The sequence below is a fragment of the Dipteris shenzhenensis genome, chromosome 22, assembly GCF_047967505.1.
Source record: "Dipteris shenzhenensis isolate YYH24624 ecotype China chromosome 22, Dip_SZ_1.0, whole genome shotgun sequence".
Taxonomy (NCBI): domain Eukaryota; kingdom Viridiplantae; phylum Streptophyta; class Polypodiopsida; order Gleicheniales; family Dipteridaceae; genus Dipteris; species Dipteris shenzhenensis.
In genome coordinates this window covers 54,246,889-54,318,977 of record NC_141617.1, presented here as the reverse complement: position 1 = coordinate 54,318,977, position 72,089 = coordinate 54,246,889, and the positions used below count along the sequence as shown (strand labels likewise).

The 72,089-nt window shown below is 41.4% G+C and overlaps 1 protein-coding gene and 1 long non-coding RNA gene across 3 annotated transcripts; both read left to right on the top strand.

The window, feature by feature from the left end:
* The first annotated feature begins 7,658 nt into the window (after positions 1-7,658).
* On the top strand, positions 7,659-12,185 carry LOC147888301 (uncharacterized). 2 transcript variants are annotated; one of them, XR_015543085.1, is made up of 3 exons: positions 7,659-7,945; positions 9,547-10,445; positions 11,948-12,185. It is a non-coding gene; the product is annotated as an uncharacterized LOC147888301 (long non-coding RNA). The 2 variants fall into 2 exon arrangements; XR_015543086.1 differs by lacking the exon at positions 7,659-7,945 and adding an exon at positions 7,979-8,476.
* Positions 12,186-19,594: 7,409 nt separating this feature from the next.
* On the top strand, positions 19,595-64,332 carry LOC147888300 (D-xylose-proton symporter-like 3, chloroplastic). Its single transcript, XM_087393128.1, has 14 exons — positions 19,595-19,836; positions 19,943-20,037; positions 20,322-20,400; positions 29,216-29,275; positions 29,432-29,498; positions 29,626-29,750; positions 29,946-30,047; positions 30,121-30,495; positions 30,776-30,823; positions 31,002-31,064; positions 56,368-56,448; positions 56,628-56,726; positions 63,247-63,384; positions 63,733-64,332. The coding sequence occupies exons 1-14, from the start codon at positions 19,672-19,674 to the stop codon at positions 63,868-63,870; spliced, it is 1,635 nt and encodes a 544-aa protein (XP_087249254.1). The 5' UTR covers positions 19,595-19,671; the 3' UTR covers positions 63,871-64,332.
* The last annotated feature ends 7,757 nt before the right edge of the window (positions 64,333-72,089 follow it).

The following is a 72,089-nucleotide window of genomic DNA, read 5'->3' as shown; positions in this document are numbered from 1 at the left end:
AAGGTAACAAAACTCATTTCACTTCTCAAAAACATTGCATGCTAAGACATTAACACATCTATTATAAGACCAAGTCACCCATCAATTGCAATTTGGATTAGTTAGATGAAAATATCAAAGAAATACAAAACACATCACTCAAATATGGGAAAAAAAGGCATGAAAAAGTTTGTCATTTCATCCTAAAGCACAAAAATGGTTTAACACCGATGGATAAAAATGAAATAACACATCAAAAGAGGTATCCAAGGATAGTTGTTGTGCATAATCAACATGCGTAGCTCAGCAAGTGACACAATGACCCCATGATACCATCTACCCATCTTGCTTTATCATTACATTTCTAGCCATTCCCTTTTCTTTCAATGGAGAATGGAGGTTATTGTACCAATCAACCCTCTCACCAAGGTTGGCTATATGTATTATTTAGTGGCCATTGATGATGGATATAAATAGGTTAAACTTTCAAAAATTACTCAGCCCAAAACGTGCCCAACATTCTTTCAATATTACAAATCCTTGCTTTCTGTATCCAATGGAGTTCATTCATAGCAAAGCTCACGTTTCACTAGCCATGTCATCATAGAAATGGCCAAGTAGGTTTTACCTACCCATAGGATGCGCCATAAGATATTATAGTCCAATAGCTATGGGCTAGGGAAAACACCCACAACCTATTTTGTGGGACTCGTCTCGCAGGTGTGCATTGAATACTATTATGGCAAGTTCTCTTATCTTATTGAACATTTATCAAGCAAGCATTACCCACTCTCCATTCACACACACCCATCAAATAAAATTTATGTAGACATTGAGTTTGTCATGAAGGACAAAGTGATCCTTTACCACTATATAGATGAATTGTTAAGTGTCAATGCCTAACTTGCAAGCAATGTCAAAAGTCTATATGGGTGCAGATAATCATCCACCATTGTTATAAGGGTCAACATGGTTGGCACACCCTTTATAATGATTTACATACAAGGAATTGGTCCTCATGTAGTCCAATATGTATTTTACATACACACCAATGCCATGCAAACTAATATTATATAGCTAGGCTCTTGCATTCTTGAATTCTGGACTAGTTAATTATAACTAGCATAAATCTTCATCAACATGGGAGCACTGTCTTTCTAGCTTGGCTATCCTTTGCTCAAATGGACCTGCATCATTAATCTCATCATAAAAATAGGACCATAAAAGCGAAACCCCTAGATAAGTGTATGATGAAATAGTCTCAATTGGTGAAGCATCAAAAGTGAACTACTCTCTAAGCATAGTTGTTCATGATGTGTTGAAGATCATGACCTTAGTTATACCAAGGTTGACCTTCACTCATAGAATGATTGTAATGCATCTAAATGTCTTTAGAGGCCCTCTACAAAGGAGGACAAAAACACAATGTCATTTGCATACAATGAGATCTGAATCAAGGAGCCAGTAAGAGAACGTCTAGCCCCCCTAATGTCTCTTAAATGGAGCTCGTCTATATAGAGAGCAAAGAGCATTGGTGAGAGAGGGCATCCTTGTTTGACTCCGATAGTGCTCATGATCTCTTTGTCCATCCAGCTCATGTATGGTCTCTACTTGAAATTCTCTTATAGAGCGCCAACATGATCTCCCAGACATAACCATCTCTTGTAACTGGCCAAAAGGCAAACCCTTGGTATTGTATCAAAGGCCTTGTGAAAGTCTGCAAAGCAACAATAGGCCCTTTGTCTCCATGCCCTAGCCTCCTTGAATGACACCCTTGAGTGTGAGGATGTGATCCATGGTGCCATGGTCAAATAAAAAACTAGCCTACCCCTTTGCTATGAGTCCTTGCATCTCTATGAATCTTTTGACCTCGATATCGAGTATTGATGCATATACCTTAGATATGACACGTCGAATCATGATTGTCCTATAGTTTTTAAGGCTCATGGTATCCCTTGCCTTGTGAATGGGTGTGATAGTGTTAAGACTCTAGGTGTTTTGAAAGCCAATACAAACAAATTCATTGAAGAGATTTGCCAAGATCGAGGCTAGAATGTCAATCCCATATGCAATGAATTCAATGCATAAACCCTTATGATCCTTCACTTTGCCATTATAAAGCTTTAGTACTACAACCTTGACACCTCCCTTGGTGAAAAGAGGGCAAGTGGTAGGGCGAGGTGAGTGTAAGAGGTTAGGGGTGGGCTGGTGTAGAATGTTATATAATGTGTGTGCATAGGTGTGCCAAATTTGGGTGTCTGTGAGAGGTGATTAGGATCACCACTCAAGGAATTTCTACCAAAAGTCCTTGGAGTTGTTGCTGAACAAAGTGTTTAGTAACTCCTCCTCATTGTGGCTGACAAAAGCTTGCTTCTTTTGATGTACCAAAAGGCAGTACTCACATATTGTCTCCGGTTTTCTCAAAAGGTTATGCTTGGTCTTGAATCTAAGTTGATAGCAATAATGAGCCGTGCACTCATTATCATACCAGCTGTTGCAGGGAACATAACCAAGGGTGGAGGTCATGTGGAGAGAGTGGTGTAGGGGGAGGCATGAAGTGAGTGATCATAGCGGCATGGTCCACTAATAGTGGTATGCGATCAATATATGTAAGCAATATGTATAGGTGGCCGCATACTTAGGTGAGAGACTACGGTCAAATTATATATCTCATCGTAGAGGTAGTGTGAGTGATCGGTGGTGTGGATGGTATTGCTAGATGAGGGGTTGCTAAAGAAGAGGTAGGTGTGGTCTGCCCCTAGGGGACATGGTCCAAAAGGGAAGTTACTGACATGAGATGTGAAAGTAGGGCATCCCATGATGTAGTCAACTATGATGGAGTGTCCCCATGTGGGAAACATGTGAAATCGCCTAAGGAAGGCCATCGACTAAGACCATTGTAAATAATGAGATCATGCATGCTACCCATATCCAACAATACATGTCCATATGATGTTATGGGGCCCGCTTATTGGTAGAGACTTGCATCATGCATGTATCATCTAGGTCCATATCCGATAGCAAAATGGCATCGTCTTAGTAGTCAGGAGAGATAGCAAGGGGTGCCTAGACCTGAGGGCAACCCCTCATAGGGATTTGAAAGGAGGGAATTGATGCAAGATGTGGTAGAATAGCCCCCCACGAGGGCTTTTAGCATGACGAGAGGCAGTCTATTGTTGGAGAATGATGGAGACACACGATGATGGAAAAGAGAGTTGTTTATTCAAGAGTAGAAGACCCAATATATAGGCATGAAGATATATCCAAGTGATCTCATAGATGATGCCAACCAAAAGCCACCTAGCTCCTTGATTCTCTTAATTAGATCCTAGAATCTCTCAATCACACCTACTAGAACCTTCTACCACCTAATATAGTCACACCAACCACACACACACACACACACAATGTGGACAAACACTAACTCACGTGATCACACTCTACCATAGCTATCCTTGACTTTGCAACCCATACAATGATAAATGGCATGGAAAATATGTTGTCCCAATAGCCCCCCCTATAGACAGATGTTCTAATGCCTCGAGAATGATACATCCTAGACTCTCAAATGCTCACAATATGGATACATATATGGATACAAATCCTTCTACCTCATACAAATATGATTGGAACATGCCTATCAAATGTTTGGCCAAGAGGGCCTGGATGCAATAGTAGCCTAGAAACCAAAGTCTAGAAAACAAAGTTAGCCTCAAGTGAGGCATCTGCTTCTTCTTCAACTTCTTCAAGATTGTCTTCAACTATCAAAGCCTTTGTGTTTTTCCTCAAGTAACAATCCTCTTCCTTATGATTCTTCTTGCCACAAAATTTGCATCCAATAGTGCCTTTGAAGTTCTTGTTGGTGAAGTCCTTCTTCTTGTTGTTCATGAAATATGCTTCCTCTTCTTTGTAAATGATGATGGTGCTCCTTTGCTTGATCTTCCTCTCCTCTTCCAAAAGAGAAGCTTCAATATCCATCAATTTGGATGTTGGTAGATTAGTAAGAGTAATAAAAATGTTGCCATACTCTTCATCTGGAAGACTCTTAAGGTAAGATTGCAATAGTAATGTCTTCATCCATATTGAACTTGATACTTGCTAATTGTGTTAGCAAGCTTTTCATGGTATTCAAATGTGAAGAGAGTGATTCTCCCTTTTTCAAATTTAGCCCAAAAAACTTAATTAACAAGATATACTTCAAACACTTCCCTTGTGCACCAAACACGGTGTCAAGGTGTCCAAGCTTCATGTGAAGTCTCAAATTATCAATGTGATGAATGTAGGAGTCACTCGCAATTATAGCAAGGGCCTTCTCATCTTTAACCAACCAAGCAGCTTCTCCTTCTCGAGTTGTCAGCTTCTTTTTCTTACCATCAGCAACATCCACATGCCCTACTTCATAAGGATGAAATTCACCTTGGGTTGCCAAGTGTGAAAGCCTTCTCCTTCAAACTTATCAATCTTTTGAGTTTCCATGAGAGGGTCTTGCCCAGAAGAAGGTTAGTGTCTACTCTCTTACAAGGGCTAGATAAGATAGAAAACTATGCAAAGAAAGTGAAAAAGCAAAAAACCCCAAATGTTAAGTTGACCATTCAAGCATGAAAAACCCCAAATGTTGAGTTGACCATTCAAGCATGAAGAACCAAAAATTGTCAAAAGTAGCTTGTAGGACAAGAGCAACTTGAAGGGCTGAATTCGCATAGGTAGAAGATCAGTTGAAAGGAATTTGTATGTAGAAATGAAGGACATATACCAAAGAGTATCCTCAGCCAAGGATGGGCAAAATTGTGCATCAGATTGCCAGTACAAATTGCTTGAATCCCAATTGTTTTTTTGATGATTTCTCCTTAATCAGTCAACTATTTGAGCTCATATCATACCATTTCCTAAAAGGGAGTGGCAAAATCGTGTCAGAAGAGGCCATATGAATCAAAGCTTCATTGTGTAGTAATTGTGGTGGCACGGGCAGTAGAGGGGAGATCTCTCTAATTCCTCTCAGGTGACAGCCATATATATCCTTGACTTTGTAACCCATACAATGATAAATGGCATGGAACATGTGTTGTCCCAACACCTACAATGGGGCACATGAAGAGGGGGAGCGGGGCATGGCATGCAACAGTAGTAGGAAGGGGCAGCATGGTCACAAGGGAGGCAAAATGCCCGTGGGGGGAGGAGGTGGAATGGTTGTGAGGGGGGGTAGAAGACGAAGAGTCTACCTAGGAAGTGGAATGGCCACGAGGGGAAGGTGGAATGGCCATGAGGGGGAGTGGAAGATGGAATAGTCATGGGGGGTGTAGAATGGTGCGGAGGCTGTAGGGGGTAGATTGGTCACGGGGGTGTAGAGTGGTGTGGAAGGGGCAGAATCTTGGCAGAATGGCCACAAGGGGGGGCATAGATTGGCCACTATGAGGGTGGGTGGGGGGTAGGTTGGGGAGGAGCTGCAAGGGCTATGAGTGTGGTGAGGGGGCTGAGCAGGAGCTGTGAGGGTAGTGGGTGGGGTGGCATGGGAGCTATGAGGGTAGTGACATGGGTTGTGCGGGAGCTACAAGGCAGTGAGGGGGACTGAGAGGGAGCAAGGGGGGCTGAGAGGCAGCGAAGGGAGGCGGGGGGGGGAGAGAGAGAGAGAGAGAGAGAGAGAGAGAGAGAGAGATGTTACTTCAACCATAATCAATAGTTCTTGCATAGAAGGGATATTAGAGGGTTGGGTGGGATCTAGTGACAATCATTACTAGGGCCTAAAGGGACATAGATGTGCTAAATTTCATTATGAACATATGGCACTCAAGTAGCCTCCATGTGGCAAGGGAGGGGAGGACACTAGAGAGATCCACACACCCCTTGAGTGAAGACAAGGGAAGAGAATATGGGTATACATAGAGAGTGGGGCACTAGGGCACTAGAGTCCACTTGGCTGGGTGGTAAACTTTTCTAATAGGAGTGATAACTCCTAGTTCAGTGGGCGGCTGCATGGGAAGGCCTCAACTTTGCATGCTTTTGGGCTTGCTCATCTTGCCCATTCATTTTGTGCTTTCATCTAGTGGCTACCTTTTGCATTCGAAGGTATTCCTTCTAGTGTTGGTCGTGGTGTTCTTGTTGTTGTGGTTCAGCTCCCATTGTTGTTGTTGAATGTGCTTCGTTTTCGTTGGCTTGGGGATTGCTTTCGTTCATGCTAAGTCTGATGTTGATTACATACTCTTGCTTTAGGTGGGCCCTCCATTTCTTGTTTTAGTAGAGCTTGTAGAATGCTTGAACGGACCTCCCACTACTTGAACGAACCTCTCGCTGGTGTCTGCATGCATCATAATTTTGTATGCACTTCTTCGTTTGCGAATGAATCTCTCCTAATCCATCTCCTTTCAAATACTCATTGCTTGCCAAATGCTCTTCATAATGTCCAACACCTTGTCCAGCTAATTCTAAGTAAAGGATGTATAATGCATTTCATAGTCATGCATGAATTACTAGTAGCTCTTGAAATATTGAATCACGTCATTGACCTAGTTTTTTTATTTTTTTGTTTGACATGAAAAGCAAAAAAAATCCCACCTTTAAACTAGCAATATGTACATTTTTAAGTATACTTAGTTTGCAAAAGTTACAAAATTAGCTCTCTTTAATGTCATCAAAAGAATGTAAAATTGATCAAAATATAGAGGTAGCAAAAAATCTAGATAATGTGTTGCAAATGTCAACTCATGACTCGTTGTCGCTTTTATGACTCAATGTTGGGAAAGGCATGTTCCCCTATGATTATAAATTTAGGGTGAGAGTTGTGCTGACTCTTTGCCATACATTATGTATGGATCCCCCCCCCCTTTCCCCCTCTCTCCCCATCCTTATGCACACATTCTAATGAGCATTTACGGGCCAAGCCTACTAATCTTTTTTCTTTTTCTATGTTTTTGCTAGAGCTTGTGGATTTGAACCAAACATTGTACTTTGGATGAATATAGTCTTGAAAAGGTACACATAACACAACCTTTATCTATGTTACAATTTGAAATGGATCTTAAAAAAAATTCTAATTAAAGAAATAGCAGCTAGCATAGTGCAATATTGTCACTTAATGGCGATGTTGATCTATGCACATCACGACTAACCCATGTGTTTTTAATGTCTAACCTCACTTATAACTTCCACACTTCTAGAACCATATTATCTGCAAGGAACATAAGTCATACCACTCATGTGTAATCTCAATAGGCCTCCACAATGAGTTGAATTCAGTTATTAGTGAAAGTTGAGGGGGTGGAGTGGTATAGGGGTAGTGGCCAAAATCATTTTATTCAGTTATTAGTGAAAGTTATTGAGTTTTATTCAGTTATTGGTCAAAATCGAATTAGCCTAAGGTTGTAAGCAAAAGCTTCTAGCTTTTAGAAGCCTTATATCTCCCCTTCAAGCTGCGCCGCCTCTGGCCCCCTTCTCCTCTCTCACCCTGCGTCTCCTCCAAGGTTCCTTCTCCCTTCGCTAACTCTGCTACCTCTCACCCGATTGCCTTTCTTCCTCTCACCGAGCTGGCTCCCTACATCTCCGAGCTACCTCCTCTCTCTCTCTCTCTCTCTCTCTCCCCCCCCAGGCGTGCTAGCTCTCAACCGCCTCAGTTATGCTATATTAAGCGTTAATCAACCAATCAATTAATCGACCTCACACCCATACCTCCCACCCGAAACTCTCTCAATCTCCCACCGGAACCTCCCAAAATTTTGTCCTTGAAATAGATGTGATTCCAATTGATTTGAGCTCGATTCAGTGTGTTTTTTAGAAGTTGTGAATTGACGAAGAGAAGAGAGTGACTATATAGTGGTGAGGGGCTTGGAAAACCAAAAGTAGATTTTGACCGGCCAAGCATTCCAGTTCCTACTTGTAAGGTAGAACTTAATTAAAAGCTTGAAATTGGGAAGTTCGTTGACGATGAGATTTTTGGCCTCTGTCTCCCACAAGTACGTCCAACTTGGATCAAGAAGTACGTCCAACATTCTCTCTCTCCGTCCACAAAATTGCATTAAAATAACAATTTCTGTCCAACGAGGTTCCAACTGGTCGCTCTTTTGCAAGTCTGACCGTCTTTCCATTCAAATCCATCAGCTCTTACAGTCTGGGCGACCAGCGAGGTCACAAATCGTCGCACTTTTGCAAGTCTGTTCGATTTTCTATTCAAACCCCGGCACTCTTACTGTCTGCGGAGAATTTAACGTCTATTTGGAATCAAAGCCCAAGCAGTGCAGGAATTCGACGTTGGGTTGAAAAGCCCTCTTTGTATCATGACAGAGAATGTGGGGAAACCTGGTGGCTAGCCTCATCGCGTAGACCTAGGTCCTTTATATATTCCAATGTACAACGAAGCCGATTATCAATACTGTAAGGGAATATGTGAGGACAGTGCGTTAGCAGCTTCCCCATCTTTTCATCTTTCGTAACGCCTGGCTCAAGGAGAAATCTCACGGTGGGCTCAAGCTTCGCATCAATGCTGTAGCTGATCAAGCGAGGGCAAGAGGTGACGCCACTGTAACTTTGGCTTGTCCATTGCGTGTTGTATCATTGAAGTATAATGCCCTCAACATATATGCTAGCTTTTGGTAGAATATAATTTCAACATCTCTGTGTTCTTGCTCTAGATTTGGTGCACAAGAATTGGCAGTAGCTGTATGAACTGCAGAGCCTCTTCCCATCTTCTTTTCTCCTTCTACGTTTGGAGATCAAGAAATAAAAAACCCGAGTGGTGAGAACTGTGGTGGTTAGAAATACACAGGCAGAGAATTGATCTATGAAGGAAAGCACTCACAGTGCTGTACAGGAAGAGTGTCAGATTTTAAGAATCCCAAAATGCAGAAGCCTGCTGCAAACAAAGGAAAGGATCCTGTCAAACTGATTCTTGATTGGAGACTGGCTCTGTCCTGAAATATTCTTTGGGGATGTTCTTGATACCTTCTCATTGCATGCTTCTACATTTTGAGATTGGATCCTGTCAAACTTCTACATATCGTCAGTATAGAGTGTTTTCTGTTCCTTGTCATCAGCCCTATTCACGTGGTTGTCTTCATCACACCTTGAGACATAGGGTAGATTAGGGGCTAACAATTGCAGGTTTGAGACATCTTTCAGAGATATCAAAGCCCACTCGATCCTCACACTGATTAGGGCCAGAGTGCTTGTGTATTCTCAGTATTATATGCTGACGTTCGTTCACATAAATTTCTACACGACGCTAGATATACAAATGTATTGTTTGCTTGCAATTAGAATCAAGAATATAGTGTCATAATTGAGGGTTTTCATACGCCACCAGGAATGTAGAATAGTTGCAATTTGGAAGTGATGTAGCATGAGATTCCAAAGCTTTTGTGATGAAACTTGGAGCTTATCATGGGCGACAACAATTAATTGTCCTGGGTTTTCTACATTTTTTTGTTTTTGCATTAAAAATAAAGCTATTCTTAGGACTGTATCATGAGGATGGGAGAGCAATGGCGATAGGTTTCCTGGCAAGGTCTCTCTCTCTCTCTCTCTCTAGAGTATTTTTGTCATCAACTCACACACACTATATTTTCCATGATCTATTTGCAGGAAAATCAGATGGAATCCTCTCAAGATGAGCCAGTCATGAAAATCAACAATCCAAGCCTTGTGAGAAAGAGTTTGTTTGGCATGGGTCTCATCCACTTCCCTACCGTGTATGCAAGTGATCCTAGGTTCCTATGTCAAATGTTCTACCCTCCTTTGTAAACATCTGAAGCAATTATCTCTTCTAATTCCACAGAATCATCAGGAGTGTAGCTAGTCAAAGCTTCAAATTAACCTCATATGTTGTTCATCCCTTGTCCTTTTCCAACTTTGGATATTTTAGATCCTCCAATATTTCCAAGCCTTCAGGATTGCAGCCTGGGGAGGTTCCTTTTCAGTCAGCCACTACAACTCATCCTCCATCCATGTGCACTTTGGATAATATTTCCAAGCCATCAGGATTGCAGCCTGGGGAGGTTCCTTTTCAGTCATCCACTGCAGCTCATCTCCCATCCGTGTCCACTTTGAAGGAAAAGGAAGGCACATCTCAAAGTTCAAGTTTGTCTTCAACAAAAAGGAAGTCGAAGAAAAGAGTGAAACAAGTTGAAGCCAACGTTGATAAAGAGACTACAAATGAGCAAGAATCTGAGACAAACAAGCATAAGAGGTATATCATTAATGAGCTTGAGGATTTGGTCATATTAAGGCTAGAAATGAATGAGAGATTCGAAACAATGAGACCCCATCATGAGTTGTGGACAGATTTGGGGCTGAAGATGGTTCTGAAGGGACACCCTGCTTGTCATTGGGAGAGTTACCGGGAAAGGTGGGATAGTGAGTTTAAAAAGTACACAGAGCTTGTAGGAACCAAGTTAAAGCAATCTAGTTTCAAGGATGAGAATGTTGGTGATGGAGCAAAGGAATTGGTCTTTAACAATCCAATACTACATCAAATTCATGAGGTAATCACAGAAGTTGTAGCTTGAATGAAGAGATTTTGGACTACCTTTTGATTAGCCTTCTCCTTTAGTGCTAGCCTTCATCATGGCTGAGTCTGCCCTTCACCTCCGGAGTGCCGACAGAAACTCAGTACGAAGACTTTGTATAAATGGATGCTCAAGTATGTGTGGGTGTGTGGATTTGTATGTGTGAGAGCATATTTTTATACTATGGTCTACACCCACTGTTGGGCGTTGATGACGCCAATGGGGATGTCATAGTAGCTAGTCCCTGCTATGCATGATGGAGTTTATGGTTTTCAACCTTGTGAGTGACTATCATGAGATTGAAACTGCACTATGTTGTGTTCTTAGAGGATGAGTTTGGGAATGTTCCTGGATTCATCTAGGTATATGCTTCTGCTGTATTAGCGGACATGCAAATTTCACCTTGTGAAGTTTTCGTCCAAGTTGCGGCCTGCTGGTATTGTGATAATTCTTTCTATCTTAAATGGTGCATTGCCCTATCAGCTAGATTTAGATTTAGATGCTCGTTGGGGAGAGACTAAAATGAAAATGTTTAGACTTCACAAGCAGTTGTAGCTTGAATGAAGAGATTTTGGACTACCTTTTGATTAGCCTTCTCCTTTAGTGCTAGCCTTCATCATGGCTGAGTCTGCCCTTCACCTCCGGAGTGCCGACAGAAACGACTTTGTATAAATTGATGCTCAAGTATGTGTGGGTGTGTGGATTTGTATGTGTGAGAGCATATTTTTATACTATGGTCTACACCCACTGTTGGGCGCTGATGACGTCAGTGGGGATGTCATAGTAGCTAGTCCCTGCTATGCATGATGGAGTTTATGGTTTTCAACCTTGTGAGTGACTATCATGAGATTGAAACTGCACTATGTTGTGTTTTTAGAGGATGAGTTTGGGAATGTTCCTGGATTCATCTAGGTATATGCTTCTGCCGTATTAGCGGACATGCAAATTTCACCTTGTGAAGTTTTCGTCCAAGTTGCGGTCTGCTGGTATTGTGATAATTCTTTCTATCTTAAATGGTGCGTTGCCCTATCAGCTAGATTTAGATTTAGATGCTCATTGGGGAGAGACTAAAATGAAAATGTTTAGACTTCATAAGCAGTTTTAGCTTGAATGAAGAGATTTTGGACTACCTTTTGATTAGCCTTCTCCTTTAGTGCTAGCCTTCATTATGGCTGAGTCTGCGCTTCACCTCCGGAGTGCCGACAGAAACTCAGTACGAAGACTTTGTATAAATGGATGCTCAAGTATGTGTGGGTGTGTGGATTTGTATGTGTGAGAGCATATTTTTATACTATGGTCTACACCCACTGTTGGGCGCTGATGACGTCAGTGGGGATGTCATAGTAGCTAGTCCCTGCTATGCATGATGGAGTTTATGGTTTTCAACCTTGTGAGTGACTATCATGAGATTGAAACTGCACTATGTTGTGTTTTTAGAGGATGAGTTTGGGAATGTTTCTGGATTCATCTAGGTATAGGTAATCACAGAAGGCCAAAGGTCATTCCACAGTCCGATATCAAGCTGGAGTTGGAGGGGCAAAAGGTTCTACATTCCAAGTTCAGGATAGTGATCATGATTGTGTTTCTGGAGCTGAAGGAAAAAGGGCACGGAGGACAAGCAGTTCAGGAAATCCATTTGTTGCTCAAGGTTTGGATAGGGTTGTTGCATGCTTAGAGCAGAATGACAATTGGACTGAAATGCATGAAGATTTTACAGCTTTGACTCCCTTAGCAAACAACTTGGTATCAAGTATGAGTAGTGAGAAAGGGGATGCAATAGAGAAACAAAATATTGAGCTTGATGTTAAGGTTATGGAGTGGTTGAAATCTATTAAGAAGGAAAAGTATGCTCCAAGATTTACTGTGAGTGATGTAGATTTTGAAGCTTTATTTTATTTGAGAGAGGACGATCTTCAAAACAACATGAAGATTTCGATAGGTGCAAGTAGAGATTTGCAAGCTGAAAAGCTAGCAAGCAATGCAAGACTAAGACTTTTGTGGAGACATTGAATTTGAACATTTTTGCTCACTGTATTTTTTTAGTACATACTATAATTTTGGCAGTTCTATTTTTAAATTTAGGTAGGTCCTTGTTTGAGGTGACATATTGATGCTGTTGGAACTTGTCATCTCTCATGTTGTAGCTTGTATGCTAATGCCATATGGTGGCCTCTAAAAATCTATTATTCCCTACTTGTTGTGGCCTACTTTTTTCACAAATGGGAGAAACAAAGCAGATATTAATTACCATGACTATATTTCTAGCTTCTTCTATTTAATGTTAAAATGATATGTAAATTTGTATAATGATCTGTCTTTTAGCATATGAACACGTCAGCTTCTTCAGAGAAGTATTTGGGCCGGATGATTCATGATGCTATATTAAGTATGAATTTGAGTTTGATGTGTTTGTTGGCAATGCTCTCGTTCACATGTATGCCAAATGTGGGATCTTGAAGATGCACACCAGATGTTTGACAACTTGCTTTTGCAAGATACTGTAACATGGAGTGCAATACGTGCACTTTGAAGGCATGTTCCAGTGTTGCAACCCTAGATTATGGCAAACTGATTCATTCTTAGGTCAGTAAAACCAACCGAGAGTCTGATGTCTTTATTGGCAGTTCCCTTATTAGATATGTACATCAAATGTGGTAGTCTTGAGGATGCATGCCATTAGTTTGAGGGGTTGTCAATACGAGATGTGGTGTCATGAAAGTTCAATAATTTTGGGTTATGTTGAGGCAGGGCATTGTTAGAGTGGTTTTGTGCTTTTTAAGCAAATGCAAGAGCAAGCATACAACCAAACCAAGTCACCTTTATGTGTATCCTGAAAGCATGTTCTAGTTCTATGGCTCTAAATTAGGGCAAATTGGTTCATACCCAAATCACAAGACATGATTGTCTTTCAACTTCCTAAGAGTAGTATTTGGTGATGTATCTTGTAAGACGGACATAACTTCCATGTTTCATAGTAGTGATTGATTTGTACAAATTGATGTATTTTGCAAGACGAGCATAACTTCCCATGTTTCATAGTAGTGATTGATTTAGAGGCTGAATGAGGCTGTGAGGGGAGGGAACAATTATCTATTTTTTGTGTGTGTGGGGGGGTTTATGATAGACGAGGGGGAACGAGGCAATGCCCATCTGGTTCTTATATTTGAGCAATGTAAATTTCTTCCAATGACATGTGGGTGGGTGATGAGAACAGAGCTGTTAACCTAGTAAATTGATGAGTTTAATTTGTTGTGGCACTTAGGAAAGAGTATATTTGAGCTAGCCCTTGCATAATGTGATGCACAACATTAAGTAGCTTGATGTAGAAATAATTCATACAATGTTATGCACAACATTTGTAGAAATAATTCATACAATTAACTGAGAAAATTTCTCTAAAAGAGATGTTTGCAGATGCCAAAGGTTCAAGCAAATGACATCCTTTTTAGCTTGCAACAAGTAAGTATTGATGTGTAATACTCTCTGTTGCTCATTGGTAATAGAAAGCTGCCCTGCATAAATCTACTACATAATCACCTTAAAATTGCAACAATTTCAGAGTATTTTCTTTAGCCTTAAATCTAGCTAATCAAAACAATTATTCCCTCATACACAAGCACATAATTTTCTTTGTTTTAATTGATTAATATACCATCATATGAAGATAGTAATATAACAATAAATACTTTCTACTTGAGAAGAGTGGGAGGGCGGGGTTGTGATGGCGGGGTTGTGATGCTGCAAACACACACCCACGGATGCCAGCACATGTCTTGGTGTGCTTTTCAGTTCAGTACACGCTTCTGTACTTATAGTTAGACATCATGCTAGAGAGAGTGTGATTGAGTTCGCTTACATACTACATTAGTCCCTAATTGAGTCATTAACCCTCACATGTGTGGTTAAACAATACCTTACATATTACATTAATCTTCCCTCAATTCAATAAAGGAGCATAACTCTTAATATAAGTGCAAAGTTTTTGTTGATTTGAATGAGTGTGAGGCTTCGGCTTGTTGCTAATATCAAATACCTTAGAAATGGCAAGGATTGTAACAAACATACTACCGCACCATGCCGCTATTTTCAATTCCATTTGCATTTGTGTTATGAATAATACACTTGTCCCAAACATGACAGCTACATTGGATCAGGGTGTCTAAGTCAAGCACTCAAAGATGTTTTAGTGTGTGATGCATAGATAGGGCTCGCTTTTATTTAGACAGTTTCGAGGATTTGATTGATGAGCACACTATTGACTCCATCTCACTCATGGTTTTCCAATTAAGGGAGTTCTAATTGAATGCAAATGTAAGGGAGGCTCATTTACCTAGATGAATCCAGGAACATTCCCAAACTCATCCTCTAAAAACACAACATAGTACAGTTTCAATCTCACGAGAGTCACTCATAAGATTGAAAACCATAAACTTCATCACGGATTAGCCTTCTTCTTTAGTATTAGCCTTTGTCAGGGCTGAGTCTCTTCATTCCCCTGACGTGCATTGTACTGCTTTTCATCCTGTAGATGATCTATAGGCTGGAATGCCTGTTGTGTGACCTCCTTTACTGTGACTCTCATTGTTGGCCTCCCTGTTGCTCTCCAAGGCAACTTGCTACACACAGTGTGAATGAGTATGCCCAAGGCTTGGGCCCTGTTTATGGGGTTGAAGGCCAGGCCTACCTAGTCTAGACTGGCCGAGCAGTCTGTAGACAAACATAGCGCCTGTAACAAGCTGGGAATAGCCAGCAACTTAGCAGCAAAGAGTCTAAAGACAAACGTGACTTCATACCAGTACCCTTTTAGTTCTCCCATGCAAAGGTGTCTTGTAAGCCACATCATACTAGTACCCTTCTCATTCTCTAGATGGATACTCCCATCCAATGGGTTAAGTTCAAATATATTCGATATAGTTCAAAGATATTAATCTTACCAAAACACTGCTCCAAAATGAGCTCTAACATGTACTAAATGTGTGTACTCATGAGCAGCCAAAACACAGGTTGGACCTCTACATGCTACTTGACTAAAGAGCCTCAACCCACGTAAATTAGCTCCTTAAAGTGACCTCTACATGCTACCTGCCAAAATGTTGGATTTGGGAATGCATGCAATGATTCTTTACACAATTACATGAAGTTGCGGAGAGCATAAATGATTTTTTCACACCAAAAGCAATCTTTTTATAGTGAAAATGGCCTCACCCCTACCGGGTTTGTTGGCATACATGAAGTTACAAGAGCATAAACAATTTTTTCACACCAAAAATTGTATTTGTATTAGCGAAAATGGCCTCATCCCTACCAGGTTTGTTGGCATACAACTGTGAAGCTCTCAGAGTCAACTAAGGACTCTATCAACAACCTATGCTTACATACCAGACATGACTCTCATCAGCTCGACGATGATCAGTACAAGTACTCAAAGAGACACTCACACACAAGCATGCACAGGCCAAAGAGAAAGAGGAAATCTGCTCCTTAAGTTGCTTCAAAGTGACCTATACATGTTGCTTGTTGTTGCTGACCAGAAAACAAGCTCTAAGATTACCCAAAATTGATGATCATATGCTACCTACAAGTCTGTGACGGGCTAGCACACTTGCCACGTCTAAATGCCTACAGGTTCATGCTCCGGATCAACCCACGCTTGCTGCCATACATGCCTTGCCTCCTACTTATAAACTCAACAAAGAGACCTGTCAATGACCATTTCAATAATGAATTGAATCTTTTTTCTGGGTGTGCAAGAATTGAAAGAGTACCTCTCACATGTTAGTGATGAAATCTATTAGATCCAACACCTTATGAATGAGATGACCTATTGACACATATAACATCACATAATATTAAGTGATGTGAAACCATCAAAAGAAAGACATGGGACTGTACTATTGCAAATATTTTATTTTACTCAAACATAATACCTTCCAAATCTCATCCTCTTTTTTTGTAAGAACATGAATGCAAGATTTTCTCGCAAAGGTTATGCATTCCTTGTGTCACCTGAATCGTCAATGACCTCTGTTGTCGGTGATGGCGCTGTGGCTCGAGCTAAAAAGTCAACCTCTGAAGCCAAGGCTGAAGCTTGCAACTCATCAATACCTGCTGTAGCAATAGCATTTTTTATTGTGGCATATTCATGGGTGCAATCTCCTTTTGCTCTCCTTCATGCCACAGAATCCTTTGAGGCTTCTAACATTACCTTGGCTTCTTCAATCCATATCGGATCAAACAATTCATTCTGCGATAGAAACATGTTGTGGAGTGTACAACATGCTCCTGCAATTCTTACCATTGTATTCAAATCAGAACCCATTTTATCAAGTAGAATACGAAACCTTGCTTTTAAAACATCAAAAGCATGTTCAACACATATTCTTGTGGCACTCAATATGTAGTTGAAAGCTTTCTGCATTTCAATGTGCTGCCCACTCAGCCTTTTATATGGACACATCATCCATGGCTTCGGAGGATTGAAGGCAGAGTCACCTAGAAGCAAATATCCTTGCCCATGGATCAAACCTTCCTTTGCCTTTGCTCTAGCTTTGACAACGAAAAGGCCTTTGAATCATGCAGACTACCACATAGACCAATGTTAACATCTAAGAAATATAAATCAGGATCTACTGCTGCCATCAAAATGATTGAATGAAATGACTTGTTATTGTAGTAGTCCCCCCCAAAAAGACTAGGTCTAGAAATGGGCAAATGGCTCCCATCAACTAAAGCAATCACACTTGGAAAGCCACGCAAATTCTCAAAAGTTTTAGATATCCCTTTTGCTCTCGCTTCCACTGGCCATGTTATGTAGACGTCACACCAATGTTCTGCAATGATTCTCAAACTCTCTTGAATGATTCTATTGACCATGGATTGATCACAAAAAAACTTATGTGCAGTTGACTTCTCACTATCACCATGCACAAGTAGCCATATGAAAATTGCAACTCGCCTACGGAGTGAGATCACTCGATAGTTGGGACCAATTCCCAACTTCTCTAATCCAAAGGGACTAAACATTGTAGAGCAAAGCCATTCGAATGTGCCTTTAGAACATCTAAAGTCATTCCAAAACTCTCTTTCTTCATAAAATGGAAATACCGTTGTATCCCAAGTATCCGTATGAGGAAATAAAGTGTCTCGGACCCATTGTGAGCATTCTCTTTAGACTATTAGGAATGATATAATGCTTGCAACCACTACTTTTGCATGGTATTTATTCCTCAAGCAAAGCCTTTGCAAAATATGGATCCAAGAAGGATGAAGAGAATCTTCCTTTTAACTTGGTCACCTCTTGGTCACCCAACATTTTGGAATCTAGATTATCAATTCATCTTACTAAACTCAACTTTGGCTTCTGTAATCTAGTCTACTAGCCCATGCATCATCATTTTTCTAATCTCGATTGAGCTGCCCAAGCTGGTGCAAAGTGTCCACATGCAATATTCAATGTATTTGTCAGAGCTAGTGCATCCTCTATCGGTGTAAAAAAAGGGCCATACTGTCTACTACAGCAGGAAAAAAGGGCAATGCTATCTACTACAGCAGGAAAATCAAAATAGGGGACCTTTGCTTTATCGGGTAGTATCAAGCATGTAATGGCAATAACACTTTTGCATGTAAGATTGTCTGCAATAGCTTTGAATCTGCATTACTATTGTTGATAAATATATGCAGTACCACAATGGATTGAGATGAAAAGGAGAGCTGGAAGCTCAAGTTGTGATCACTATAGACTTGAGCATCCATGTATGCTGCACACATGAAAAAGCATCAGCGCGTGCCACTTTGAAGAGACAAATCAGTCAAAACAAGACAAATTCCAAGCACCGCTTGCAAACAATTCCCACATTAGACATATTTAGAAGCTCACAATCCGCTCAGAAAGGCATACTTAAACTGCTTAAGCTTGGTTTGGACCTACAAAAAACCAAGAAACCTGCAAATGCCTCTTACATAGGCCACGAATCAACGTCGCTACCTATCGATCCAAGAATGTAGCAGGACTCAAAAGCTCCAACACTATCCAGTAGATTGTCAAATATATGATATAGTACCGTTGCCGAGTCTAGCTTCCCAAATTTGGTCGCTTGGTTTTCATTTGGAGGAGGCGGTGTTGATGGTGGCCGCAGCAAAAAGGAAGGGTAGGGGTGATTAGAAATATGTTGGTGCTTGGATTAGAATCGAGCAAGAAGAGCGGGGCATGCTCTAGAAAGCGATGGTGGAGGGGAAGGGAGGGGGGATGGAGATGGAGCTCTACTTATCGTGGGAAACACAAATGACGCGATTTGAAAGGTGAAGAAGGACTCGTGAAATGAAGATGGAGATGGAGCTCTGCTTGTCGTGGCTGTCGTGAAGGAGGACTTGCGAAATGAAGAAGGACACGATTTGAAGGCGAAGAAGAACCACAAATGAAGAAGGACGTGATTTGAAGGTGAAGAAGAACCACAAATGAAGATGGAGATGGAGCTCTTCTTGTCGTGGCTGTCGTGGTTGTTGCCACGACCGCACGCCATCCTCCACCAGAGAGAATCGACAGAGAAAGGGTCATTGTAGAGCTCTTCTTGGTAATTTTTGGTATGACATCTAAATTGTAGGAAATTGGACACGTTGTGGGAAATAATCCTTTTTACGGGGTCTCCCATTTCCCACCATGTCATTAGGCCTTTAGTCCAACTTTGATTCCAAGGAAGGTGACGAGGAGGAGAGGACTGAAAGGATGGAGTTTCCCACCTTCACACCGAGGTCAATTGCCCTGGAGAATGGTGGGCCGTCCACGTAGGATGATTTTCCCACCAATTCCCGTAAAAGCCCCACTTTGGCATACGGGAAATGTAATTTCCCACAAAAGTCCTCCCATAGGTGAATAAGGGCCTGTTTCCACGCAGCTCGGGAGGGATTTGGCGAGATTGCGCTTGGTAGCCATTCGGGGAGTGGAGGGCTCTCCGGATAGAGGATGAAGCTTGTAGCTACGTGGCGGCGCTAGTAGGTAAGGTGTCTATCTATTATCTCTACAATCACGTACTACGTACTTTTTTTTTTGGGGTAAACCCACGAGAGGTATATTATCAGCAAGATTTACTGTTGAGGCTCTCTGTTTTTTGAGACCCTCATGTAAATCTCATTCGACCACGTACACTCAGTCCCTCACGCACTCACTCAGTCTAGTGAAAGCGCCAACCTTAAACAAGCAAAGGCGATGGCGATGGCGATGGCGACTCCGACTCTTTCTGTCCGCTCTCCCTACGTTGCTCGTTTCTCCTGTTACACCGCCCCCCCTCCTCACCTCCTTCATTTCTGCACAGCTTCCACGCCTGCCAAGTTTTCCGTGGCTAATTTACATCATAGTTCCAGAAGGTCGCAGGTCGGCTGCTACATTCTCTTGCCCCCTTGCATGCCTTCTTTTTGCCCCTTACCACTAGAGGTTCCGAGTTCCGACCAGCTGAGCACTTGTGCAAGCCTTTCTTCAGGTGAAACGACGCGCATCAGAGGCGAGTGACGACAGGCTACCCGTCGGTGGTAGCGACGATGCTGAATCATTTGACTGGACTTCCGCGGTTTTACCGTAAGCTCCCAACGCCCTGGCTTGCCGATTTTTTTGAGATTCACTCTTCTGAATGCTCCGTCAGTTTTTGGGATCTTTAAAATTTTATTACCTTGAGAAACGAAGTCGAGAGACCACAGCCCCTATCGAATTAAGGTTCATAGTTGGGTCAACATGATCAGACTGAACGCTAGCTTCCTCTCCTTTACAGAAAACATTTTGCGTTCCAAGTGATTGATATGGATACAGCTAGCAATCGAAAGGCTTGGCCGTGATGACTTTGCCATATTCGGTGCGCCGTGCAGGTTTTTCTTTCCAGCCGTTGGTGGGGCTTTGTTTGGATATGACATCGGAGCTACATCAGGCGCTTTGGTATCTTTAACGGTACGGGACACGTCCTCTCTGGCTAAAGAATGCTAGTGTAAAGAACAGCAAGTAGGCCCTTGCAGTCTAATGCGCATGTTGATATGACGATCGCGTAAAGGGTGATCTGGGTATGGTCGCTATATAACCAATGAGTCTCTGTACGATTCTCGAACATATGTACAACTCTGATCCTTCGTTAAGGTATCCACCATGGGCACTAACCTAACTCACTAACAAACGTCAAACGCCTGTCATTTTGAATGTCAAGCTCTCTGCATACGGGGTCACCTCTGCAGCAAATGCACTCAAAGTATGTAGCATCTGCCCAATGGCATAACAAAAATGTTTACGGTGATGTAACCGGACGTTACAATGGTATAGGTGAACCTGAAAAATCCAAAAGTGAAGGGTACGTGTCGCTCATTGTTCTTCTTGGACCCACAACCTCTGTTCTTATGACATACGTTTTCTTTGCTTCTTGTTGCTTAGCTTTTGCGCGTGTCCTCACAATAATTGTCGACTGTGTTGTGGTGAGGACTCTCACTAATTATAGTTTGAGCTCTTTTGGGCGCTTTTGTTCACTTTGGTGACATGGTACGGTGTTTGCTTTTCCAGGCAGAAAATACCCAGTAGGACTTTTGGCACTAGCACTCATCAATTTTCCATTAGAGGGACTCCTTGAGGATTCAAGTGGCCAAAGTTGAGTCTGGACACTTCCGTAGCATTGGCTATTGTAGGAGGGTACCAAGAGGAGTAGGATATGACCACCAATGATGTACTATGCTTTGTTCAGAAGGTGGATTTGGGTACTACTCGTTTGCCTAGCTTAGTCTATCTTTCAAGCAAAATGATACAAAAACTTCTAGCCTTGGAACATGTCGCATGAGGATGGGAGTAAGTTCTAATCTCATGTTGAGATTTGAACATAAAACCATCTGCACAAGCAAAAGCACAAAGATGACAAAGCTACACCTTGCCAATGGTAGAGGAGGAATGATTCTATTTGAAATCACTAAACTCACAATAAGAAAGGCACTATCTATAAGCAAGAGATGCTAATCATTTTGGTGCACTAAAAATGAATTGTTAGTGACCAGATAGTCAAAGAGAAGAGACTTGGTCTTGGGATCCTAGAAATGAGAGTGAAAGTAGTGGTGCTCGAGCTTGACAAGTGTGTCATATCCCCTGTCCAATTGGGCCTGCATAGCTGCTCTCATCATGAAGATCAGCCTAAGAAGAGCACTTCTAGATATGTTCAAGGTGCAACAATGTCTATTGGCAACCTATGGAATATGAATTGATCTCTTTGTGTGATTGCCTCATCATAACCTTGGTTTTACCAGTTTTGACCTTCAAATCATGTGTCTCACAAAAGAGATGAAGTGCATCAAAATGTTGGTGGAGACCTTCAGTGGAAGAAGAGAGACCACGGAGCGAGTTAGAGGTGATGCTATGTCGATGAAAGTATCAAGCTTGTGTATAGAATCCAAAATAGGATTGGTGACAATGGCAATCATGTTTGATTCCGATCGTGTGCTTACCTCCTCAGTGTTGGAAATATTGTAATATTAGAGGCAGTGGCCAATGTATTTAGTAGTTAGGACTCAGGAGGGTTAAGGGCACTTTTCCCTTCTAAAGTTTCCCCCCTAACCACAATTAGTGGTTGAGTTTAGGGTTGACTGAGTTTAACTCACAATAGAGTTTTATCTTGGGTTTTGTCATGTTGACGGCCCTTTGTACTGTCATTCTTGCAAGTTCAATTCAGCAGAGCTCCACATTTTTGCTCTCGCCACAATCTCCACTTCTCACATCTGGTATCAAAGCCTGCCCATATTCCTGGCCTTGCATTCCCCACTCAGTTCCCCAGCTAGGGAGCGCTACAATCTCCACTTCTCACATCTGGTATCAAAGCCTGCCCATATTCCTGGCCTTGCATTCCCCACTCAGTTCCCCAGCTAGGGAGTGGAGTTTTTTCATGGGAAATTACCTGAAACAGCCTCAGTTGGCTGGTATTCCTGCAGCTGCCTCGTTCAGCCAGCAGTTCGAAACTTTGCACTGCTCAGGTGCTTTTTTGCACCACTGTAACCACTTCTGGTGCAAGTTTTTTTTTGGCAGCTAAATAGTTATTTATTCCATTCAAAACGGCACAGTACCGAAGTACAAGACACAATAAAGGTGGGAGAGTAATCTCCATCCCAAAATCTCCACACAAAGCCCCCCAAAAAATAGAGGCAGAGAGAAAATCTCAATCCGCAACCTCTGAAAACCTCATGAAACACACAAAAAACTGCTTTTGATAGAAAGTTGAGGAGCATGAAGCCTTGCCCAAAACTCTGTGAAGAAGGGAACCTGGCTATCCCCCAACAAGATGAGTTCTACCTTGAGCGTGGGTGCACACATTGGAGCAGAACCTGCGAGAGCAACTGGGTGCTCGAACTAGTGAAGTCATTCGAGGGAAAGAGAGCGGCACCACCAAATCAACAGATAGAGGAGCAAGCAACACTGCTGCAGGCTCGAATTAAAGAACCTTCCAATGTGATGATGGGAGCGGCTATGCCCTCCATTACTAGCAGCCCAACGGGTGGCATGTTGGCAAATTGAAAAAGGAGAATTGCTTCATGCTGACACTGTGCTGATGAGCAGGTCTAGGGGAAGCTAAGGAGGAAGTGGGGGTGGGGGGAGACACTCAGCACCACCCCGGCTCAAAGTGAGGTTGCAGAGTGCGGTGCTAGGGTGCACATCATATTTTCTTTATACTATCGATCTTTCGGTGCAGTTTCAGAGCATACCTGCTGTTTTCAGAGGTGTTCCTGCCGATTTCAAGGCATTTTTGACACCTATTCTGGGGCTGAAATCTGCACAATATCTGTTCTCCAGCCTCTGCTGTAATTTTGTCTTGTCTCTAGTGGTGCATTCACAGCTTATAGGCCTTTTTGGACCCTTTTTTAGGGTTTTAAAGCTGCTGCAGCTGTTGACAGGCTGTCTACAGCATCTAAAAACCCTGCCCTATGATGAACAAATTCTCCCTTTGCCAGACAAACCCACAAGTGTCTGACTTTTTACCTCCACCCAGACAAATGGATGAATAACAAGCGCATCGAAGATGCCCAACCTGTGTCATCTAAAAAAACGTCTCTCTCTCTTAGAATATAAAGCACTCCACCAAATTCAAATTTGTAAATATGCTTTTGCCAATCCACCTCAGGATTTTTCTTCGAGTGCCATGCCATTCCAAGTGCTACATCTGTTTGAGCAAGCTTGGTAATTTCAAAATCTAGCTTCTCCACGTAGGCTTGGATGTGTAGCTCCAACGTTGTGACCCTTTGGTCCCACACCTCAGTTGGACTCCCATCTGCCATCCGAAGTGTATAGTATATACACATAGTCAGAGGGGCCAGTTCTCAACTTCTCTCCTAGAAAGCCCACTCTTCATCTATCACCTCATGGAGGGATAGACCAGAAACAGCAACAGTGCAGGTTTGTTCCTCAGGTCCAGAAGGTGTAGCTTCATCGTCTTCGTCCTCGCTCTGCTCTGCAATCAGATTGGCATGTTCTTTGGCTTGTACCTTTGCCATCTTCTTGAAGCATCAATCCTCTGTATGGCCAAGATTTTGACAGTAATTACATTTAAGAGGTTTTCCTTTCTTCTTGGGCTTATTCTTGAGAAAGAATGCTTTGTCAGGTTCAAAGGAAGATTCTGCTTTCTCTGTAAGCCTACGGTCCTCATCAATGAGATGAGCTACCATATCCTTAAAGCTCATATTGCGGCTGACTCTTAGGACAGCAAGGATCTCACTGTACTTGGAAATGTCTTCAATACTTGAGAGAAGAACAGCAACTTGATCTTCATCTTCAACAATGGCTCGGATGGCAGATAATTATTGGAGAACTGACCTAAGATTGCTCAAGTGTTCATTGAGGGTTTCAGTTTCCTTCATCTTGAGCTTGAAGAGTTTTTGTTTGAGAAAGACTTTGGAATTATTGATCTTATTTCCAAACAAATTCGCTAATTTTTCCCAAAAGTCATCTGCAGTCTTATCAAAATCCACATGGAATTATAACATTGTGTGTTGATGCTGCGTCAATGAACACAACGACATTATGCTCAGCTACATGCTCTCTCTGTTTATTAATTCCATACTGGCAAACTTTGAGTACCCCGTTGCTGTCAAGATGTTATCAGCTTCTTAAACTTTTTAGCCACATAGATACATAACATAGCTGTTTGAACTCCCGCTAGCTGAATCTACAGGTCATCAGTCCGAGGATTCTCCTCCATCTTTGTGTTGCACTCTGAGATCACCATCTCAACCATGTGATGATTCTTTATTTTCAGACCATCTGTCCAAAGACCCGAAACATAGTCCTTCTTGCCTTGCTTTCTCCTTTTGTTTAGGAGGTGAGGATGACTTTGACCAAGCCTGGGTTACCATGGGGTTCACCCATGTGGTGGTACTTATTGTGAAATACTGCCAATTACTCTAGCATGCTTGGCTTGATTACTGGCTTGTGGCTTTGTCCCTTTCTCACAAATTTCTTTTGGAGAATCAGTTTCTTTGGGAACTCATACTGAGTTCTAGGGCATGCAAAACCACTTGGTTTCCCCTAGAATCTTCATAATTTAATGCAATGGCTATGGCGTGATCCAATGTTTTTGCGTACTTACCTCTGGCTTCCATTTTAATTTGGTCGTTCATTCCAAGTATATAATCCTTGACCTGTATAAATTGCTGCTGCGGAAATATATATGTATATTTTCATTACAATTTCTCAAAATTCATCAATATATTTTGCTAGTGATAAATTGTTCTTCCTAAGGTATCGGTAATCATCTCACGCTCTTGAAGCCTCGTCGGGCGGTAGAAAGTGTTTTCCAAACTCCAATTTAAAACTTTCCTATGGAATTGGGGACATATTGTCTTTCTGCTGCTTCATTTACCACCTATTTGCAGCTTTAGTAAACGTATGCGTGACCTCTCAGATTATCATTATGTTGTTATGAGCTTCGCTAATGGCAAACACCTTGTCCCATTTGTGAAGTCATACTTCAACGATGTCCCAACTTTCATCAGTGATTCTACCTGCACATTTTTCAGGTCTATAATTTTGATGTTAGGCCAATTAACTTCTTCACTTTCCATTATATGGACACAAGACTCTAGTTCCATGACCCCTTTCCCTTTTGCTTCCTTGGACCTGGACTGTTTACGAGTTAGTGAGTGGATGGATTAATTCCTCTTGCCTATCGTTCATCAGCATGTGGCTGCTGTGCCATTAACAGCCGTAAGGCGTCCTCCAGATTTCCAATTCTTATTGCTGCAAACTATCAAAATTAAAAACAATCCAATTCATAACAACTAAAAACTAGTGTCCTTTTCCTATAATAGAGAAATATTTGCAATTGAAAATAACAACAAAAGCCTAAAATTGTAACGAAGAACCAAAGGCATTTCAAAGTTCTAGTCAAAACTGGGTGATTTTGTTGCAGTCGAGGATTTTGCGTTGATCATAATAGGCGATGCAGGGTAGCGACTGCTTGGGCGACGTTGCTTGATCTATGAGGGATTGAGGAATCGTGGAGGGACAAGGTAATTACACTACACTCCGTTGCGGGTGCTAGTGTGATTGTGTGAAGGTTGATGAAGGTAGGGTTGGGTAATGAATTTGGGCATAGCAAGTTGTCGCTGATGCATTGCTGGCGAGAGTGTTTGGAGTGGTGAGTGTAGATTTGGTGCATGAGCCGACTGTTATAGCGCAGGGTGTCGGTTGCTTATATTATTTGCTACTTGACAAAGGTTTTGCCTCACCAGCGAAGATGGTATTAGTGATAATGTTGTGCCATTCTGGAGTTTGATGTTTTGGTGGGCCTAATCAATGTGAAGCCCAAGAGATGGGCAACAGGATCATCTCAGCATGTTTACCATGGAGGGAGTTCAATTTTTAGGTGGTGATAGCCAGACTTCGATGAAGAAATTCGATTCACAGGCCACGAAACAAAGCAATTCAACCCAACGACCTTTTTAAGGTCTGATACCAATTGTGATGAACAAGTTCTTTCTCTGCCAGACAAACTCATAGGTATCGGAGCTTTTTATGTCGCATGAATATCAAACGCATCTGCTATGTTCAAAGGCACCTTGCTTGGGTCATTTCAAAAAACTCTCTCCTTTCAATTGTAGCGTGCTCCCCATATCCCTAGAAGGTTCCATGCTATATTAGCTCCCCATTCTAAGCCTTGGTCCCCCTCCCCATGCATTAAATCAATTAAGCCCTTTTACGTCCTCACTAATTCGTTTACTAATCTTGCCCCTAGGCACATTCCTTAGATGCATAGTTAATGAACTTGACCGAACTAATGCTCATGGAGGCCTCAGAATCTTCTGGTCGTCTCTCGAATCCCAATCATCAAAGACTCGACTTGACAAATCCTTATAACACAAGATAAAACTTGACTATTTGCATTTAATATACATTTCCATTGGTAAGGACTTTGTGTAACTGATGTTAGAAATAGACATAATAGAGGGTATATGCAGCGGATGACAAATAGAGCCCATGAACTCACACAGTGGTGTTAGATATGTGGAATCCAAAACTTCTTTCCTTATGTGTACATAACGTAGATGAGTGCAGCAAGAATGCACAAGAGAGATGTAGAACCAAAAAACTTACATTTCCGTCCACAATGGACACAATACAAAAGTAATCCCAGTCTGTCACCCTCTAGTAGCAGAGTGCTATCTAGATGTGCACCCCTGTACACAAACAAAATAGTTGTTCTCCTACCTCTGTGGCATTCCCAAAACACTTGGGCTGTGTGCTCCCTATGAGCTTTGGTGGGCCGCATTGCTGTGTCCCACAAACACACCTTCAGCCTGATCCTCCCAGACGGCCACTGGTAAGGCAGTGCTTGACGTCCTTGCTACTTTGAAACACAGCCAATGGTGAGGCCCAAGCTCCCCCTTTGATCCTTCCTATCTGCCCGAATGTCAGCCTAGGATGATTGTCTGCAGCATCAGCCACGTCCTTTGATCCTTCCTTGCTGCCCTTAATATCAGCCTAGGATGATTGCATCAGCCAATCCTTTTGAGATTTTTGTCTACAGCATCAGCCACCTCCTTTGCAGGTCCTGGTTCTACTGGATGATTGCCCAATGTGTGCTGGTCTGCTGCCCCAATCTGCTCCTGAAGTGCCTCCTCAACTGGAGGAGATATGAGCCCTGGAGGGGCTCCTTTTATATGCCCGAAAGGCCTCCAGAAATGGCCGAATGGGTCAGCCCGAATCAGCCGACCCAGCAGTCTGTCTAAACCAACCAGACTGAGCAGACCTGGCCCAGCCAGATCTGCCCTAACTTCCTCCTGGATCTGACCCAGCCTGGTGCTTTCTGTGGTGGCTCTTTCCTGCCTTCTGTTGGGCCCAAACTCTGCCCCAAACAGTCATCATATTGTCCTTGTATCCTGTCATCTTCCTAGATTTGCTGCAGCCCTGGATTACCAGGTACAGCTCCGTACAGCCTCCCTTTAGTATCTGCCGGCCTTCCGTAGAGTCACAGCAGGGCCCTGAGCTGATTGTGACCTGTTCCAGGTCAGCAAACCTCCCTCAAACTGCGCCATATTGTCCCAGATGGCTGTGCCAATGGTCAGCTTCCCTCTGTCCATTGGATCTGCTCCAGATGCATGCCACACAGTCTCCACTGACATCCAGGTAGTTTCTGGGTGCTGCCCATGTGGCAACCCCCTTGTCTTTCTTTGTTTGTGTGCTACCCACATGGCAGGCAATTTGCTGCCATCCTAACGTTGTCCACCTCCCCCATGGTCTCCTCATATGACAGCTTACAAATGGGGAGGTGATGAGCTAGAACTGACCCCTCCGAGGTCATGCTACATTCTAACTGGAATATAACATACCCCAGCATTCTGTAGCATTTTAGAGGTTTCTTGGACTGTGTGAAGCTGTATGGAACAGTCCATATAGTTGCGCCTACTGTGCATACACCTGCTCTTGTCAGATGGAACATTTGAAGGCTATTCCATAAACTTATCTGTTGTTGGAAAAGATTTCTACAGTATTTTGTACGTTTCAGAATTTGTGCAGACTTTTGAAACCGTTCAGAACAGGTACGACCTGTTGCAGGCTCATTTTGAAGCATGCTGCACTCTTGTTGAGGCCCTGCTAGCTGTGGAACAGATGTACTCACAGCTATCAATTGGATGCCTTTGGAGCTGTTTTAGTTCAATAATTTTTTTGCAAACAATGCATTTTTGGGGCAGATTTGATTCCACATTGGTGCTATTCTGAAGCTGCCTTAACAGAGGTTACAAACTTTGTTTTTCTTAAGGTCTTCAAGCTTCATTTGGAGCAGCCTTTTCTAATATCTTTGCTGTCCAGTTCAAAGAAGCACAACAATTTTCCTGGATTGCTCAAGCAGTCCTTTTTTACATTTGAAGACCGATATATTTAGGTTGCATTTGCATAGTCAGGCATTGGCTTGTGGAACAATGTTCTTTCGTTAGAGCAGTATATAACTTGATCTTCTCAGTTTCAATATTGAGGCCACCAAGGCTAATGCTAGGATAATTAACATGTACAGTTCTTTTACTAAGACTAAGGAATAGATTGAAAGATGGACTTAGCTGTGAATATATGTTTATGCAATGGTGTGCAACCCGTATTTGGGCACTGATGCTGTATATGAAGATGTGCATTTTTGAATTTTTGTAGTTATCATGAGGTTGAAAGTTGCACCATTCCTTTTGCTCTTACATGACGAGTTTGGGCTTGTTCCTGGGTTCACAGACATATGTGCTTACTGATCGATTGTCTCATAAAACAGTCTGCAGAGCTGAGTGGGACTTATTGGTACCAATTGACATCTATTGAAACAGGACTTGTGGTGAGTCTCTGTTTGACCTAGTTATCGCAACTTCTCATGCTGAAAGCTTGGATGGTACCTTTTCTGGAGAAGTCGACTTACAGATAACATGATGCTTCATACACACTCACATTGTGGCCAATCTACTGACAAGTCTTTTATAATGCATCAATGCAGGTTAGCGGATCGCTTTATGGAGCATTAATTGGCTCTATTCTGGCCTTCAAAGTTTCAGATACCTTAGGTTCATAGACTGGATCAATTCTTGTTTCTCATAGGATTGAAGGGTATTGTGACTAGGTTTTGTCCTATTGTTTGCATTTTGTGATTGTTAGAGCACTACTGATTTGTTTCTCTGTGACCTTTTAAAGGACGGCGAAAAGAATTGATAACTGCTGCAGTTTTGTATGCTGCGGGAGCTGTCGCTACATCTTTTGCTCCTCAGCTCAGTTTTCTTTTAGTTGGACGGATAGTATATGGGCTTGGGATTGGTTTGGTATACCTCTTATTCCTTTTTTCTTATTAGGGTCTTCGATTTCAAAGGGAATAACAGTTGCAGACTGAAATGTTCAAAATCTCTTCAGAAAATATTATAGCTATTTTAGAGTTGAGCGAGTATCATTTTGGTATGGGTGAAGATGTATAAAATGCTTCATGAAGGTCGTCTAGTAATATGGCCCTTGGCTTGCAGGCAATGCATGGGGCTCCTTTGTACATTGCCGAGACCGCTCCTTCCAAAATACGTGGAACTTTGGTCTCACTGAAGGAAGTTTTCATAGTTTTGGGGATACTTGTAAGTCCAAGTTGGAATCTCACAAAGCATCAATTTTAGGTGGATGGTTGTAATACTTTGTCTCGTTGATTAGCTTGGCTATCTGATAGGGAACTTGGAGATAAATACTGTGGGAGGATGGCGTTCCATGTATGGGTTTGCAGCTCCTGTGGCCTTGATGATGAGTGTTGGTATGTGGTGGCTTCCACCTTCCCCACGCTGGCTTTTGCTTGGTGCAGTTCAAGGCAAAGCAAATCTGCAGGCAGCAAAGGAAAAAGCCATTTCAGCTATCCGCAGGTTGAGAAAAGGCCAGTTCACCACTGATTTCATCGAAGCACAGGTTGAGGAGACATTAAAGTCTTTGCAAACGTCTGAGACACAAGAAGAGGAACCAAACTTTGCAGAGATATTTCAAGGTAGCAGTTTAAAGGCCCTGACAGTTGGTGCGGGTCTCGTTTTCTTCCAACAGGTTTGTGCATAAGTAAGATCATTGTGTTAAACCCTTACTTGTCAACAATAGGTACATTAGAATCTGTGTGTTTAAGAGGCGTTTGATCTGGGCAGGTGGAAGTTGTTTGCTAGTGCAGTTTTCATGTGTTCATAAGCATTGGTAACCATTCAAATATTTTTTAACCATTCATAAGAATTTGTAATTATTCAAATATTTTGTTATCTGCAACCTTGTTTTTTTGGGGGGGGGGTGAGCAAATATTTTTCCCCTAAATTGTAGCTGCAATCAGTTTTAACAGGTGACTGGTCAGCCCAGTGTCCTTTATTATGCAGCATCTATTCTTCAGGTATGCTCCATGGTTTCTTGCGTCAACTCCCGATTTTGTGGTGATCTTGTCCAATGCCTGATGTTTTGAAGCAAGTCTACCGGCTCTGCCCCACCTAAAGATGCAGAGGGTTTCTTTGCAAGTTCTGACATGGTTTCTCTAGTATCTTTTAACTAGAACTTTTAATTCATGGCAACAGAAAGCAGGTTTTTCTGCAGCTGCTGATGCTACTCGAGTCTCTATCATTATTGGCGTCTTTAAGGTGACGATGTCTCTCTTTTGTTTTATTATGATTATCTGTTTTCACGAAGCATTAATTGAAAGAAAAGTCAGTTGATAGACATAGGAAGGCAGTGTAGTTACAACTGTGTCTCCAGTAGGTGTTCTTTGCAAATTAGTTGAGTTACCTCATTGATAAGTCTATGGGTCACTGAACTGACCTTTGAGGTTGGGTTATATTTAATTGATGTCTTTTGCATCTATTAATGTCACTCTGTTTTGAGTCGATCCATCTCTGAAAGGTGCCTCAACTTGATTTCAAATCTTAAAAGGCGTAATTTCTCACAAATTGAGTCATGACCAGAAAATACTGAGTCTTTTAAGGTGGAGGTTGCAAATATTGTCAAAATTTGTTTTTTGGTCAAAGTCTCCAGAACTTTTTTATAAAAAAAACATTAAAAGGACTTCTATTAAGTATGAAAAATACTTGCTTGAGCAAGCTCAAAGCGGGAATACATCATGCTGTGCATGAGGAAACCCTGCTAAAATAGGGAATAGAAAACTCAAAATGAGCTGGAAAGAAACCAAGGTTGAGGCTGAAAGTGCCACCTCAACCCTGGTGGAGTCTCTAAGAAAAAGGGGGAACCCCCCCATTCCCTAAGGAATATAACCCTCCTGGCTGAGGCTGCCCTGGAAGAACCGTGCATGCTCACCCAACCGGCCATCAGTGTGTGAATGGTGTCACTCCAAATACTGGCTAGGGTGTGTGAGGGATGGACCTGAGATCCATCTAAGGCCTCTGTGCATCTAGCCCTCCAAATCTGCCAAGCAGTGATGCTAGCCAGTATCTCCCGAGCGGTATCCCCACTAGCATGTACTGGTCTATAGCAGGAGATAGGTTCACCCTCCAAAGAGCAAGTCTCGACTAGGTGACGTCAAATCGATATGGCCCAAGAAGCATCTTGCCACTCATAGAAGATCTGAGGCCTGGCAGGGATAGCCAAGCCACTGATCCCCACGTCATGAAGAAACGAGAAGGAGAAAAAGTAGTGAGGACCTTGGCAATTCTCATCCAAATGGCTCTTGCACGCATGTAGTCCCATAGACAATGATGAATCGACTCATCAACAGATGAGCATCTAGGACAAGCGAGATGTGCCCCAAATCTAGACCTCCACTTTTTCACTGCAATTCTTCCATGAATAGAAAGCCAAAAAAATAGAGTGAGCTTTCAAATTCTTCGGGATCTCCAAAGCCTCCACTAGAAGAGCCTCTGCAAATCAGCGGAAACTTGATAACTCTCCCAATGAGGGGCCCTGGAAGGTTTCCAACCTCTACAACTGATCTAGAACTTCTTGGTGTTACTGACCGTGTAACCAAAAAAAGGAAAGCTCTTCTCTTGGTTCCCTGTAACAATTTATTCCCACTCTCCGGAGTCCATTGAAGAAACTTTATAGGGACTCCTCCAAAGAGCCACAACCTCCGAGAACCTGAAAGAGAGAGACGAGGGCTCATATCAATATGCCATGCAGAGTCCTTGCCCTGATCCAAAAAGCCTATGATCCTGACAGGCTGAAAAGGCATGCCCAAAAGAATATTCTCTGAAGAAATAACCAGCCTGCCACCTGCTTGTACATCAAATACCAAGGCATCCTCGTGTGCTCCCAAAAAAGCTATAACTTGGAGAGGAATGCTTGTCCTCAAGAAAGCCCCCATCCACACGGAGCAGACAACGTTCCTGTCATTTGTATCCACCCAACCGAGGGGAAGTGCTGCATCAATCTGAAGTATCCTCCCAATACATCCTCTGAGGTGGGACCACTTCATATAGGGGGCCATACCAAGCTGGCTACCATTCTCATCAAGTATACTGTCATTCCATATAATCTATTGCCTCTCAATCTCTTCGACAAAGGAGGGAGGAACTCTCCAAAGGGTAATTCGGAAGTTGGCCCAAGCCTTCAGAATCGCAACCATAAGCGGAGGAAGGAGACCTAAGACGAGCTGAGGTGAAGATCCATTTGGTGCTGTCCATCCAATCTCCCCTCGAGGAGGGGCTGCAAGCCTGAATACCGTGAATGAAGAAAGCATAAGTCCTCTAACCACAAACTTGCAAAGCAAGGCCCTGCATTGCAAGTCTGGATCTATGATCTTTAGACCCCCCTTCTGTGCGAGACGGATCAAGGTGTCCCAAGTTACTTTGGCAATAGTGTTTGTAGTGCCATCTAGCCCGCTCCATAAAAAACTCGTGATAGGCCTTATGAGCTGAGTGATACAATCTCTGAAACTGCAGCAACAGGAGCACACATACCAGGCTGGCCAGCAAAATCTGGTTCACAACCACCACTCTGAATGCAAGGTCCAGTCTAGCTGAACTCCAAAAAAGGAGTTTCCACCTAATGCTCTGTAACACAAGAGCAAATTGCTGCGAAGAAGAGATACCCAAACTGACTTGGCATCCTAGGTATCTGAGTGACACATTGTTCCAAATGATTTGAGCACCTGCTGCAGTACAAAACAAATCCAAAGCTGTTGTGAAGGAAGTGAGTCTAAGGAGAGGCCTCCAAGAAGATAGCAGTGTCATCCACTAACTCGTAATCCACGAGGTCCTCTTCCCTTCTGAGCGGAAGTCTGAGCCCAAGAATGTCAGCTTGAGGCCTGAGAAAAATGCTCATAGCCTCAGCCACAAAGAGGGAAAGAAAATGGGCAAGAGGGCATCCCTAACGGACTTATCTGGAAATCTGAAACCTGTCTCCCCTAACCCCTCCTATGAGCACCTGGCTGTGGGCTGACATGTACAAGGTTGAGACCCCTTTGATCCATGCACTCCAGAAACATTTTTAGGTACGAACTTAGAAACATGTTTTGAGAATGTTCCTAGATTCATCTAGGTATATACATGTTTTGAGGTTTAGTTTCAGAAACTTTTCTTCCATTTGGAGACAAAACAAGGGTGATGAAATGTCTAAGAATCATAAAAGAGTTAGAAAATAAATATGATAGGCTAAAACACAAACCTGGTGATCTGTGGTCTACATTGATTCCCTCTTGAATTGCAACTTAATGCATCCTAATGATTATATGAGAGGCCTTTGTACGCTTCAAGCAAGGTGAGCATCTAGGTACTTAACTAGGACTATGCATCAATTCGAAAACTCTTTGCCACCCTTGTCGTCCATCTCCACCCTCGTCTACAAGCTCCAATTGCCTTCCATCCTCATCCTTAAGTTCACCCTTGTCTTCCAGGTTCCAACTTTACTCTTCCAAGTTCTCGTCGCGACAATGTAAGAGGGCTTGATGGTCTGCTCGTCTTGGAGTGATACTTAGCTAAATTCTATGCATTATCCCAAACTAACATTCCAAAGAGTATATACGAAAATTTTGGAGATTTTCCCTCTTTGTGCTGGCTTCTCGGAGAGGGGGGAATTGCTGAGTTTTATTTAGGAATTACACCCTCATTTTCGCTTTTTATCTAGCTGATGCCCTTCTATAGAGTGCTCTTGCTTCATGACACCTCTGGGATCAAGAGTTGTAAGAGAGTTACTTTTATACCAGTTGCTGGCACTTTGTGCTGAATTTCTCAGTTGCATCAGTTTAGTACTCTGATGCTATGCTATTCCTTGATGAGTAGTAGTAATATTGCGATGCTTAGTGAGAACTGTATTCAATACCCCTGATGCATTGATGGGTGCCAGAAATGCCAAGACACTTAGGTTGAGAGGAGGCATTCATGGTGGGACTGCTCATACGTTGGTGGAGTACCCACAGTTTCATCAATACTAAAACCTTGTAGAAGGTGAAACTTGCAGCCACTGAGGTTGACCATTGGCTTAGAGACGAGGTTACCAATGGACAACACATGATTAGCAGGTTAGGTTGCTAGAATGCATCTCATTTATAGGAGATCTCTTTGCCCTGGATATGGAATGGCAAGAAAATGGTTTTGCATTGTCTCACAACACCAGAACTGCAACTAGTTCCAGCAAACAATTTGCCAAAGAACTCAATAGAAGAGTATATTGTATGCATCGCAGCTGGTTGAGCCACAGATCGGGAGAGTTTCAACTTTGGAGGATGTTGATATGCAGCGATCGTTTTCAGAATTTCCTGATATATTTTCGGTGTACGACATCATCTACCTCCTAAAAGAGATGTAGACCATGCCATAGTCTTGGAGATTGGCAGCAAGTCCATAAACAAGGCACTATAGATATTGTCTCTCCAAGGTGAAATGTAAGGAAGGGGACATGGCAGATTCAGAGAAGAGTGCAAACTTAGCAAAAGGGAAGGGAAAGGAATAAGGGGGGGGGGGAGAGAAACAAACAAAGAAAGATGTATTACTGTCTTTGGGTGTAACATGCAACTGTAAATGATCGTGTAATGCGCAGCAAGACCTCCTTTAAACCTTTGTGCGAGGCATATGCGTATGCACCATAAGAGATAGAGAGAGTGTGTGTAGAGAGAAAATGTAGACGACACCAGATTGGGTCCCTGTACCCACTGAGGGCCCCCCTTTCCAAACGGGGAAGAATTTGTTTTATATCTTGGAGAACTGCAAAATACGAGAACTCGGGAGACAACTCTGAGGGTGACCCTTCGATACGGAGAGCTGACTCACAAATCCCTGAGAAGCAACCCAAATCTTGACCAAGACCATGCTGCCCACACGGAAGATGTGGACCACCATGCAAGGCTATTGAAGAGGCTTTTGCTGTCCCCGGCCATGCAGCAGAGCTGTGTGAGTGTGAGAGATGAAGGGAAGACGGAAATCTGAGAGTAATGGAAGCTAAGAGAGAGCTGAGATGTGAACTGAGAACTGATTGATAAGAGCTGTGAGTGAGCTGAGAAAACTATAAAAGAAACTGTAAAAAGAGCATCTGAAACAAACCCCAAACCTTATTCCGTTTTCTGGTCCAAACCCTTGCTGTAGTGCTGCGTGTACTCCCTTCCCTTAGAGGCTGATCTGCACTGCTAACACTTGCTGCTGTGCACTGGATGCATGCTTACAGTGACTCGGATTGGGCTGGAGACTATGATACTAGGCAGTCCACCATTGGGAATTGTTTCTTTCTAGGACATGCTTGCATTTCTTGGTTGAGCAAGAAACAATCTACCTCCTCATGTGAAGCTGAGTACAAGGCAGCTTTCACAGCAACAATTGAATGTGTTTGGTTGCGTCATTTGTTTGCTGATCTTCGTCTTTCATTGCAGGGTCCTTCTCCGATTCTCACTGATAGTCAAAGTGCTATAGCAGTGGCAAAGAATCTTGTGTTTCATGCTCGCACGAAGCACATTGAGGATCACTATCACTATGTCAGAGAGAAGTTGTATGCAGGAGAGATCAGCATGATCTATGTGTCAACACATGACAATGTTGCAGACATCTTCACCAAAGCACTTCCACGTGAGAAGTTTGAGGCATTTCCCAATGCCTTGAACTTATCTCCTTGTGGTGATTGATCATTTTCTTGTACATGACATTGGCACTGCAGGGGGGTGTTAGAATTATTATTATATTCTAGGCACCGACCAATGTAATGTAATAAATAGGTTAGGGGCACTTTTCCCTTTTTAGAGGTTTTTCCCCCTAACCCTAGTTAGTTCACTAACTACGGTTAGTGAAGGATAAGGTTTTGTCACTTACACAAAACCTTTCCCTGCTTTGTTCAGCACTCTGTCTCTCTTGCTCTCTTTTTTCCATCAAAGTGGTGGGGAGGATCTAGGTTATTTGGTGCTATCACCGAGGTGAATTCAATATTCCCGTGCTGAAGGGTCTATGGCTGCATCTTCATGAACTGTTTCTTCACATTATGCTCACCATGAGCTGCAAGGGAGGGTATTAGAGTTGTATGCATCTCATAGTGAGTGAGGGCTTTTATGTGGGTCTGGGGAATCCAGACATATCAGGTGGTGTCTAAACTGAGACATCATAGAGGGATGTCGCAAAGGTATGCCACACATCTGGGTTTGTGATGGGAATAGGTGGCTTCCCATTATATAGGAGTCTCCATGCAAAGGTGGTGTCACCTCGTCAAAAGATCGGATCACCTCATCCATCCTATGTGAGAGGAATGCTTGCCTCTTATGATGTGTCAGACATCGTGAGATCTGCTGTGCCTCTGACCTCGTCAAATGTCCCAAAGCCTACTCCAGTGTGAGGTGAGATCTTATCTCTTAGCAGTCATAATCAAACCTTGAGTTCTACGGCATCTTCCAAGGTGAAGGGTGTATTGTAGATTGGGTTGTGGGGAATGATTTGGTAGCAGCATCAATGATCATTGATACAAGTGCGTCTGAGGTATGGGCAAGGTTTGCATCATGTGCAAAGGGGGTCGCTGGCCCATGTATATTGCATCAAGAGCATGATCGAAGTGTACCCAGACGTGTGTGGGGATAAGGGGGTCACGCCTTGTGTTTGGTAGTGCATTAGAAATGCTAAATGATAGGTATGAGTGATCGGCACCAAGAAGGGTGGGTGACTATAAAGTCATATACTTGTGCCACAAAAGTCGGAGAGCCCAATAGGTAGTCCACAGTGCTAGTGCCTCCTTCGTGTGGGAAGTAGGTAAGCTCTAGATAACTGATACGACCAAACTATCAACGCCAAACTTTTCCTGCAAATCACGGGCATAGGCATGACTATGTTCCACCCAGCCAACCCCTACTATAGCAAGCTCCAAAGAACGTAAGTAGAAAAACTTACATGCTACACATAGAGCCCACATATCCCTAGATGGATCTAGTCCGCCAAATGTCATCATTTGAGGGCATCTCCTAAATGCATCATTTATTCCTCTCTTGGGATATCATTTAAATCATTTGCCCCTTGGCACATTTAATGCATTTAGATCCCTTAGCCTTAGAGCCACCTAGTCTTGTGCCATGCCACCCTCACCAAGGACCTTGACCTTGATTCCTTTTGATCATTTACATGAAGCCCAAACAAATATAATATAAACATTGATCTCTAAAGGAAAATGTCCACTGACCCTTCCGAGGTCATGTTACCTCGACTTGAGTGTAACATTCTTTTCCTCTTTAGGCATCAACGTCCTCGATGATAAAGTGTGGGAACACTCGCCGTAACTGGTATACGGATTCTCAGGTAGCTTCTAATAGAGCAACAGCGTGGATATCTTTTGATTGCGTACTTGCATTGTTTCTCGGTCCAGGATTCTTGTTGGTTTGCATCCTACATTATCCTCTATCTCCTGAAACAAAACAACACCCTCGATTACTGAGTCACCTGTATGCAAAAATTTCTTTAAACGAGAAACGTGAAACACTGGGTGCACCTCACCTTGTGGTAATTCTAATTTATAGGCCACCTTGCCTATCCTTCTTAGAATTAACTAAGGCCCACAATATCGGGGTGATAACTTAGTACACTCTCTTGCAGTCAAAGACTTAGTGTGCGAAGGAATTCTGAGAAAAAATTTTTCTCCTTTCTTAAATTCTCTAACGGATCTGTTTTCATTTGCATACGCTTAGCTCTATCCATAGCTTGGCGGATGTTAGCTCTCGCAAGTGCTAGCATCTCCCGCATCTGAACCACAAAGTTCGTGGCACTAGGCACTTTCTGAGATACTCCAACTGTAGTTGGATTTGCTGGTCTATAACCATAGCTCAGCTCAAACGGATTGAACCGTGTAGAGGAATGTTTTCTATCATTGTAGGCAAATTCTAACAGTGGCAATCACTTGTCTCATGTATGTTGCCTCAATGACACATATGCTCTAAGCATATTCTCTAAAATTTGGTTGATTCTTTCCGTCTGACCATCCTATCTGGATGATTCCCACTACTCATTCCCGACTTAGTCCTTAGTGTCTCAAACACTGTACTCCAAAAATGACTGGTAAATTTGACATCCTTGTCTGACACTATGTTTTGGGTAAGCCATGCAAACGAAATATATGTTTAATAAACGGATCCGTCACTTGCAGGGCACTAACAGATTCTCTAGTTGGAATGAAGTGAGCCATCTTGGTAAGACGATCAACTACCACAAGGATAGAATCATATTTGCCTTGTGTCTTAGGCAGACTTACAATAAAGTCCATGGAAATGCTCTCCCACCTACCTAGTGGTATTTCCAAAGGCTGTAAAAGTCCGGATGGCTTCACTCGCTCTGCCTTACTCACTTGACACGAAAAACGACATATCACATATTCATGAATATGTTTTCTCATTTTCGGCCAAAAGAAATCTTGCTTCACGAGATCATACGTTTTCTCGACTCTTGGATGTCCCGCACATGGGCTATCATGGCATTGTTGAATGACTCTCTGCCTGAGATGATTCTAATTAGGTACTACTACCTTGCCATTTCTTTTTAGCTTACCATCTCTTATGGTATATCATGATAAGTTTGGCCTTTTTTGTATGCCAGGTCACCCTTTTCGGCGGGTTTAAATACATGAGTCTTAGGCCAAATGCTTTGGACGAACTTGTCCACCTTTTGAGTTTCTCTAATCTTGATCATTAGAGCACTCTCTAATACCGTGAAACTCATATTATGCATAATGCGTGACAACGCATCAACAACTTTATTATCCTTCCCTCTTCGGTACCGAATCGTGAAGTTAAACTCTTGCATGAGTTCTGCCCACCTAGCCTGGCGACCCCTCAAGTCAGGTTGTTTACAAAAATGTTTCAGAGTATCATGATCAACATCAACATAAAACTCTGATCCATATAAATAATGTTTCCATGTTTTCAAAGCATGAATAACATCATACAACTCTAATTCATGAGTTGGCCAATTTCATTGAGAGGGAGAAAGCTTCTTGCTTTCAAAGGCTATTGGTCTTTCCTCTTGGAGGAGAATGCTCCTACTGTAATGCCACTTGCATCGGTTTCAAGGAAAAACGGTCCCCTAAATACTAGTCTCGCTGTTGCTAGAATTAGGGGATATAGCAAGGGAGAAATTGCCTTGGGATGGGCAGGGAGAGTGCAAGCAAGTTCCCCAATGTTGGATCGTTTGATCCCACCGAACAACATTGGAAATACTAGTGATGGTCTTGTCTCTTTGGTAGGTGATTTAGTTGGGTGTAGCTCGGTAAATCAAAACAAAAAAGTTAGAAGAAACATATATAGAGAAAGGTATAACTTTTTAGCTAGGTCAAACATGAATAATCTTCAGGATTTTGGGGAAGGTAACATTAATTGGTCTAACTTTAAGGCTTTATTAGTTAGCACTCATTATACTAATAATAACATAAGAATTCTTAATAAACTAAGACGTCTTAGAAACAAGCATCTTAAGACTTTTGTTTCTATTAGTCCTATTCATGCCACGCAAGTAATTTATGTTGTCTATAACATACATAGTAGTAATATGCTTTATATAGGACAAAGCTATAGGACAGCTTTTATTCGTTTTCAAGAACATGTTAGGGAAGCTAGAAAAGTCCATAGGAAGAATTCCTTAATTGAGAATTCAAAACCCTTATATGCGGCAATGGCAAAGTCTGGTTTCGAATCTTTTCGTTGCTTTCCCATTGAGCATATAGAGGGCCATTTTAATAATGCCAAGGATTTTTACAAGGCTGCTCATCCTCATGAATTGTTTTGGATGACAACTTTACAAACTTTCTTCCCAAGAGGTTTTAATTTGGAAGGAAAATCAACTCTTCGTAAAAATAAAAGAACCTCTAAAAAGAACCCTTTGATGTGGAGAACTCATATCAAGCCCTTTAACATTCCTCATTACCAACATAGTCATACACCTAACATCGTATGGAAACCTAAAGTTATGTTACGAGGTTGTCCTAGCTCTCCTACAATCTCACATGTTGTTCGTGAGTTGCCTCCCTCACTTCCTCTTCCTCCACTTCCTCCTCCTTTAGTTCCTTTAAATTCCTCAGTTCCAAGAGTTTTTGCTTCTCGAGACTATAAAAGAAGACTACTCTACCTAGATAGATTAATGTCTCTGGGTCTTTTTTCAATGAAAGTTTTTGAAAAATATAATGTCAAAGTTCTTTTTAAACTTCAATACACCTTGGAAAACAAGTTCTTTTTAAACTTCAATACACCTTGGAAAACTTCTCTTTTGAGGATTTGAATCTAAATAAGCTCCATTATATACAACTTAAAACTTCGTCGGATCGCTTCGTAAAAGTAAAAGCTTCCTTTCAAAGCAAAGAAGTCTATCTAAATAAGGAACTCTTGATTTGTATTTTTACTTCTTCCTCACTTAACAAGATAGGCTTAAACTCAATTTTGAAGTCTCTTGAAGTAATGGATTCTCTCCCTCATTTTGTGAGAAGAATTTAGAAGCATCCAGTTGTAGCTTGGAAGTATGTAAAAACTTTAGGACAAAAGGCTTTCAACTATGGAGAGATAGATGAAAGGCTTTCAAAGCATTCAAAATCTTCTATTCTTAGAGAACCTTGTTGTTGTAAAAGTAAGAGATTCCAAAGCTTTATTGATGCTGATTTAGGACATGTAGTCACAGTGGATACCTCAATTTTGCTTTCTAGTAACTTAAGAGACCTTTTCATGAAAGGCACGAAATTTCGATTGTACTCTTTTAAAGAATCTTGCCTTTTAAAAGCTATCGATAAGGGAATCTCAAAGTTTATTTTGCAATTAGAAGAATGTTTAGGAGTTTAAAATATCTTATCAGAATGGAAAGGGAAGATTTTGAAGAAAGTTGCTTTGAAACTAGAAGAAGTCCCTTCGGTTAATTGCTCAAAGCAAAGTAACCATCTTTCTAAAGAAGATGAAACTCTCCTTCGAAAATTCCATAAAAATTTTGTCATTTCTTATATGGACAAATGTTTCAATAACTTTGTTTCTATTTGCAAAAAGTTTTACTTAGAATGTCTTTTGAGAGAAGTGAACTCGCTTGCCAAAACTTACGCCCCTGCCTTAGTTTCTTAAAAGGGTTTGATCTCAAAACATCAGAGTTTTTGCAAGTCTTCTAGGTTTGTTTGCAATCCAAGTATACCTTTTCTTTGTGCTGCTTGGAAGTTTCACAAAACTCCCAAAAAGCCAAGATTTATTGCAGTTGCTTGTGAGACTACTTTGACGAATGTCTCTAAATAGCTAAGCTATTGCTTCAAAGCCATGTTGCCTAGTGTCCATGAACTTTGGAGGGTCTTATTAAAAGAGGCAGATGTCCCCTCGCACTCAAGCTAGATTTTAAATGACTTTGTAGGAGTGATTCCTGTTGTAAAATTTTTAATTCCTCTCGAAGCATTCAAGAAAAAGGGTCTCCTATTCTCCTTCAAACCTATGATTTTACGACGCCTTACACAAAGATTGAGGTGGAAGACCTGAAGTTTAGAATAAAAAAGCTAGTGGCTGAAGTTTTCAATATGAGATTTGACAAAGATAGATGCAAAGTGCTAAAAGTTGAGAAAACAGCCTTATGCTTTGACTTCTTGTGGCTTAAAAATAAAGATCATGACATAGGTTCTAAAAAGAAAAGATACACAAAGGTAGTGTGGAAGATATTTGCTCTTGGATAGATTTTCTTTTAGATAATCTTTACATCACAATAGGTGATTCTTTGTTTCAACAAATTATAGGAATCCCCATGGGTACTAATTGTGCCGTCTTTTTAGCAAACTTTTATCTTTTCACTTATGAATTTGAGTTTATGCAACGTCTTATTTCTATCAATACCTGCCCTATCATTTTACATAAGCTTAGCCAAGTTAGGCGTTTTATAGATGATTTATTTGTACCAGATGTTTTTAACTTTCAAGACTTTATGTACAAAGATGCTAGTGCTTTTGGGGAAGGAATCTATCCTCGTGACTCTTGTGAACTGAACTGCACTTCAAGAGGGGATTCTTGTGTTTTCTTAGATATTAGAATTTCTCAATCTACCATAGGATTAGAGGTTGATATATACGATAAACGTGAACAACCTGAATATAGTGGTTTACACATTATAAAAATGCCTCACATTGACTCAAAGTCTCAAACATTTCTGATTTGGCAAAATATGGAGTCGTTTTTTTCCAATTCCATAGATTTTCCCGCCTTTGTACAACTAAGGAGTCTTTTATCACTCAATGTAGTAATTTGATCACTTTACTATTACACAAGAGGTATAATCCAAGGAAAATAATGAAAAAAGTATGCACAATCTTAGATATGAAGTCTTTTATCTATGGTGTATCGGCCTTAGGTATGTTTAGAATGATTGAACATAAGCTGAAAACAAAAAGCGGGGAGCTGAATAGCCCGTTTTTCTTTTAGTTTCAAAAGAGAGTTTGTTTGAGTATGCTTGTGCTTTCTAAGTTAGAAATGTATTTTTGACGTATTGTAGGAAACAATACATAAGTGTAAAGGACCATTTAGCTTTTTACGTTTTAAATAAGAGTGAGAGTGAGAGTGAGAGTGAGAGAGAGAGAGAGAGTGATCTTCCAGTTTTTTGGAAGATTTTGTTTCTTCACTTGCTTATTTTTGCTTAGTCACTTGCTTCCTTTCTTCTTTATTTCTTGTTTTCTTTCTCTTCTGTTTATTTGACGTATTTTACTAAGCACTGGGTTTGCCCAAGAGACTCCGCGGGTCTTTAGAAACCCAGTATAGTTGCTTATGCTGGGGCACTGATGACGACATAAGTATTGCTTTGCTTGCTAAGTATGTCTTCCTTTTGTTTTTCTTAAAAGTTTTTGTTTACCTCTTTTTTCTTCTCTTTCATATTCTCTTTTATTTTCTCTTTTATTTTCTGTGCAGATTTTTTATCTTTAGAACAATAAAAAATCTAAATTTGTATGATTGGACTTATTGTAGTCTTACAAAGGTATATTTTTAACACCGATCTTGAGACCACAGCTTGTTTTATGGTGTTAAAACTATCCTGTTGATTCTGTTTCCATATAAAAGGTACTTTAAGGTTAGATTAGTCAATGGCGATACTCTTTCGGAATATCCTTTGATATGCCTTCGATAAAATCAGACAAATCCCAAGAATGATTGCAAAGCGGTCAAATTCTGAGGGATAGGCCAAGTCAGTATCGTAGCCACTTTCTTTGGATCCATTTCTATCCCCTCAGGAGTAATAATGAATCCTAAATATTCAAGTTTTATCATACACAGTACAATTTTCCTTTTATTTACATAAAGACAGGCTTACCTCAAAGTATTGAACACTATTCTTAAGTGTGCGTGATGCTTAGCAATATTTTTGTTGAACACAAGATTGTTGTCAATAAAATGTACTACAAACGTCTCGATATACGTACTACAAACGTCCCGATATACGGGCGTAGTAAATCGTTCACAAGCATGATGAATGTAGTTAGAGGATTGGTAAGTCCAAACGGCATTACCAAAAACTCATAATGTCCAAACCTGCTTTTAAAAGCGGTTTTATGCACATCCTCGGCTTTAATACGGATCTGATGGTAGCCACATTTAAGATCTATCTTACTGAAAATTATGGCCCTATGTAACGTATTTAGCAAATCATTGATCCGAGCCATCAGATACCTGTGCTTAACAGTGATATTATTCAATGCTCTGTAATCTATACAGAGGCGAAAAGTATCATCTTTCTTTTTTTTTAATGTCACTGGCGAAGCAAAAGGTGAGAAACTGGGTTGAATCTGTCCCAGCTTGAGGTATTCTTTCAGTTGTCTTCGTACCTCCGCTTCTTCGGTAAAACTTAACCTATAGGGAGGTCTATTTACAGGTTCGTTCCCGGGATTAGTTCAATCTTATGCTGAATATTCCGCTCTAGAGGTAACCCATAAGGTAACACATCCCTAAAACAATCAGAGAACCCCTCTGCTATCTGATCAGCCAACTTGGCCATTTCTCCATTTTGGGTAACATCAGTGCTAGCCGAAGGACCATCAATCGGATCTACCGATGCTGTACAAGGAAACAAAAACTCTTCTTGAGCTTTTTGAACTTCCATTACAGAAACCAATAGTCCTTGAGGTATATCTGTTTCATCTCACAAGACGTATAACACATCATTCATGTTGAATTAATAAATGCGCTTTTTCCAATCTATGCCTAGATTTTTCCTAGAATGCCAAGCGTTACCTAGGGTTATGTCTGCATGAGCAAGCTTTGTCATTTCAAAATCAAGCTTCTCAGCATAGTTCTGAATTCGAAGTTCCAACTGGGTAATGCTTTGGTCCCATACTTCAGCTGGACTTCCATTTGCGATTCTGACTGTATATGCATACTCAGATGGACTAGTCTTTAATTTCAGGCTCTTTACAAGCTTGGAGTTAATTACATTGTGCGTTGACGCTGAGTCAAACAACACAATGACGTCATGATTGGCTACTTGTCCCCTCATCTTCATTATATCCGTATCATTAAAGGCTGTATATCTTGTTGTTGCAGGCTTTGATAGGATATTATCAGGTACACTGTTTACTAGCTTAGCAACAGACACACATAAGAAAACAGGTATCGACCTTTGAGAAGATCCCGCTAGCTAAATCTTTATCTGTTCTGCTCTGGGACTTTCTCCATTTCCACATCGCATTTTGAGATTACCATCTCAGCCATCCGACGATCCTTGTTTTGTGGACAATCTTTCCACTTATGAGGCTGAAGGCATCCAAAATACAAGCCCTCTCTCCTTGCTTTTTCTCTTTGCTTTGGGTTCAAAGAAGACTTCGACCAATTGACCAAGCCCGGGCTGCCATTGGTGTTACTTTTCTTTTCACTCCAATGGTGGTACTTGGTTTAGGAGTCTCAACTGGCTTCGCTTGCTTGGCTTGACAACTAGGCTGTGAGGCACTCCCTTTGCTAATCCACTTCTTCTTAAACCTAGTTTTCTTCGGGTACTCATACCGAGTCCCAACCTGCACAAACGCACTTGGTCTATTCCCTTTGGCATCCTCATAGTTCAGGGCTATGGCAATTGCTTCATCTAGCGTGTTCGCATACTTAGCCCGAACTTCCATCTTGATTCGATCATTCAACCCAAAGATAAAATCCTTTACCTGCACCGACTGAGATAGAGGTTCATTAATTTTCATTACACTTTCTTTGAACTTATCAGTGTACTCAGCCACTGATAAATTTCTCTGATGAAGGTTTTGATACTGATCTCAAGCTCGGAATGCTTCGTTAGGAGTTAAGAAGTGTTTTCTAAATTCTTTTTTAAACCCCTCCCAAGTAGTGGATGCCACTCCATCTTTCTGTTGTTTTATCCACCACCTATCCGCTGTCTCATTAAACATATGGGTGGCCTCGCGGATTTTCTTCATATCATTCCTGATTTCACAAATCGAGAAGGCCTCGTCCCATTTGTGTAACTAGGTCTCTATGATATCGGAACTACGGTCTGACATCTGACTAGAATACTTTTTTGGCCTATAATTGGCAATATTAGGCACCTTAGCCCTCCTAGGCTCGACCGTATGAACACTGGATTCAGGCCCCATTGGGGCTTTACTCTTCTCTTTACGAGATGGTCTAGCAGACATACTATGAAGCTTTTTTCTGAGCTCGGATTGCCCTACATTTGCTTACAATTGTTGAGCTAAAATCTGTTGCAAGGCATCGTCTAATAATGTAATTCTACCAGACAGTGTATGGCCTGCTGGGCATGACACCTGCGCGGTCGGCCGGAGTCCTGACTCTATGGGATCCACTCTAGAAGCTGCTTCTTCAACTTCCATTTAAGTCGATTAGGGTTTTTTTTTTTTTTTTAAAACACTACCTAAAACTGTATTGACAAACTTTTTTTCAATCTCACAACCACAAAAGGTGTCTAAACAGGCGTAACCATCAACTGAAAATAGCTGAGAACCAAGATGAATATCTTTTTCCTATACTAGGGAAATATGTGCAACACTGCCTAAAACTGTATTTACAAACTGCTTTTCGATCTCACAACCACAAAAGGTGTCTAAACAGGCGTAACCATCAACTGAAAATAGCTGAGAACCAAGATGAATATCTTTTCCCTATACTAGGAAAATATCTGCAATCTCAAAATAACTCAAATACCGAGGGCAAATGAACTAGCATATACCCCAACAAAATTTAAATGGCATAGAAAGCTCCTTGGTCATATCTCTGTTGCATAAAGAGATCAACTAGTCCCTATAAGCCACTCCTAATCTGTATTTATGATCTGTTTTGCGACCACCTGCCTTTACACTGGATTCAAGAGAGGATCAGCCATGATCAACAAATACCCAGGCTCCAGTCTCTCTTTTTATTACTTATGTGACGTCGATTTGGCTTCTGCTCACCAGTAGGTCTTCGAGCCTCTCACCTTTGAGGAGCAATCAGTGAAGGAGAGGAAGGTTGGTATGGACAGTGGAGCTTCAAAGCACAGGTCCAACAAGGAGTGGTTCAAAACCATGGAAGGTACTCATCCTGATTCCAAGGTCACTGATGGGGATAACCGGTCATGCCCTGTGAAGGGTGTCGGTAGCATTCCATTCATCACGATTGCAGGAAACGAGGAGTTGATTTCTGGTGTACTGTATGTACCGAATTTGTGCAAGAACCTATTGTCTGCCAATCAGATGGACAAGCACAATATGTTGGTCTTATTTGACAACGGCAAGGTCACTGTCACATCCAAGGAAAACGGATAGGTGGTGGCTCAAGATGTCGAGGAGCATGGGCTATATCGGCTCAACGCTTTGTTGGTGCACGGGGACCATGGCAGATCCAGATTATGGCATAAGCGGTTCGGTCACGTCAACTATGGCACTCTCTCCGAGATGTAGAAAACGAAGATGGTGGATGGACTTCCACCGATTGCAGGCAATGTACGGTCTTTGTACTTGTAACAACTAACAAATGAGAAACTCCCTTTTGTCTTGCTGACTATAGCAATTGCAAGTACAGCACATAGGATGTTTCTTGATGGGTGTGCCTTAACGCGCATTATAGTAAAATCTGTTTTTGATTTCATGTCTGTATTCATGTTACATCCATGTGATGCTAGCTAGCTTCCATGTTTTCTTCTTATTCATGTAGAGGCTACCTTGCTTAGGGTAGTGCACACATTTCTTAAATGTTCCCTATGCTCAACAATACTTCTAGTGCAAACCAATATCTCATCAATAAAACTTCCCGATATATGGACGTAGTAAATCATTCATCAACATGACGAATGTAGCTAGAACATTGGTAAGCCCAAATGCCATTACCAAAAACTCCTAGTGACCAAATATGATTCGAAAAGTAGCTTTGTGTAGATCTTGAGCTCAAATTGTGATCTGATGGTAATGACAATTCTGATCTATGTTACTAAAAATTACAGCACTATGCAATGCATCCAACCAATGTCTTGACATCGTATAGTTGTGCTTGATAGTGACGTCAACTCTTCATAGTTGATACACAATCAAAAGGTACCGTCTTTTTTCCTTTAATTTCATGGGTGAAGAAAAAGATGAGAAATTGGGTTGAATATGTGCCAACTTGAGATTTTCTTCGAGTTTTCTATGCACCTCAGCTTCTTCTTAAGAACTCAGCCTATTTATTGGGTTCCACCCTAGGAATAAGTTCAATCTTATGTTAAGCATTTCTTTCCAGGGTAACCCGAATGGTAATTTGTTCTTAAAACAATTAAAAGACTCATTGAGAATGTGATTGGCTAATGAGGCCATTTGCTGATCTTGAATAGCCGAAGAATCTATTGGTGCATCCGGACGACTCAACAAATGCACAACAAAGAAACAAAAACTCACATGGAGTCTTTTGTACATCCATAGTCGAGATCCAAGGACCTTGAGGAGGATCCTTCTCGCCTTGAAGAACTTATTATAACCTTCCAATTCAAACTTGTAGATATGCTTGTGCCAATCGGCAACAAGGGTGTCACACCATTCTAAGAGCTATATCTAGATGAGCAGGGTTGGTAATTTCAAAGTCCAGCTTCTCCGCATAGTCTTAGATGCTTAACTCCAACTGTTTGACCCTTTGGTCCCACATCGCAATTGGACTCACATATTGTATAGGCATAGTCAGATGGGCTGGTTTTCAGCTTCACTCTTTTTACCGGTTTGAAATTAATAACATTGTGCATTGATGTTGAGTCAAACGATACAACGACATTGTACTCCGCAACTTTACCCCTTTATCTTTATTCATGCCATTTTGACAAAATCAAAGTACCCCATTGCTGCGGGTTTAGATAGGATATTATTAGGTGCATTCATAAGTTTTTTAGAAATAGAAACACATAATAAAGAAGTTTCTAACTCAAGAGAGGTCCCGCTAGCTGCATCAGAAGGTCCTCAGCCCTAGGAATCTCCTCCATTCTGGCATTGCATTCTAAAATTACTGTTTCAGCCATGTGACAGCTCTTATTTTTATGACAATCCTTCCACAAATGCGGTTGAAAGCATCTGAAACATAAACCTTCTTTCCTTGCCTTCTCCTTCTTCTCAAGAATCATTCTAACCAAGCCTAGGATGGCGTAGAAGGTTACTTTCTCTATGGTGGTACTTGGCGGTGAAGCACTATCAAGTATCATAGTCTGCTTGGCTTGATTATTTGTTTGCTTTACTGTTCCTATCATGATTTTTTTTTTTGGGGTGGAAAGTTGGTTTTTTTGGGAACTCTCGTCCTATGCTTTGGAAGCTTCAATTTAGAGGCGTCTTTGGAGCTTCATTTGCAGCCTTCATAAACATATGCATTTCTTCGCGAATCATCATTATGTCATTGTGAACTTCACAAATGGCTTGCTTCGTCTCGCTTGTGGAGCCACCCATCGATAACCTCTGAGTTCCTATGAGACATCTCTTTACATATTTTTCTAGCCTATAGTTTGCTAGATTGGGCTATTTTGGTTCACCAATTTCTATCATTTGAACATTGGATTTGGATTCCATTATCCCTTTTGCCTTATCCTCACTTGAGGATCTATTTGTCAATGCATGAATACCTCTACGTAACTCTTCATATCCCTTGTTGGCCTGTAATTGTTGAGCCAAGAACTGTTGTAAGGCATCGTCCAAGTTCTCAATCCTCAAGTTCAATGAATGGGGTTTGCGTGCCATTGGGCAACACTTGTTGTGTTGGTTAAACTTTCGATACTATGTGGTTCACACGTGAGGTATCATCCTCGGTTTCCATTTCTCGATGATTGCTACTCTGCATGTCTCTAGGGTTTTGGCCTTTCTAATTTTGCTTTGTATTATTAAAAAAGGATCCTGCTAAAATAAAGGCAAGTTTGTTTTCCATTGTACTAAGGAAAGTAATTCATGTTCACAAAATTGTAAAAATCATGAACTAAACGTCCAACCTACATATATCTTTAAAACTAGATTTGCGGTAGGCCGTCTTTTCATCGTGGAGCAAGTAACTACTAACTCGAAATTGAAGCTGAATTCTACGATTTTATCAAATTTTTAAGGAAAAAAGAGAATGAGTAAAATAGTGGACATGAGACGCAACATTGGATCTGTTAGGACCCGATCCTCCCTGCAAATGTCAAGGGTGGTGATTTAGTATTGATTTTGTGATGTCCATATTTTGGAAGCTGACGTCCAACAAATACATGAATAAGGCGATACAATAACTGATCCTCGTTGCAGTTTTTACAATATTGCCAAATGGACTACAACTCTTTCAATCTTGCATCCATCTTGGATTTCCTTGCTTCCTCGCATCGATAACATGCATTAAACGAGAGGAATGTTGTAAGAATTTAGATTGAAAACAAGAAATTTTGAATGGACGAGTAATTGAAAATATTTATATTACAATATATAATATACAATTATTATAACCACACATAGTGTGGACGGGGAGGTGGCGTGCTTCCTTTCCCAAAGAGTTATAATATGAGGGAACGGGCCCTTCTCTGGGTATTGAGATAACGAGGATATAAACGCCGATAATATTAGTGCCGAGGATAAGTCTCACGAATGGATAAGAAACTGGCATATTACTTGAATGTCAATAGTCGTAATCGTAGTCGAACGCCGAGGACTATATCTGGAAAAGTTGCCAATGTGATCCTGAGAGGATCTGTGTGTGTCCTTGAGCGGGATGATTCCAACATTCTCAGTAGACTGTGGACAGCACAAAAAGACAACTATCATTAGAGGAAGTCCGAAGTAGAGCACGTAACATTCTCACTCTCCACTTAGCCAACGTTACGTGCCTCTCCAACCTCGAGAAAATGGGAGTTTAATCACTGTAGTAAGTTGAGCTTGTAGGCTTGTGAGAGTAAAGCATAAGGTGATGTCGCGAGGCTCTCAAATCTTCACATGCCAATAAGCCCAAACTTGCAAATCAAGTAGACCATCCCTTCAAATCAATAGGTTTGAAACGTGTATATAGTCTTTTTATTGTGAAAAGCACCTATATGCTTTTAGTGCTTTAGTCAAAAGCTTATCTTTCATACCAAACGAAATCAAGGGCATAAGATGAAACTAGATCAAGGGCTTAGATTCATGACACGTGGCTCAAGGGGGGGGTGAGAAAACCCAAACATCTCCCTAGGCTGCCTGCTGTAACAAGCCATAACAAGAGAAAGGAACCTCACTGGTCGATTATATATCTCGATCTTTTGGGTGTCAAGCCTCTTTGATCTCTTTATTTCTGTGGCTGACCACGCAAATGTAAACCACCACACATGCATCATCCAACGTGTTGGTTTGCCACAACCGCCAACCTCTAATTGAAACGGTCACACAATCGTTATATATTGTTGTGACGTGGCTTTGTAATGTAACCAGTGCAAAAGACGTATGTAGATGAGCATAAGCTAGCAAGGTAAGAAGCATTGCCTATAGTAGCAAGTTGAGAAGCAAAGGTCACAATGAGCGGTAATGAGTGATAAGTCCGATAGCCATGAGAATTTGAGCGACAGAGGCGAGAATGATCAGAACCAACTCATCTTTTTGGGGGATTCGCAATCTTTGTTACCACAATGAAACCCCTTTTTAAAAAACGTGGACATGTCTCTATGCCTCAAATGTTGCTCTAGTGTTCTGTATATCTATAGCTTGCAACATCTACCACCACCACTTCAACTCCTCATGTATACCCACCTGTAGATCGAATGCTCGTTGTGTTTAGCAACGATCAAGCAAATCAAATAGCAATTGCGTAAGATTGTAGAGGACCATTGTCCTCTGTCAACTAGGCTCCAGTAGAAACTCCTCCGAGTGGCATGAATTAGACAGTCTCTCTAAGCTTGGATCTGTAATCCACCTTTGCTGCAACCTCGCAAGCTCTCGATCATGGTGTCTTCCTCATTGTGACATTGCAAGCAAACACATGCTCATACTTTTGATTCATGTCTCCATCTATGTATCTCCCTAATTTAAAACTATCACACAACGTCGAACTCTGTTTGATTCCTCTTGTAGGGCGAGACTACAAGCAGCAGCTCTTTTTATACGAAATTTACAGCAGCTGCTTGTAGGGCGAGACTACAAGCAGCTCTTTTTATACGAAATTTACAATAGTAAGCTCCTTGGAAATAATTCGCCAAGAACCTTTCCCAAACCAAAACCCAAGTTTCAATAACTCCAAAAGCGCAAATCAAGGGGCAAGGTAATCATTTAGCCGAAGTAGGAACAATGTGTTTGGATCAAAACGCACACAACTGGATGGATTAACAATTGAGATGAAAACTAGAACATCGAAGGAAAAAGGGCTCTGATTCTTGAGCAAAATATTATTGATCTTGCAACCAAACTTCCACAGCGCACCCCCAAATCAGCTCGACAGGATTTGCAATGGCAATAACAAATCCATACCCTCTTAACCAAAGGCTTTGATACCAAATTGTCAACTTTCCATTTGCTTTTCCTAATTAAAACCACCCAACCAGTTTCGATCTTGGATTCTACACATGCTCAACGCATACATCATCTCACATAGGCATATCACCCTCTACCTCGTTATTTAGATCACCCCACGACCCCCTAGAAGGTTCATTACCTAACATGGCTTCTTGCCATGTGTCTAACTCACGTGCATTAACCTTTAAGCCCTCTTGGGTGCTCAAAATAATTTCTAGTCCCTAGGCACATGATATTTCTAGTCCCTAGGCAAGGACAACGTTTACATTGCCCATCCCTCTTACCAATTTTGTGACCCCTGGCATTCATTCAAACAACCTTATGTAAAATTAGCTAGAGAAGGGTAGCCATTTTTTCTAGTATTTGTTTTTCCTAGATTCTACCAAATCTGGCCTTCCAGCATAGGATATTGTCATCTTGAGTTCAAGACCCTGACCATCTCTCTAGGAGTGGGATGGGAAGCATGTGTGAAGAGTTCACCCAACTAAACTCCATTGCAAAGTTTAGGGCTGATCCGCCCTACCATTGAACACTTCCTTTCCACAAAGTTAATCTTGATCTTATCATAGCCCCAGGTTTGCAAACCTTCTTATGTAGAATATTGGCTGTAACGAAGTCAACATCATTTAAAGGGGAGTTCTTATGAATCACAAAGGCCCATATAGAGTCAAGACTCATAAAAAGATCCTTTCCCAGAGAAGATGAGTTGACTTTTAATAGTCTCAAAAGCTCAATCAGGTTATTGAGGGTATGCTTTGAGCATATATTGTAAAAGGAAAACTAATTGAAAATTGCATTTATCCATATTAGAATTTGTATATAATAGTGCCAAACATTCAACAAGTTTTATTATATTCATGATGTATGGATTTCAACCTAGAGTCCCAATTGACTTGAAAATGAGAAATCAAATACTTTCTTGAAGATATGAATCAAATGCTTAACTTAGCTAAGGATAGCATTAGAAAGGCTCAAGATGAGCAAGGAGTTATGCAAACTCATTGTAGAAAGTTGGAATTTGAAGAAAAAGAGAGTCTCTTAGGGTGCCATAAGTTTTAGAAACGTAAGGACGAGTAAATGTCCAAAGTTATCTCCTAGGTATTGTGGACAATTCCTAATATTTAAGAGAATTGGAGGAGGAGGCTATAGAGTACATCCAATTTTCCATGTAAGTAGACTCGAAAGGAAATTCAGAGATGATGGCAATCTCATTTGGAATGAAATCCTAGTTGAACTCGTTGAACCTACATCTGTACTATATGTACCAAGAGAAATTTTAGATAGACAAGAAAAAATAACAAGACATACGATATATTAAGAATGCTTGGTTAAGTGGAAGGATAGCTTGAAGAGAGTTTGACATAGGAAAGGATAAGCAATCTCCAGAAGAGGTTTTCCAATTTTGTTTTTGAGGATGTAAACAGTTCTTAAGGGGAAGGGAATATTATGTCAACTGTAAATATCGAGACCATGATATAAGGAGGACACCAAGAGGTCTTGGTAGTGCTTGCACTAAGAAGGGCTAATATCTAGGAGTATCCCTATTTGTCTAGACACTAATGCAAGGGTTTATAGGTAGGTCCATTAGAGGGCTAATGTGATAAGGTCCTTTGTAGGACACATGGCACCATGGGATTGATTCAAGTGTTCTTGGACGGAGGATCCTAGAGAGACCTCTCAATGCTTGGTGATTTGAAAGACAAAGAAGGCTGTATAGTGCTAGTCTTGGTAGTCAATGATGTGTCTTTTGTCGAGGTGCAAACTTCGTGAGTTAAATATTGTGTGTAGGGCAGGCCTAACTTGAATGAAGCATGCAAGTGTTGTGACTTGTAGCATCTCAAATCTATTCTACCCACCATCCTTACATCCTCTATCTAAAGTTTGTGTGTGAGTCAAATATGAGTTATTTCCTCTGAAAGAGGGAGTCAAAGACGAGTTATTTCCTTTGAATTGGCTTGAAAAGATGTTCTCATGGACCTCAGCAAGAAAGCATGCCCTTTGGTCAGTCGTACCTTAGTAGCTGGCATCATGCTGAACCTGGTCATGTAAAGGTGAACCCGACATTCTGACATTATCCACCTGCACACTTTGGCTAGGGTTAATAACTTTTGGTCTCCTTAGTGGTAGAGAGCATGACCTTGGTTTTACCAAGGTGGGTCTTCATGTCTTAGCTTTCACATGATGCTTGTAATGAACCATGCTATGGCCTTCTCATGTAAAGCCATGACCACAGATATGACAAACTTAATGCATATTTTGAAGTTGCAAGATGAGATGAGCAGGTGGTACTACATGAATGGCCTTGCAGATATCCATGAAACAGCGTATCAGCGTCTGGAGTGATCTAAGGTGGAAAGATCTCACATGAAGTCTATCTGGCCTGCCACTCTCGTACCCATCCACTTTGCATACTCAGTGATGTGCATCTCCAGTGCTGATCCATGTACCTTGGCCATCAAGTGTTCAAGTGACCTATTTTGATACTCTGATGTTGCTTGCATTCATGGGGTCTCGTGCTTTAGTCACGTCTATTAGAAAACAGAACGGATTAAGAAACAAAAAAAGGCAGAATGCGGGAAGAGTCTAATTACTTGTCCCACCTAGTATACAAAGCGACACATAGAACTAATATCTAAAGTGAAGTGGAATATATTATGGAAAGAGTTGCACTATCTCTAACTAAGCTAGAGCTGGCCAACACTTTCAGAGGCTGCCACATGGGGATTATGAGCATATGGTGACATCCTCGAGATTAATGATATCTTCCTGAAGACCCTTTGAAGGTGATCTAGCTGTCACTGAAGATGAGGAGGGAGGGTCTGAATTCAGATGTGATGAGATCTTTCCATTTTGGAAGACTGGATGGCTTTTTACAGTGGGTGAAACCCCCAACTTCTTGGTATTTTTTCTTATTGACGATAAGACAACTGTAAAGATCATCTCTGACGCTTGGACAAAGGAGGCTGTGATAAATGTTATGTCCACTCTTTCCTGACTGCCCTCGTGAATTATTGTTAACTGCTTTTGCCACATGAATTTCTGTTGCGAGGTTACAGATAAGAATTGGGAGATGCAGTACTTGTTGGGTTCAACATATCAGTTTCGTCATCAAATGATAGTGAAAAGCTGTCCACAATTGTAGAGTATTTCTATATCATGCCTTGTCAGTGATTGTACTTTTTTTCATGCACCCATTCCAGACCAGTGCCTCTTGACTCTGGTGAGGCTATACTTTAGACTCTAGAGTGAATATTGTAACCCTTATAAAGCTCTACCTTGGATGCATATTTGTGGATGAACTGATTAGGTTTGATCACCCGCTTCAAGTTTGACAGCACTAGCTTTGAAAAGTTTGGTTACTTTCGGTTGAAATTTGTTTGGAATATAAGCAAGAACAGAATACAAGTTTACAACACGGGGTTTTAAGTTTCATCATTTGAATATGTTATTAAGCCCCATGCTTCCTGTTTGCATTCTGTTTTAGTTGCATGAGCAACAATAGAAGTCTGTCAATGAGTCAATATTAGAATGAGCATGCACTTTTATAGGTTAACATCTCTGGCTATAATATTTGGAAAAATAGCTAATATTAAAGCTTCAATTTTCATTGGCCGTCTCTTTGTGCAGTTGTTGATGACTGCCATTGCAGTATTCAAAGTAGATGACTTGGGTCGAAGGCCTCTTTTGATTGTTGGTGTTAGTGGTCTTGTGAGTTCCCAGTTTCTGTTTCCTTGTGTTTATTTTGGGTAGCACATACTACATTGAGGCTATATATTATCTAGTGTTGTGCCTGTGTGCATTATTATGCTCCCTTATCCTGACGTGTTTACGTTATTAAACTGGGTGTGTATTACTCTTCATGGTTCGACTGACATACATCACTGCAGGTGTTGTCTCTTTTCCTCCTTGCGGGTTACTATTCTGTTGGACAAGGATATCCAATTCTGGCCGTGATTTCTCTTCTTCTTTATGTGAGCTGCTATCAGGTGAGTTCATGTGTGGCTTTTTGATTGACAAGTTTTTATGGGCAAATAGAACGTGCAGGAATAGATCCAGAGTTACTCCCCTGTGATATCCTGATAAATGGACGTGCTGCTTGAGATTTCCTTTTCTCTTTTGCCTTATAGAAACAATAATTTATTGCGACGACTGAAAGCTCCATGTAAATTGTGAATTGTATGAATGTGATGATTTAGAGGACTATGGAATGCCTCTATCCCCTCAACATGATGTCTTGGTCTTTCCATATGTGCCAACGTCGTGAGACACTCTTCATCCTATGTTTTCCACGCCTCCATGTATTTGTGCCCAATTAATATGCAATTGATATGTGTCGTATGACCAATAATGTGGCCCTTCGGATCTTTTGACCTTAGAGTGCAAGATGAGTGGTTGGCGCTCTATCTCATCTTTGCATCAAGTGTTGGATGGAATAAGCCAGGTCAAGAGGACTATACATCATCTGGTAAAACAATCCAACTGTTGGTACTCCAACAGAAGATACTAGAACAGTTACCCAACTGATACTACCACCGGTGCAAGGTCTGCTACTACTACTGCACGGACACCTATATCTTAGAGCTAGATAGCCCCCTCTCAAGTCCATACTGATACATTGTCACCAGATCAATGAACTTCAGCGCTCCAAGGACAACGGGAAAATAACAACTCACAAGGATCAATCAACTGTGTCTGGATTCCCGCACTAGCAATCTCCTGAGCCATCCAAATCTTCAACAGCTCATCAGACAATAGCTGCAGCAGAACACTAGGGAACCCCCTTTGGATCTGCCACGTCATAACGTCCAAACAAAATACATATTGGTAACATACTGCCACATGAGTCAGCTCCTTATGGCTTGAGGTCCTGCTTGAAAGCCTGCCTCAATGATAGACTCCCTTCCTACTGCACCTGACTGGCAGATCCCCCTGCCACAAGCAATCCTCCATCTGGATATGAAAAGCCAGCTGCTAGAACCTACCTCGTGCTACTAAAAGGCTGGAGTATACGTCATTGTGGCGGTAACATGGGCCAACTGGTTGTGCTGGGCCCCTCAACGTTCTTTTCAGGACACTGCCAATAATGACCTTTCTGGCCCCATCGGTTACACATACGAGATGCCGTGAGTGCTTCTTGTTCCTCAACTGCCAACTGTTTTTGCCTTTGTGCTCAATTGCTAAAGCCTCGAGCTAACTCTGATAGGTACGATCTACAAAGCGCTCCTCCTGATCAAGCACAATCGAAACCAATTCCTCCCAAGGTCAACTCATTCATCCTACCACTTGTGATCAAGGACGAAGAGAAGGCCCCATACTGAGAGCATAACTAGGACAGTAGAGTTATGGCCATATCGTTGGACGATATATGCCTCCCTACTTGGAGAATCTCCTGCTAAAGTTCCGGTAACTTGTTGATGTACTCCCACATAGATGAAGACTTCTTGGGTTCCAATAGTCGCATCTGGACTTCCAAGGAAACCCTCTTCATGGGAGAGGTTCGATTATACAAGGGGCTGACCCACCTCTAGGGCTGCACACAACCCTATAAAGAGGGCTCACCCCCCGCCTATGGGGGCTGCTCTCCAACCAAGGTGGCCGACCTGCAGGTCAGCACACCCCCTGCTCCAAAGCCTGGATCTCGGGCCTATAAGAGGCGCCTCCAGAAGCTGTCCGGTGGAAGCACAACAGGGCTGACATACCCGCATAGATCCGCACCCCTCCCGGGATCCTCAATGGCCATCGTGGCAGCACATGGACCAGCAAGAGGCACTGGATAGCCACGCAGTCCTGCCCTCTATCCTACTCTGTCCTCAGGGGGGGATGGGCACACCCACAACGAGGCCCTCTCTCCGGACTGACCTATCCTCACATTGGGCAGGCACACCCACAAGCACTAGCCCTCTCTCACAAGTGACATCAAAAGATGTTGACCTCTAACATCAACACCGTCACTTTTGGGCCAAAAATGGTCTTTTAGCAACTCGCTAGATGGATTTAGGATGTAGTGGAATACACAGGTCATGCATATGCATGAAGCTGCATGCACATGCACAACCTTTCTAGGCGTCATGCATACACATGAAATGTGACCAGCTCCTAGCTTTGGTAGACGCTTTGCTTCTGCAACAAATTTACCTACCCCCACAGATTTGTTAAGGCCTTGTGGAGCCACTGTTGACCTGCACATGCTGCCCATGTCCTGCATGCCAACAATCCATTCAAATAGCTGTGAATCATCTAGAGATGCCGTTCATGTCCCTCATGCACTTGTGCTGCTATGCAGCTCCTCCATCAATCCTCCAATAACTCCACCTGTCATGGCAACCACAAAGCCAAAGACAATTTCAAGCTATCACTTCAGCGACTTATGAGCATGCATACGCCACAAGCTTCACACACCAAGCCTAGTCATGTTTCATGTCTAACAAACGCTTGATGAACCATCAAACCACATCAACATGCAAGCAAATGCCAACACCAAACAATTGAAGCAAAAAGTCAGCATACAAGCGATCGTAATTCACATTACCAAACTCTCCTTATTTTGTCTTCTCACAAAAATTTGCAGCGTTAAGCAGACACAATCGTGCATTGAAGCTGAAGATGCTCTCATACTAAATGAAACACCTCCTTGAAGGTTAGTCCCTACTAATCTAGATGTTCAAGATCGACTCTACCTTCAAACTAATGCGCAAGACCACACAACCTTCAAACTAATGTGCAAGACCACCAAAGGTCACACACGGACACATCTATTGTAGGGTAGTACCACACTTCCCAACCATAGATCCATGGATCACCCCTGAGGTAGAGGCTAGACAACCCCAAACACCACACTCCCTAGTAAGACTATGTGCCACACCACATAGCCCCATTTACACATAAGTATCTTTAGGCAGACTTAGGCCTAATGGAGCTCTATCCGAGCTGGGTATTCTTAGGAGGCCCCGCTCCCGAGAATGAACAAATGATGCCCTCACTTATATATGCATAGTGTGTCCTAGGCATCTCTACCTCATGTTCTAATTGTCCCATGGTTAGGATACATGACTTTAGGTCAACTGGAGTTCCTTAACACTAGCCACGTTATGTCCAATGGACATAATATTCTTAGATTAGGATTAATTGAAACAAATCAGTCTGATTTCCTACACATGTTTAGAGAACTCTGATGTGCAAAAGACCCTTGGTTTCTCTTGGATCCACAACGGCGAGACCACCCATGGATTGATATCACCATGGAGCATCACATGGTCCCATCCTTGGAGAGCACGCAGCTGAACCTCTTGTATTGAGGCTCCATCTAATTCTCTTCCATAGGTCGAGCTTTGGTGATTAACCAGGTTTTGCTTGCCATGATCTGGTACATTGCTGTTTGTCAGCATTTCAACAAAGAGTACATAGGCCAACTTCAACAGCTGATGTGTGACCTTCTTTGGGCAAGAATGATCAAGATGATAAAGCCCCTTTTGCAAAGTGCCAGTGAGAACTATGGCATTGCCATCACGAAGATCATATACTAGGCATCTGTATCCATCGAAAATCACTTTGAAACCTGAAGTGGCAATTGCTGAAATTGAAATCAAGTTGACTTCAATTCCAGGCACAAAAAGAACATTTGTCAAAGTGACAGGATGGCTTGAAATGGATGTGAGCTGCACATCTCCAATTCCTTTTACAGCATAGGAAGCATTATTAGCACATGTGATAGTCCCCCCTCGAGGTGCATTAGCTAAGGAATGAAACAACTGTCTGCAAGATGTGAGGTGCTTGGAAGCACCACTATCAAAATAGACTGAGCATCATTAGCAGTAAAGAATGCATCAACTTTGGAGGGATCAAAGGAGCAATGGACAGCCCATGCCCAATCATCTTGGAGAGTATGTGCATGTGAGGCATCTGTTGGCTCGTGGGATTCAATTGCATGTGAGGCATTTACTGTCTGCTTTCTTTTTCTCCGAAGCAATGCGCTTCTTGCATTCTGAAATTTCATGCCCTGGCTTGCGACAATAGTTGCATCTTTTCTTCTTTGACTTATCTGCTGTATTTTGAGATGCATTGGAGGAATTGTCACCCTTCAAAGTCTCCAAATAAATATAGTATGGAATTTCAAAATTAGGGACTCTCCCCAAATTCAGAGTGAAACCTATTCATTATATCCCATTTTACCACCCGATTTCCCTCCTACAGTCGAGGAAATTACACATTTCGAATAAAAAACTTATGAGGCAATTTTTGAGCCCAAATCTCTCGTGAGGAGGGGGGGGGGGAGAGAGAGAGAGAGAGAGAGAGAGAGAGAGATGATATGATTCTATTAAAGTCCCCATGAGATCCTTCAGGATTTATGGGACTGGCAATTACTATCAATTGATAGTGATCCCTTACATCTTGTGAGATTAGATATTACAGAAGTTGTTATGATGTGAGCTAGCTTGTGGGGTAGCCATAGTACTGTCGCGATGTTCCAAAACTTCTTTAAATGTAGCTCCTTAGCTTTTTCGCTGGCTGTTGCAGTAGATTTTTTAAGAAGTTTTTTTTTTGTACTCATAACAATCCCTGATGTGTGTGTAAGTTCTACGTTTTAGGAGTAGATGCTGCTCATTCTACTTCCCGTAATTCCCCTTTAGGAAACATTTATGCACCATTTCTATCCTTTCCCAATAAGTGGCCAGGCTGGGCACCCATAGAGGATTATTGTTTGCACAAGCGTAGTGTATGGGAATTTTTCTCATTTCCCAATCCTACAGATGTGATTTTCTGCATTTATTTTGGAAGCTATATAACGCTTTTAGGCCTTCTAGTATTCTCCGCTCCACACATGCATTCCATTTGTTGTTGTCTGTGAAATCCAGCCCCAGATATTTATATGTGTTGAATGTCTCTAGGGGCTCTCCTTCAAAGGTGACACCCACATGTTTATTACGTGATCCAATCACCATTATTTTTGTCCTATCTATGTTGACCTGTATTCCCTGTGTCTGCAAATTTTCTCAATGTATCTAAGTGTGCTTGCAAGTTCTCCTTGCTCATTGTGAAGACTACCACATCATCCGCATAGGTAAGCATTATCAAAGCATATCCTGCAATCTGCACTCTCCCTGCTATGTATCTTCATCCACTCTTCTAGATCATCAATGTAAAGGACAAAAAGTGTTGGTGAGAGGGAGCATCCTTGCTTCATCCCTATATCTCTGCTTATGACAACTTTCCTCTTGGAACGTGATCCATCTACTAGTGGCTGTGCTAGCTCTACTAAAACTCTCTCATATAGTTGATATGTTGCTTCTCTGAGTTCTAGAGGGACTTGGAAGTTTTTCTAGCCTTTCCCATAATTTCTTACATGGGTTTGTATCGAATGCTTTCTTGAAATCAACAAAGCATCAATAGACAACTTCCTTCTTATGTTTGACTCCTGCTGCTACAGCCCTAATGGCCACTAGATGGTCAACTGTGGAGTGTTTAGGACGGAATCCTGCTTAGGATTGTGCTCTGGTCCCTTGTTCCTCTGCCTATTTGCTGATTTTCTGCTCCATATAGCTTTGCCACCATTCTAGAGGAAACCCTTCTTCCAGAGCCATATTAATAAGCAAAGTAAGCATTTTCTTTGTCTTCTTGCCCTCCCATGTCAGCATTTCTGCTACCAACCCTTGCATGTTCCATTAGCTAGCTTTTTCAGGCCTTTCTCCTCAGTTATAATTTCATTTGATGCCTTGATAGTGTAACTGTGTTTGATTTTCTCTTCCCCTTCTCTGAAGGCATTTGACAAACTATATCATTTCTTTCCATTGCGCTTTCCTCTCTTGAGGTTTGTTTCCATGCAATTTCTGAAAGAATTTCCTGGGATTCAGCTCCTCATAGCTCTCAAGCTGTTTGCTCTTGAGAAATATCCTTGTCTTATCATTTATGCCTTACTATTTGTTTATAGGTATGTGCTTTGTTTTCTTTCTCTGCTGTGTCTGCTGCTTTCCACACTTTATTTGCATCCTTACAGTCCTGATCATACCAGTGATTACATGGCATCCCCACACTCCTCCCTTGCTCTTAGTGAAGAATTTTTGGGCTGTTGACAGCAGCATATCTGTTATGTATTTGCTCATTTCTTGACATGTAGTTGGCATTTGTCCATGCTTCATTGCTGTCTCTATTTCCTTTTCATAAATGTGAGCCTGTTTGTAATCCATTTTTAACCTGGGATGTGTGGGAGTCTGCTTGTTTTTCACAGCATTACTTGTCCGTATTATGCCTATAGACATTGCTCTGTGGTCAGACTCAAGAAAGTCTCCTCACGTTTGATATATTTAATCATGTGTTTTGCATGCGGGCTCGTGATCCCATAGTCACCTACGGTTCATCCTTGAGATGTCTTGCATAGTGTGAGGAGTTGCCTTCCCATATGTATGATTTCCCCTTTATCCTTTGTCCTTTTCCATCCTCTTCCGAGAGAGAGAGAGAGAGAGAGAGAGAGAGAGAGAGAGAGAGTAAAATAGTGGTCTCCATTGATAATAGGTTTCTTTTGGGCCAATTTCATGGCTGATGGTTTCGGAAATTTTCCCCTTGCGTACAAGGGGCCGAGCACTGAGCATTGCAGTTCTTGTGAATTTCGCTTCAAATGCTATCGTTACATTCGCATTTGCTCCCATTCAGGTACACACTTCCCCATATTTGTACAGAGGGTGTGTAGGAGTTCTGCTATATGAAGTAGCCATTTATTCAGTTTTGCAAGTTGTAAGCTGGTCATTCAGCCTTTAGAGAAACTTTTGTACCCAATCTACCTTAAAAGAATAATATATTCTGATTGTGTTGAAGAAAATAAGAGAGGATTGGAATTTATGGGAGGTGGCTCACATTGAGTATTGTAGCTGTTCACTGTTGAGAAGGCTACTTTCTATGCCTAACAGACTTGTTTCAATTGGCAATGTTGGAACTTGAAGAGTCCATGGCTTGCTTATGTTTTTTAACATTGGAGATTGACCTGATGTATATGGGTGGCAGGATTTACTGGGTGCAGCGTTAACATTTTTTGGATTTGGTGTCATTGGAGTAATTGCATTAGTGTTCATCATATCTTCTGTACCAGAAACCAAGGGACTCAGCTTGGAGGAGATTGAAGCCACACTCTTGAAGAATTAAGCTACTTCATCTCTAGAGTCCTGACAGAAACTAGAGATGACGCTATGCATATGTGTGGATGTAAAGTAATCTACACGAAATTGGGTGCTGATGACAATGTTAGGATGTCATTATATCTAGTCCTTGCCAAGCATGTTGGAGTTATAGTTTTCAACATATGGTGTCTGTTATAAGGCTAAAAGTGCACTAGATGTGTTACTTTTCCAGGATGACTTCGGGCATATTTCTGGATTTAATTGGCTATCTGCTCCAAGAAGAAGGAAAGAAATAACAACTTTATCATTGTGTCAGTGTGACTTCAAAGGTAGCAATTTTGTAAATTTTCAAATATTCACCTAGGTTTTTTTTTGTGAGCTTTATGAATCAACTCAGGTGCTGCATGAATGAGAGAGAGAGAGAGATATTTGGTACTGTAAGCTGCTAGATTCTTCTTTGGAATACAAGAGGACTGCTTTGCTATGTACTACGAGATGAATGATTGTGAAGGATAATTGTTGTCCCTTCCAATTGAAGAACGAGGTGCTGTTTTTCTTTTTACGATTGGTTGTGTAATGTTGGGTAGGAATTTTGTTCTTTTATTCACGCAATCATAATCAAGCATGCGACATCGTAATAATTTTTATTTAGTTTATGGTTGCACATGGGTTCCTATGGTACTTTCCTGTACTTACAAAAGGGGAAAGCTGTGGGATTAGCAATAGCAAAGTTGTGGAGGAGGTGTATGCGACAAGCCCAAGCCAAGTTTTAAGATTTCTCCTCTTCCATGGAACTCTCAAGTAGGTGTGGTCCATGGACATGAGTATAGAGGTTGTTGGGAGCTGAGTGAAGATCGAGCTAAGTGAAAGTGAGTAAAAGAGTAGAGGAGAAACAATAGTGATGTTCAACGATCATGGTGGGACAAAAGCAGTGGAGCACTATGACATTAGTAGTGCTGACACTAGCAAAAGCTTTGGCGGTCACAACAAAGCATGGACTTCATGAGATTACATGTGTATTTGAACAAGGAGGAGGAAATCGGACTAAGGTTCACAATCAAGTATTACCGGCGGACAAGGGCTTTTTATTGGACTATGGACAGGTTCAAATGTTTGTTGATGATGACCATAGGAGTGCTAGAAGTGGTAGTTGTGATGGTGAAGGCAGGGTATGTCTTGAAGTTTTATTCAATACAAGTATTATCTCTGTAGTTTTTCCCTAGGTTTTGTAGTCGAGGTGCTTCGAATAGAAAAAAGTTAAACTTTTGAAGAAAATCCCAATTGCAAGATGGGAGGCTAAATGTGTACTAGGGAGGCTAAATGTGTACTAGGACAAGGCAAAGACCAACATTGAGGGCATGGAATTCATCCAAAATGAGCAAAGGATCTCAGTCAAGACGAGAGACCCCATGAAGATAGATGAGGAACATGCAAGAAAAGAAATTGCAAAGATTGTAACATGAATGAAGGCACTGAAGACGAAGGTGTGCTTATATCACAAAATCAAAGCTTGGAGGAAGGAGGACAAAACTTGACTCTGCCACCACATAAGGTATCTAGTAAAACACTAAAGGCAAAATAATAATTTGATGTTATCACCAAATTGAAAAGGCAAACCTACAAGTAGTGATCATAAGCTCTCCTACCCAATATAAAGTAAGGAGCCAACTTTCTACAAACAAATCTATACATACTCCTTGCAACAAAGAGAGTTCAAGAACAAATGTCGTCATGGCCTCCTTAGCAAATGCCATGATAAAGCTCAAACCCACCCCTATATGGACTTACGATCATGATGCCTAGCTTATGTAGATGAAAAAATTTAGTAGAAAGTAAAGAGACACACAACAAAGCGAGTTTGGATAGTCAAAGGCAACTGAGAACCCCATGGCAAAAAAAGCAATAGAGAACCCAAATAACCATTGATAACACCTCTATAAAGATGAGGCATAAACAAATTTAGGAAGACAAAGAGCAGTTGCCAAGCTTGATTTGGAAAGAATTATAGATTACCACCTAACCTATTAAAACACATAGAAAAGACCATTACCAAATTACTCATAATCTAGGTTGCCTCTTTAAAAACAAGGTGGGGATCCCACTAAGGCAGTGCCTTTTCAAATGTCATTACACACACACACACACACACACACACACACATATATATATGTACACACACACACACACTTTTTTTTAGTAATATCGAGTGCTGTATTTATATGCTCATAAATTTACAAGATGGGAAGTCTCCAAAATGGAGAGTATCCCAATGATCAGAAACATAAAGAGAAAAGCTCTACGCAAGAAGCATCTATATCACCCTCATGGCAGGCATCATATAAGGATTGCCGCAATGAGGCTCGGAAAGATTCATATGACTTGTGAATCTGCCAACCCAAGTATGCCAAATTATGCTCACTCTAGATTGTCCAAAGGGCCCAATATCTCACCCAAGAGAGAAATAGTGAGTATTGAGACAAAGGCCTCATAAATCTGCCAAATAGCCAAAAATGTTTCCCAAATCTGTGACTTGGGAAACAGAGCCGAGTAAATCATATATATATGTGTACACACACACACACACACACACACACACACACACACACACACACACACATATGATTAAAAGGGGGGTATTAAGAAATATGGTGCCATAGAGTACTAGAGTAATGTGAGAAGAGTGCTATGGAGAGAAATTATGTGATTGGTAGAGTAGATTGCATCAATGGACTAATGACGTGTGTGCTGGGAAAAGATGATGTTGATCTTGTATTTGCCTAATTAAGAAAGCACCCTCTAATGAAATGGTATGGCTTGTCTTTCACCTTCTATCTTGTCATGTTTCCTTTTGAGCCTCCTAAGATTTTTTATATAGGTTAAATAAGTGAAAGAGGAGACAAAAGAGGTCAAAGAGGGAGGGGGGGGGTGTGGGTGTGTGTGTGTGTCATTAAATAAAAGTGGGGACATGGCTATTTTAGCAAGAGTGGAGTCATGCAAGAGACAATAAGAGCCTCCATCTCTAGAGAGAAATACCCAACAAAAGACAAAAGCATTTAGGATCTCCACAAGAGGACAAAAACTTGACCCCAACAACACATTAGGAGCAGATTAGAAAGCCTTAAACAACCACTAAACCAAAACTTAAATTGATTAGCAGAAAAACTAATCTATCCATCCCTTAGACCCTTGCAAGGCAAGGCCAACAAATTAGGGAGCTAGAAAGATAGGAGTCCTAGAATAGCAAGGCCTTCTCAAGAAGAATACTAAGGACTCACAAGAAACCAGAGTTGAGTAAGCGCCCTTTGGTGAGAATGACTTAATAGTTCAAACACTGGCAACACATGTAGACAGAGCTTGCCCACCACCTTCATAGAGTGATGGAAAAAGTGACCACTAGCAAACTTGAGTGCAATTACCAAAAATTACATTAATACCTACCCCTATAATTGCCAAATAGCATCCTAATCTAGTTTACCAAAAGACCTCACAAATAGCCTCCATCCCAAAGAAACAAAATCACCCTCTTTAATCATATTAGGCTTAAAATTCCTCCTAAAGTGTATCCAAAGAGAAAGACAAGAATGTAAGCTCCTCGACTTCGAACATTAATTATCTAAATGAGCCATAAATTCATTTATCATTTGAAGATTAATGTGGGCAATGCCTGGCAATTATTGGCCATGCTTGATGAAAGGCTCTAAAATTTGCACAATATAAAATTTCAACTATACCTAGAGTCTCCAATTTCTCATGATGAATAATCTATTTTCGAAACATCTTTGTACTCAAGCAAGCCATGTGTTACCAATGCAACGAGACACTTGAATTCCAATGCACTATGTTTGCATCCAAAAAGTACTCAACGATGTTTATTGTCATATTTGCTTTTCCAAAGCAAGATGATCATGAGATAGTACTTTTCAATGCTCCAATTTTTTTATTTTTAAATAAGTTCTAGCAGTGTGACTTTGAGTTTAGTCAGTCTTCCTATGATTGTTTCCAATTTTGTCTTTGCAATTTGTAGATTACTCTTGGGATGCTAGGTTTCCTTAACACTACGAAGTGTTGATGATCATCATCCTAGATTTGTACCCCAACTTGTTTGAATTCAAGTGCTTTAGGTAGTCTTGGAGCAGTTAGCCTTCAATGAAATCGTATATCCCAAGTTTACACCACAGAGGTTAGCCCTCAATGAAATCGTATATCCCAAGCTAACATCACAAAGGGAGGAAGGTTGGCATTGGCCACATGGGAAGGTGGGTGGTTCTTTCCCAACATAGTGGATCCCAACTTGATGCACCTGCACACAACCTTCCTATCAGTCACCATTCTCTCAATATATAGATAGACAAGGCTAACCCTTGTGCCATGTGGCATACAATGAGAGGATGAATGGATTGTAACCAATAGGATGTGGAGATGGATCTAATCCTCCTATCCTATGGTCCAAACCATATGATATATGCACACCAAATATAGTGCAAAATGTGCACATATGTCGAGCTGGAATTTGACATATAAGTTAATCCTATAAATGGGTTAACATGCCCGCACCTCTAAAGTACATTTTGTCCTAAGAATGTGAAAAGTACATGAGTGCAAGTGCAAAATACACGGAATAGAAAAATATGGATCAAGGGGGGAATGCTGTGGCTGATGAGGATATGTCGATGAAAAGCACGATCCATGTCAATGATAACAGAGATGAGGGAGGCTCCCCCACCTTTAAAGTACACACTACTCCACCTGGGTCCCAAATGAAAATAGGAAAGTCAAATGGCTCTCCAAGTGAAGGTACATGAAACCAAGAGGTCATTGAAGGTGGTGTTGATGATGCACATGTCAATGAAGATGGCATCAATGAAGCATAAGATGAAACTCTAGGGTACATGCCTATATCCCACACGTAGATGCTAAGAAGCAATGGTTGATGATGAGCATAAATCAAGAAATACAAGGCCTCAAAGTGGGAAAAATGGAGCTAACACCTCCAGATCTAACAATGAAGTATCCATGGAATAAAGAAGAGTCTCTCGCTCAAATGATGCAACCGTGAAAGAGGGAGGAGTCTCTAAGACATCGGACATCGAAGGGGTGCTCGATCAAAAAGGCAAGATGTCGATCGATGAAGGAAGAGACATCCACTCAAATGATGTGACGATGAGAGGGGAGAAGTCTCTTTGGCATATTAGAATGAGGTGGTACTTGATGATGAAGGAGGATGTCAATGATCAGTGAAGAATCATATAGGCTTGTAGGGGTGTTCGATGGTAAGGATAAATCATGGGGTGCCGTGTCACGTGGGATAGAACATGGATCGTACTGCGAGACATCTCAATGAAGTTTTGGGTGAAAGAAGTCAAGATGATCTTGTACTAGTGGCAAGAAGCGCGACAAACCCTGGAGTGTAAGGACTATTGAAAGACATTATCATGATGTGCAATCCATGAACCTTGAAGTACATCACTTAGCTCATCATATGCATACTTGAGAAATGGTGTAGACTCCCACAAATCATCGTAGCTACGAAGAAAAGTGATAAGTAGCTCATGCTATCATGCTACAGAGGTGCCATGCGAAGGAGGTAGAATGTGAAGGAATACATCCATGAGGGGGTGCTCTGCTATGTCAGAGGTGCACAATGGTGTATGTGATGAATGTGATTGCCCACGAGTACAAAAAAGATCCGTTGCTAAGTGAAATGCCAATGCCACAAGAAGAGTAGAAAGGGAAAGGGGGTAAAACCAAATGAAAAAGGCAGGAGGGTAAATGGGAGAGAGGGATGTAAAGAAAAGGAAGGGAGGAAGGGGATATGGAAGCGGGTGGAGGGGATAAGAGGGGGTTTGTACTTGTCTTTTATTTTCTTCAAATGTTAGAGAAGGGGGGAGAGGAGTGGTGGAAACAAAAGAAGTGGGTGAAAAATTAAGAGAAGGTTGTGTGAGGAAGTATAAGGGATGAGGTGTGTGAAGGAGGAAGTATAAGGGATGAGGTGTGTGAAGGAGGGGAATTCATAAGGCCATAGGTGAGTGGGTGTGAGAGCTGGAGGGAGGGATAGGGTTAGTAGTGTATAGTGTAAGGTCATGGAGAAGATACATGGAGGATGGTGGCGAGGGTGATTCAGTGGGTAGGGTTAGGGCGAAGGACATATACACAGAAGGCATCATCTCTCCTGTACGCCATCAGCTGTTCTCTACTCCCTCAGCTGTTCTCTACTCCCTCGTCTCGTGATGCACCTGGTCGTTTCTTCCATCGTTGATGCTCAGCTCGTTCGTTCTACACGTCACAGTGTTTCCCTATCATTGCGTTGGCCCATTCTAACGGTCACCTTTCAATGCCCATTATTTGGCTGTTGTAATAACCGGTCGATGAAGTTTATGTGTATAGTCAAGTTCTTCACTCAGATGCCTATTATCATGGAATTCCACACGAAGGTGAGTGTAGAGGATTGTGGCTCTCCGAATGCATGATGCTTCACGTATTAAGTCTGTGTGTACATACTCACGATAGACACACGTACTCTATTTTCAACCTTGTGCTCTCGCCTTGAGCCCAAGTCTTTGGATTGCCTTGTCGACTATTGCAAAGCTATATTGTTGTTGATTAATGGAGAGTAGTGTGCCATCTGCAACAAAATGTTGACTTTGTTTGAGTTGTCATTGTTGGAACATCTAAACCTTCAGATATAGGTCCATGACCACAAAGCCCAACTATGCCGCTGCTATTGCATATTCTTCAAAGGTGATGACAGCTAAGACACTTCTGATGATGACTGAGTGGAAAGATCCCCAGAGATTTCCTCTCAGAATGAGAACCTAGCTGCCATTCATTGTCTTCGTTGCGCTGACTTGTGTGTTGACGTAGAGGCTTCAATGTTAGAGACGTCAAGCATTTTTCTTTGTAGAGGTCAAGTGGCTGAACGTTGCCAAGAAGCCATATTCATTTGTTCAATTTCTGTTAATCTTCAGCAACATTGAAAAGTGGTAGACTGTTTGAACTGTCCGAACTTGTTGGCTGACTGCCTTCTTGCAAATTGGGTCTTCTCATTGCAACCTACTTGTAATGTAGGTTGTGTTGTAGTTCCTTCAAGCCTCCTTGCTACAAACTTATCCTCGATAATTCGTTGTGTCCGCGTGACGATGGAAGTCACGTAGAAGGGAAGAAACCCCAAAACCTTGACCCAGCAATATAATCTATTAAAAGGAATCTATCCTACAACGGCACACCTAAAACCTAACCTAACCTAATTTAACCCATGCAAAGCATCAAATAACTCTCACCCTGCTCACCTGTTATAATAGCAGATTATATGGAGATCGTTTGTTAAAAAATTTCATTTTAAGTAACTATATTCTTTCTTGTATTTATTAAAACCGTCTATTATTCCTTGAAGGTAACCAAGTGCTAGAAGTGAGACTAGCAATAACCATGATGGTAATGAAATGTACTTTATATTAGTACATAGAGTTCATGGAGATTTATGTACTTTATATTAGTCCATATTTTATTAGGACATTGGTAGTAACCGAACCCGTCTATGACGGGCTAGAGACTTGCTCCGCTGGGTCTCAAAGTTGCGTTCATAGATTGTCTTTATTGAAATTTAGGGTTTCATTTATGAGTCTCAAACTTTGAGGAGTTTTAAGAAAATTTGGAAAAAACACACACACACACTCACACACATACACACAAATATTCAAGAATTTCACCTCTCTCTCTCTCTCTCTCTCTCTCTCTCTCTCGAAAATATAAATTAACTAAAAAGTATTTAAAAAAGGATTATATATATATAATTTATATTTACATACATACATACTCCTCTCTCTCTCTTAGTGTCTCCGTGTGTCTCTCTCCTTGTTTGAACTCTACTACCCCCCATGACCGATACGTCTTACAGCCCTCCTCTCCCATTGTACCTACAAAACCCTCCTCTAAAGCTCCCCGAACCTCCTTCATGCATATCCTTGTGTACAAATGTATAAGTAGGATATATATAGATATAAGAGATATATGTATATAAAATAAATATAAATATACACATTTATACATGTGTGTGTGTGTGTGTGTGTGTCTCTCTCTCTCTCTCTCTCTCTCTAGTATTTTTTTATAGATATAAATATATATAATATCTTATATAAAATATAGTATATAGTATATTTTATATAAATTATATGTATGTATGTCATACATACATACATACTTCTCTCTCTCTCTTAGTGTCTCTGTGTGTCTCTCTCCTTGTTTGAG

Bases quoted from the DNA above. Each gene is read 5' to 3' on its own strand.
- LOC147888300 (XM_087393128.1), top strand. From the start codon at position 19,672: ATGGCGATGGCGATGGCGACTCCGACTCTTTCTGTCCGCTCTCCCTAC. The intron at 56,727-63,246 runs GTGAGTTCATGT...CATTGATAATAG, and splicing joins TTTATGTGAGCTGCTATCAG to GTTTCTTTTGGGCCAATTTC. The intron at 63,385-63,732 runs GTACACACTTCC...TATGGGTGGCAG, and splicing joins TCGCATTTGCTCCCATTCAG to GATTTACTGGGTGCAGCGTT.